Genomic DNA, 72,089 nt, shown 5'->3' with positions numbered 1-72,089 from the left:
AACAACTTTAACATATATAAAAGACTATTAAAATTTTGAGCTACAAATAGAAAAGTAGAATAATCCCTCACTCATGGAGTCAGATACTAATAGGATACCACAATGTTTTTAGGAAGTTTTGACTTACAGTCAGATATAAATATCCTGCTTTTTTCTGGTACAGAGGAAAAAATAGAATGTACTAAATTTTCTTAAAATTATTTCCTCTGCTAAAAACACATCTATTTTTGATGTTGAATCTTATTATTTATTAATCTATTCATATTTATTTACTATTTATACATGCATTCATTTGTTATCTTATTCATTCTTTTTTATTCAATTATTTTCATTTACATGAGGCTTTAAGGCTTGTGAAACACATCACAAGTATTATTTTATACTAGTAACAAAAATGAGAGGCTCTTAACATTATTATTCCCATTTTATAGATGAGGAAATAGGAAAACAAACAAGCAATTTTTCCATTGTCACAGAGCCAGTATGTTTTTGAGGTCTAATTTGAATTGGTCTTTTTTAGCCCAAATCCGTCATTATGCCTATTTGACCAACTGTCCTCTTACTACTTTACAATTATTGTTATCCCTCATTATCTCATGTTTGTCTTATCACAGCTTTACTGTATTATGGTTTTATATATATGTATATATATACATATATAATTATTATGTATCATGGAGTTGTTGCTTCATCATAGGATTTAGCAGATGAATGTCATACTGTACACAACGGAAATGTAATACATCTCAATTTCACAGATTTTCAACTTTCATGGGGTTCTCAGGAATGTAACTCCCATGTTAGTTGAGGGATCACTATATCCAAACTATGGCAGTAAGGCATTATTTTTACCCTGATTGTTGATGTCTCTGACTGGTGAAGTCATTTGAAAGGTCAGATATTTATAAGGATGGATACTTTGAATGTAGTTGTATACCTTGAGCTGAAAGCACAGTGGTCTATAGGTGATGGGTAAATTTGTGGGTCATTCTCTATAAAGTTTCTAGGCCTATCTTCTGAAATAACAATATTAATTTGGAAGGATTTAGGATGGACATATAGGGATTAACATATAAATATTTTGATTTTATTTTTCAGAGAGGGTTGTAATGAGGGAGAGGGAGTTCTGACAGCTTAATCCCTATTTTAAGCCACTATCTAACAATCCCATTTTAACTACAATAAAATCTTAAGGGCCAGTCCAACAGAAAGTTCAGAGATCTTACATATAGAATCTTTTGGAAAGTAGAGGCTGAAGTCCAGATGTGTAGTTCTAGGTCATCCAGAAAATGACTAGAGTTCCCAATATTGTCCCTTAGTCCACTTAAGGGTTTTGAAAAACCACTATCCACTCCTGCTTCAGAGGGCTACTTGTAGTATGATCCAGAGATGTTCACAGGAGCACAGATCAGCAAACTCCAGCTTCTTCCAACCCCTAAGAGAGACCAACAGTCTCTTCAACAGTTTGGAATCCTTCTCCTGACAGCTCTGAAGATTCTCTGCCTGTCAATCATTGTTATGCACGAAGCATTACACTGCAAAAGCCCCCCTTTGAACAAAGCATAAATCATGTTGAAAACACTATTTTGGCATTTGTGTACAACCCAAATTACTTACAGATTACCTTAACTAAGATCTCTACCCAAAATAGCAAACAACCTACACTCAATTATCTTAATTTATCTAATACTTACATATTCTAGGGATTTTATCAAGGAAAGGGAAAAAAGGAATTAAATAATAAACAACTACAAGTTTGAAACATATGCAAAAGTACAATAAGCAAATAACTTCAAAACCAAAAGATAAACACAACTTCTATGCAAACATTAAAGTCATAAATACTACTCTTATCAACTAATACAGAAAATTCTACTACTGTTGGAATGTATTAACATCTAAATTAGAAAAAAGTTTTTGAAAATTACAATAAACACAACATTTCTCTTCCCTGTTATTGTTAGTCAACTATTGGTGGTGGAGCCATTATCTAGCCACTTCTACATGAGAGTTATGCCCAATTCTCCAATGTTAGCTTTTTTGTGTAATTTCTAAGCACAGGATTGCAAATAAGAGAAGCAAAGTCTCCAAGCCAAAAGGAAACAGGTTTATTGAGAAGGGGACAATCTCACAATAAAACCAGAGTTCTGGTCAAGACCAGAAGACCCAGAGCACTGTGACAGACATTCCTATATATACCAAGAATATCACATTTTATGTATCAGTACAAAAAAAAATCCCAAGATAGGAGTTATACCCATCTAAAAATAGACACAAGTAATCAATGTTCATTATCTGAGGCAACTAGGAAGTCCTTCTCATTGGTACAAAAGTCACTTGATAGAATAGGGGAAGTGGGGGACCCTGAACCCTATTTTCTAAATCTGATGATATAAATGATGACCAGTGGGTGGTGCTGGGTGTTATCAGGCTTTCAATCCAAGGTCAAGCCTGGTGACATATACTAGATCACAAATTCAAGACCATATTTGTTGAGGGTGCATCATATAAACATTTAAAGTTTATGACTGAAACTGAGGATTATTCTGACCATGATTAACTATGCTAAAGCAGTGCTTTACTTTGGTTCAAAACCTTAAAAACATTCTAAAATAATCACAAAGGGCCTACTAAAATGATCACTTATGCTAACATTATTCAACTATCTTAGAATTATAATTATGATCATCTAAGGACTATTGCTAACACTAAAATCTTATCTTCATATTAATGGGTAGAGGATTTTTCACTTACTGCTTCATCAGTAAGACTATAGGAAGGTACAATGGTCTGCATGGCTCTGCTTTTTTCACTTTGAGTGGTTCCAATATTGTCACATGGAACTGAGCACAAAAATTGTCAAGCTGGACTTTCCTCCTTCATATCTGATTCTATTTCCCCCTCAGTATATTTTATCTCCAACATGCTCTAACTACAGAGGGTTATACAAGGTTTTTGAGATATAGTCTGGCTTCTTCATATATTTGCAAGAACTCTTGATTACAAGTGGAGGGTTTTAGTTTTAATCCAACCTCTGTTTTCGATGATTATACATATGAGGTCAGTACCCTTCTCTGGGCCTCAGTTTGCTGTTCTATTAAATCTAAATGGAATAAATTGGAACTAGAAAAAAAAAATACTCCTCTCTTTTTTTTTTTAGTTCAAAGTGGCCTCAAAGCCATTAACATCTAGTACAGAGTAGATCCTCAGGGACTTAATTGGACCTTTCCTTAAATGTAGTGATTGATCTAGTTAACTTAAGTGATTATTTCTATCTTGAAATGGCTAGATGATGTAATGAGAACAGTGTTGAATAGAGCAGAGGAGGAAGGAATAACCCATGACTGATCATTGCTATACATTAACCTACTTGATATGTTTAGGTGTAAGGTCTTGAATCAGTATATACTTACTTCAAATATGGAGAAGAAATCTTGTAATCAAGATCAATAAATGAGTACTGAATGAATGGAATGGAATAACAATATCATAACTACATATTGTTGCCATTAAAATTAATTTGCAAGCAGACAGAGTTAGTAGAAGGGCTTCAAAGCCCCCTTTCATGCTGTTGTAATAACAAAACATTTACTATAAATTCTTCTCTATTCAGGGATTCCCTGACTTCTTTAAAACTTTACCTAGAAGTTGGGAACCAGCAGTACAATGAAATACTTGACAAACATGAAATAGTAGTTAATGTGAAATGCAGTGTTATTTCAATAGAGTTAGCAGGGACCATGAAAAAATAAATTTCTACAAAGGCTAACGGAGAGTCAAGATGGGAGACTATATATTGCCCTAATATAAGAAAATACCCAATGAGAAGTAACAGGAAATGGTAAAGAACAGTTTCTCTAAGTCTAGAAAAACATAATCTGTACCATGGTGTGGTGTCTGTTTTGGTATAATATAGTCAAGTTTTAATTAGTAATTACTTGGGAACATTAGCATAAACCCATCATCTTCTCCCAAACACATTGCAATTAATTCAATTCACAAGTACAAGAGTACAGTCTAGGTGTTCAAAGTCAAATTTATTCCCATCCACTAGATTACAAGGCAAATGAAGCTTAAATTTACTCTGATAACTTGATGAAGATATTTAAATTTCATATTTCATGTGGTTGAACATGTCAAGTAGAAAATTCATTAAAATAAGAAGAGAATCATAGTAAAATTTAAAAAATCAAACTGGTTCAGGATATGTATAACCGAATTCAAATAGGAGCTTTCCCATACAATACTTGTGTGACCTCAGAGAAGTTACTAAATGTTTTTCTGATATTCAGTTTTTTCATTTTTAAAGTGGGAGATAAATAAATTATCTACACTGTTCCCTCTAGCTCTAAATTCTATTACTGTTTTAATCAATCTGAATTTTTTTCTTTCACTACTGAAATGCATCATCACATATCCAGATGCTAGTAGCAAATTCTTGGGCAGAAGACAATAATATTATATTTAAAAGAGAAAATTTAAAGTCTTAAATTTGGGTTAAACAAATCAATTTTCCAGGAGAAGCATTGTAGTATGTTTCTAGATAATATTTGTTTAATGATTTGTGATTTCATTGGCCTCAAATATCAAAATGAATATGCAGTCTCATATGAAAATTAAGAAGCCAAATATAAACTGAAGCTCTTGGAGTCACAGAATCTAGTGGTCAATATATGATAACAAATTGTGAGGGGAAAAATGGGACATAGCCGATCTATTTTCATATTTTTGAAGAGCTCTCATGTAAATGAAAAAAAATTCTTCTATTTGAGCCAAGAAATGAGACATGAGTGTATGAGAGGTAAAAAGTTTGACTTCACCTTAAGAAAAGTAAGGAAAATTTCCAAATGATGAGAGTAATCTGGTATTGAAAGGGATTCCAGGAAAGCCTAAATTCCTTCAACCATATACCAGCTTATTAGACTTCTTTAAGCCAATCAGAGGTGTCCATTTTTTTTTTCCTCAGAGGCAATTTAGGCACTATTATTTGGGATTACTTCTTCTAAAAACTACATGTTTTATCCTTTTCTCTTTGTCAACTGAGAGATGGCACATATACTGTGAATTTGGTTTAGTTCTCTAAATATTTTAGAAATGAGGTCTTCATCAAAGAAAGTTGCTTAAAAATCAATCTCATTATCTATATGAATATCTCTGGAAAGTATACTGCCAAAACAGATGTCTTTGGAAGGCAGAACCAAGATGGTGGAGTAGAACAGAGAAGTTCAAAGTCACCATGAGAATCCTCTCCAATCAATCTTAAAATAACACCACAAAATGAATACAGGTATGAAAGAATCAACATCAACAAGGAGACAGTGAAAAAACTTTCAAGAAGAAAAAAACCTAAAAATTAGGCAGAGAATACCTGGGGCACTGGGGTGAAAGAGGAGCACAGACAGCAGGAGGCTACAAAAAGAAGTAAGGAGCAAGTAAAGAGTAAGCTCCCTCCCCCCACCTCCAATCTGCTGTGCCAGGCTCTGATCTTGAGCCCAAAACCAACATTCAGACCCTGAGATCCTGCCTTGGCAAATAGAGATCCAACTAACCCACAACCCTTGAAATACCAAACCTATATAATGAAGTCCAGAATTCTAACCCAGAGAAGTCTGTGCTGAAGCAGCCTGATCTGTGTGGATCCAGAGAAAAGCCAGGAGTCCCACTCTGAGCCTGTGGTGAAGATAGAGCTCCTACTTTGGGGTAGTTGGTAGACCCAAAAAGGACTATTCCCTTCTGATCCTCTAGCCAAAAGTGAAAGCTGGAGCACCAGGACAGGGCAATTTAAGGTGTACCAGACAAAAATCAAGCTCATAGTGAGACCAAAAGTTCATGACCAAGCCTGAGGCAAGAACTTGAACTATTAGCATCTCAAGTGTTAATTGAATCAGCAGTGGGAGGTGGTTCTTAGAGCTCTCAGCCCTTAGGCCATCAAACCATCTTAGAACCATCTGTTACAGTATGATACATTTCAAAGGACATAAGCTCCCCCCCTCCCAACTCTGCCACTTTCCATTTTACTATTTAAGTATGAGGATACTCCAATAATTATTTCATGGTATAATGATTCTTTGCTTCCTTTTCTTTTTTCCATGCATTTAGTTTTCTTTCATAAATTCTAACTTTTATAATTGCTTTATAATCTGCCACACTCAGTAAATGAGAAAGACTTACTTAAGAAGATATGCTGGGAAAGAAGTATTCAAAGTTTGTTTTTTTGTTTTTTCAAACACATGAAAAAAAATACTTCTAAATCACACAGAAAAATTAACTGTGATCCTTTAAGAAAAAATAACTAAGTGAACAAAGATATGTATTAGCCAAATAGGTTAAAGATAATAAATAGGATAATTTCCAATTTATCCTAAAATGTATGAAAAGAAAGACCATAAAGTAATCCCCAAAGAGGCCTAACAGGAAGACCTTTAATTAATGAATACAATTATTTATGATGTGACAGCTAGCACCATGAATATTTGGCTTATAATTAAGTAGTCAGTAAAATTGTTATAGGTCTATAGATACAAAGGAAGTTGTTATGTATCTGAAAGGAGCATTTAATGAGAATCCTTCAGTGTGTCAGTAACCAGAATTATTTTTTTCAATAGTAGATATTTCTAAAAGCTCAGTATAGATTAATGAGTTATCTCTTCATCAATTATAAGAATTAACAGTACAATTTTAAAGATGATTCCATTTGTCTTTTGAAGACACAAGGGTACATGTCACTTCTTAATGAGAAGAATGAATAATCAGGAGATATATAATTATTTGTTGTTAATGACATAGTTTTTTAGAGCATACAGAGAAGATATCCAGTTAAATTTCTATAATAACTCTGAGAAATGGAAAAGAAAAAGGCTCTAAAAGTTTGAGTATTTGGATCATGACCCTAGACACTTGGGTAGTAATTTTTTCAGGGCACAAATTACATCTTTGTTTCGCAGGCTATATATCATTGGGTTAAACATTGGGGTAACAATAGTGTAGAAAATTGAGAGAATTCTGTCTATTCCTGCTGAGTGGCTAGACTTAGGTCTCACATACATAATGAGAGCAGAACCAAAAAATAAACCAACAACTATGAGGTGAGAAGAACAAGTGGAGAAAGCTTTGTGTCTCCCCATGCCTGATGGAAGCTTAAAGATGGCAGTGATGATTTTGATGTAGGACACAATTATCACGAGAAAGGGAGCCATGCCAAATAGAATACCATCAATATAGACAGATAGCTCATTCAGAGAGGTATCTCCACAGGCCAACTTCAATAGAGGATGGATATCACAAAAAATATGATTAAGTTTGTTAGAATCACAGAAAGGCAGAGAAAAAATTTGGTATGCCAGGACCATCACAACAGGGATTGCACTTACCCATGCACCAATTACAAGTCTGGTACACACCTTGGGATTCATGACAAGAGGATAATATAGAGGCTTACATATAGCTACATAACGATCGCATGCCATTACAGCCAGTAGAAAACACTCTGTTAATCCCAGAATAAGAAAGATACAAAGTTGAGCAGCACAAGCTGGCAAAGAAATATGCCTGTTCTGGGTCCAAAGGTTTATCAAGATTCTGGGAAGAGTGACTGATGTGTAGCAAATCTCTAAAAAGGAAAAGTTTCCCAGAAAAAAATACATTGGTGTTTGAAGAGCTGGATCAATCTGAGTTATGACAATTATTAGGGCATTTCCCATAAGAATAGTCATATAGATGATAAAGAAAATCCCAAATAGAAAGCCTTGGAGTTTGGGAAGGTCAGAAAATCCCAGGAGAATGAATTCCATCACAACTGTAAGATTTCTTTCTTCCATTTTTTTTTCTTGGAAGCATTTCAATTTTAGAAAAAAATGAATTGAGGATAGGATAATGATTTGATTTCCCTTGGCCTCAATTTGTTTATCTGTAAGAAGTGGAATGAGTTGATTATATCATCTGAAATTATTTTTTCATTTCATACTTTATGATTAAAAGTCATTTTCACAGAGGCTGTGTTTTAATATGTCTCCCTAGTGATGATATTCTCTGTTCAAATTGGGTTTACAGCTTCCACACTCCATTTTTTATGTACTAAGCTCTATTTCAGTAAAAATATTATGTCATCTAAATTTCACTCTAGACCTTACATACTTTGATGTACCAAATCCTTCCCTACCTCTGAGATTCTATGTTCTAGCATATAGTCTTTTTCAACCTGTAACATTCTTTGTTTTAATGACCATTACAATGGAAGACAAAGGCTAAAGTAAGGAAGTCCTGTAAACAATTCATTTTTTAGACACTTAATACTTATTTGCTTTGCACAAGTCATATCCTCTCTAGGTCTTAGTTTCCATACATGAAATATGATCATGATGACCACCTAAAAAACTGATATGAGGCTAAAATTAATAAAATATGGAAAAAGGATATGGAAATAGGAAATAAAAAAATTGAAATATGGATATTGCTCAAATAGGAAACTACATAAATGAGATGTCTTCCCTGCTGCCTGTAGTATATTTTGTAATATCATTTCCACTTCAAAGTTCTAGAGTTCTAGAGCTCTAGAGCTCCATTGTTTTGGGGACATTTGGATGCACATATTGATCAATCAATTTAAAAGTATGAATTTTATAAAAACCTAAATCTGTTTTTAAATACTATTCCATGTATATCATTTGTATATTCAAAGAATATATTCTTTTTACATAATTTGGTATGATATTTTTTCAGGGAATAATATGATAAAAAGATGGAATAATATTTTTTCCAAATCACTCCTCCCTCCAAGACAAGTGCATTTTTTAGAGATCAAGGTTTTGCTTGTACTCTGGTTAGAATGACTAAAGTATAGAGAGAAAATCTGTATTTCATGCCAATCACAAGATTGTACTTATCCAAGAGCCAAGAACATACCTGTTATACACATTGTCATTGGTGATGACACCTTGAAAAACATGACAAACTTTTCTTTTGATTCCTTCTAGCAGCCTGTCTTTTCAAATGCTATGTTGTTTTATTCCCATGTTTTTCAACTTCATAGAACATTCCAACTTGAAGCAACCTCTCCCTTTCCAAATTCCTAGAGTATTTACACTCTGTATGTACATTTATCATTTTCCTAAGATAACTAATATTTTACCTGTCTTTTTCTTTAAAACCCCTACCTTCTGTCTTAGAATCAATATTGTGTATTGGTTCCAAAGCAGAAGAGTGGTAAGGGCTAGGCAATGGGGGTTAAGTGACTTGCCCAGGGTCTCACAGCTAGGAAGTGTCTGAGGTCACATTTGAGCCCAGGACCTCCCATCTCTAGGCCTGGCTCTCAATTCATTGAATCACCTAGCTGTCTCCTACTTATCTTTTTTTGTTGAGTACTATTTCTCAAGCCCCTTTAGGACAGTCTCACCTTGAGGTACTTTGTACTTGATGTACCTTGAACATGATATACATCCAGTACATTCGTGTAGCTAGTCTGTGGGATAATATTTCTTGGACGATGAAATTTCCTATCCTTAATGTTTCCTCCAGCTTCCTGGTACCTATTGATTTGCATGTTCCTGGTATAGGAATCTACTCTTTTGTTCAAAATAATAATTTTATCTAAATATACCTTACAAGACATAGTATACTCTGCCATTTTAATCATTAATACTTTACTAATTTCTAATTGGAAATTTCAAATGAGCTTAGAGTTACATGAATGTTAGCTAATGAATCAATGGGATAGAAATATATAAATATGTATATATATATATATATACACATATGGATAAGAAACAGATTTTGGCTCAAACTAGAGCAGAGACACTGTGAAACAAGGACTAGGACTAGCACATTTCGTACCCTAAGGGGCAAAGGGAAATGCTATATGATAGGACAAAAGAACAAAAAGTAGTTAGAAATTATATTTAAAATTAAAGAAAGGTATTCATAAAATAAGCAATATAAGCTCTATCCAAAATATTATAGAACTTTCATTCTCTTCTTATTTAATCTTTAGAAGAGAGAGTTATCCATCAATTAAAGTACAAAGCATTATAGGTTTTGGAGTCCATTTTCATCCCCTTGCCTGTTGAATCATTTTAAAATATGTCCTTATCTGGGAACTTAACACATATCCCATTTTTGATGATGTCCAGTAGATCATTGACTGTGACTACAAATCTCATTTGGAAATTATCATTAACCTAGAAGAGAACTAATAAAAAAAATTCATGACCCTAACCTCCTTCTGAAATGCTGGTTAGAGATTCACAAAAAAGTAGAGGCAGAACAAGGAAAAATTTATTCAGAGAATTCCAGATACATTGAAATATTTCAGTTAATCGTTTTATATTTCTCATTAATATTTTGGAACTGATCTCAAATCTCTGAATAAGAGTCCAACACTTCTCTTTTATCTTTCATGTAAATACAGCTGGCTACTCACTTCAGAGCACTGGCCAAAAATGTAATATAATCAAGAATAGAGTTTAGATTTTAATCTTTTTTTCCATAAGAAGCTATAGGAATAAGAAAACAATCTGTAAGGTCTGTCATATACATAAAGATTTCTACAACCACTTTATTGAGTTTTCAAATTATATTTTTCCTTTATTTTTTTAAATAACCGCTATCTTCCACCTTAGAATCAATACTATACATTCATTCCAAGGCAGAGGAATGGTAAGGGCTAGACAAAGGGATTTAAGTGACTTGCCCAGGGTCATATACCTAAGAAGTGTCTGACACCAGATTTGAACAGAGGACTTCTGTAGCCTTTTTCCTTTATTCTTATCAAGGCATACTGATAAAAAAAATCTTAGTCTGTTATATCCCAACCCATTTCTTAAGCTTTTTCTAATTATTCAATATAATAAAAAAAATTCACCCCTTTAATAATAGGAACATATTCAGAACAGTCCATGGACTATTCCATGTGTTTTTAAAACTGCCTGTTAGTAGAACAAGATATTTTTATTTTTATTTTTCACGAATTTCCTATTTAGTTTTTATGTTGTTTCCAATCTCTTTACTTTCTCTTAATCTTTAATGGGATTTTAGAATTTAGAGTTACCTGGAATAGGTATTTTATTATAATCACCCATCCATTCAGAGGAACTGAAGGTGACACCAAAATAACACTTACCTTTATCAGATGGGACAAATAATATCCACTCCTTGAATTACTATTTTGGCAATTACCTTTATAAATACTATACTATAATATGTTCATAAGTAAAATTGCTTTTATGTTTGTATTATTGTGATGATTTAAAGTTTATAAGACATTCATCCATACATAAAAGTACACATACATCTATGTATACTTGTATTTCCCCTTGATTCTCACAGTTTTTCTGATTTCAATCCTATTGGTATTATCTCCATTTTTCAAATGGGATATCTGAATTTCATTTTTGATGGCTTGTCCAAGATTACTCCACTATTATCCATTACAATTGATATTAAAAATAATTGGATTGTATACTGATACATTAAAACACTCCAGATCAATATCCTTCCTACTACATTATTCCTTCTACTTTGATTATGAATACTTCCTGACAACAACAACAACAACAAAAGTAACAAAGACAAACCTCCCCACACAAAAATTAAAAAAAATATTTATATTGGAGCTCAAAGTATTCAGAGTCCTTTAAGTAGAAAAGCTTCCTTTCCTTCTGTGTTCTTTTGAGACTGTTACTCTCTGAGGCCACTTTGTACTTTTTAATGAGGTGACCAATTGTATGCTTCCAAGTCCAGAGCTTTGAAAACCAATTAACAAGGAAGTGTGGAATACTGGAAGAAACTGGGTGATTACAGTCAGTAATCTAGGCCTTCAGTCTTCTCCCTTTTCATAAAATATTTTTTTATATTTTCTTTTTAAAAAATATATCATCTATTATTCCCACCTTCCCCTTATCACAGATACATTCAATATGAAAAGTAGTATATTTTAGAAAGGCAAAAAAGTTAGTATAACTGATTGATACATGCAAAAATCTTTTTTTTTTAAAAACCCTTACCTTCCTTCTTGGAGTCAATACTGTGTATTGGCTCCAAGGCAGAAGAGTGGTAAGGGCTAGGCAATGGGGGTCAAGTGACTTGCCCAGGGTCACACAGCTAGGAAGTGACTGAGGCCGAATTTGAACCTAGGACCTCCCATCTCTAGGCCTGGCTCTCAATCCACTGAGCTACCCAGCTGCCCCCCAAAAATCTTTTTAAAATATCCTTGTATAATGTGCAACATCTGTGGAAATGTCAAACTCATGAAAGGCAAATTGGGAAGTATCTCCTCATATTGCATCTTAAACCTGTTTGATTTTTATGGTCTTATTACACTTACTTTTGGGTTTTGTTGTTGTATTAATGTTGCTTTCATTTAATTAGTTGTAGTTACTTTGTGTGACAGGAGGTACACATATGGCAGATTGTATATAATTTTATTGGTTTTATGCACTTCATCCTGCATCATTTCTCATAGATCATTCCATGCTTCTCCATATTCATCACACATATCATTGTAATATTTCATTACATTCAAAAACCTTAATTTATTTAGTCATTCACCAATTGTGGTCATCTCTTTTTTATTTCTAATACACAGTATAACACCAAAAAATGTTGAGAAAAGATTTCTAAGTATAGTGAGAATTTTTTTTCCTATTGATAGCTTACATCTGTTATAAGTACAGTGATGTCCTCTCTGGCTGAAAGATCATGGATATTTTAATGACTTTATTTGTGCAATCCAATTACTTTCCATATTGTACCTTTTCACAGCTGAACCAACAATATAGTAGAATAACTCTCTTTCCACAAGCCTTCCAACATTAACCACTGAGTTTTTGGCATTTTCCCCAAAGATCTGGGTATGCGGTACAAACTCATGATTGCTTTGATTTGCATTTCTCTTATTCATTTGGAGCATTTTTTTTCCTGTTGTGAATACTTTAAAATTTGAGGGTTGTGAAATATGCACTTTCCTATCTCACAGGGTTGTTGTGAGAGAAGCACTTTGAAAATAGTGGAAGCAATTTCCCTACCAATTCTTAATAAAACATAATGGAACATTGAGCATTTTACTCAATTCTTTGGAATGAAAATTTTCACTATAATCTAACAGCATCTCCTTGATAAAAACACCATTAAGAATGATTCTCCTCCTTGCATAGGGAGTTTCTACAATACATTTAAAGATGAGTGACAGAATTTTTGTATGCTGTGACAAATGAAAAGGATTTGAGAACACAATACAGTGCTGATGATTGAATCTTCAGCTGAAATATGGGGACTGTCTCCATTAAGCTATTTCATGTAATAAATGTAATAATGGAATGGATCAATGAATGCCCAGTCTAACAGAATACATAATATTCTCTTCAGATATAATTCTCAATACAGCCTTGTTTAGCCTATTTCTGGGCATACATATCATAATAATCTTTTCCTAAGGCATCTACAAGGCATTGGATTGAAGTAAATTCAACTAATATGTACGATATTAGTCAAAGCAGATAGAAATCTCAATATGATATATGAATTATTTTTAGTTTTCACTTTCATTAAATTTTGTGCCTGGAAAATGGGAAAGGGAAGTGTAGTAACATAAGCATATCAACATTAGAGGAAATATTATGCATATATAATTGGATTCAGAGTCAGGAATGCAAGTTGTTTACATAGTTTCTGTATGACTTTAGAAAAATCATATAACCTCTCAGGAGTCAAGAGAAGTCTCTAAAACTATAAACTCATGCATAGCTGCTTATATCTATTCAGTCTATTAGGAGGTGTATGGGGTGTATGGGGTGTATGGGGTGCTCAGGGAGGGGTAGTATTTCTGGTATGGAGGGCTTGTCATGCCCTCTTAGGGCATCTCTCCAGCCTCTGACCCTCACCTGACACCCAGCTCTCACTTGTGGCTCCCAGTAGCTGCTAGCATGTGGCAGCGGCCACACCCCGGGCAATGGCTTCGACAGGCTGGCTAAACCTTGTGAGAGTAGCCATCGGGTCATAGACCCCTGGTGAACCAAGGCTTTGCTCATCCAGCATGTGAAGACTGCTTCGGCAGAATAGGCAGAAGAAACCAATAAGAAGGTTCAACGGCTGAGATGGCGATGCAGCAAAGCACTGTGGAGTGCTTAGGGAGTGTTGGAGCACAAAGGACAACACGGCCATCCAATGCAGCTGAGGAAGTCTCCAGGTGTAACAAGTTTTCGTGCCATTGGACTCAGGCTTCCAATGTCGAGAGAGTGGGACTGTCTCTGTGCATCGACTTTTCCACTTAGATCTCCTTCACGCACAAGTGTCTTTGTGCACACTCATCTATACACCATAGATGAAAATGCACAAAGACAATCATCATCCTTGGTTACCAAGAGACTACTACTACTATTAGGAGGAGATTTACAGAAAATAAAAAGAAAATGAGTTTGAAGCCATTGCAAAATAGCAAGGAAATTGAACTGTGCTAATATGGTACATTAGTAGCTATATCACTCCTGGAATGGTTTTAAATAAGGTAACAAATTTTTATTTGGAGTCTATCTTTTTCCTGAAAATATCCCATCTTTGATATATATATAAGTGACATTTCAGTATTTCCATCCTCTGTAATACAGAGTTATTTGCATCTTGGTATGGCATAAAAATACTCATCTTTCTAATCTGTAATGAGGTATTATTTTTCCTACATAGAGCTCCAAGAATGAAAGTATGATAAAATTTATCCCTTATCCCTCTTTAATTGTGGTAAGGTTAGCATTAATAATAAAATTAATAATTAATAATAATTAATAAAATAAAAAGATTAGCATTAATAATAAAAATAAAAAAATAAAATAAAAACCATTTTTATTAGAGAGAGATCTCTGCAATTTATAGATACAAAAGAAAATATTAGAAATGAATAAATTTATATCAGTAAAACTAGAAGTTTTTAAAGTCAGTGCAAACTAAAATACATTGATTTTTCTATTTATTATTAAATAACTCAACATCAACAAAGAAAATGGTGTTCAAAAAGTTCTTTGTTGGAAAGATAATTGGGCTAAATGAACATTTTTGGCATTTTATAATGTCCCTTGTTGATGGAAGTACTGACACTTTAGCCACATAAAGGAGTCCAGTTTTAAAAATCTTGTAATAACAAACATATATTTTAAAGAGAGAGAGAATAAGCAAGTCATTTTGGAAACAATGTTGGGTTTGAATTAAAAAATGAGTGTGAGTTAAGCACATGAAAACTTTTTCAGATCACTGATTCTTGAGTTAAACACTGGTTTTATACTAGATGATGACTGAGATTCCTTTTATTTCCAAATTTATTGTCTTTTTATTTCATGTACTTCAGATAAGACAGTGTCAGATGTATTATGGCAGTCACCATATAATTTCTTAACCAACACACACACACACTCCTCTAATGCAGTAAGTTATTGCAAACTACAAGAAAACATTCCATGCCAATATGTTGCAGATTCAGAATCAGTTTCCCCATTTCCTAATTTAAATAGCAAGAGGAATTTCAGTATAGTAAAGTACTTTGTTTATTCTATACTAGTCATAGAAAAAAACTTCTTTGATCAAAGAAGGATAAGGAAGGGTAAAAAATGTGGGGGAAATTGATTAGTGAAACATTTATGATTCTGTAATCTGTCATAAGGAAAAGTTACGTAGGAAAGTGTGTAAGTTTGTGAAGGAGAGTGACATAAGACCAGCAGGAAAAGATTCTGGAATTTTGAAGGAAGGCTTAGACTGGAACTGTAGTGGTTAAGTGTGGCTCTGGAGATATCTGAGGAGTGTGGCTCCTTTTTGTTAGTGGCTGATCCTATCCTCATTCCTGTCCTGCTTTCTGTCTTGTGCTGAATTTCATTGTTGAAGAACCTGGTGATCCTGACCAACTGTCTGCAATGATTGTGAGACAAGGTCTAGGTCCTTTTTGGATCCACTATCTTCCCCGGGCCCTATCAAGCTTACAAAGACCAGTACCTTAATATCATCTAAGGGGTGGGGGGGGGTGTTAGTTGTGGCTTAGTAGGAAGAGCTACTGGGAATTTTCTAGGAAGTGATTAGAGGATTAATGTAAAACAACCACTCTGAGAAGACTCTCTGTGAAGAAACATTAGATCCCTGGGGTATTAGTTAGAAAATTACCTTTAGGGTTATCCCATACCCTTCTAATATATTCTCTTTAATTAAACCTATTCTCCCATTTTACTGAGTGGTCTGTGTGTGATCTCAGACCAGGTTCTGTCCTGGTCAGAATGTCTCTTAGCCTTTCAATGCACAGTCAACCTACTGACACTGACCCAATTCAATCCCAGTCCCAAATACCACCCTTTTACAAATCTGAAATCCCATATTCACATACTTAATTTGCTACTTATTATTTATTTGATATTGGATATAATACTTCAATATGCTATTACTGCACCTTCTCCTAACATCGCAACCCCACCAATCGTGTGTACCACAGAATGGCACAATCATTTTCAATATTCGTTAGCGATTTGTGTATATGAAAGGAAAGGTGAGGTATTGTAGGAAGATAGGCATTTTGATGAAATATTAATTGGATCTAAACATTCTTTGTAACAACTTATAATCATGGTGAAAATAGAAATATTTTCTACCTTTTTAAATAGATAAATCACTGTTTAGACTATGCCTAACAGATATTGAAGAAAGAAGAAAATAACATTTATGTGAAAAATATATATATAATTGCTGTTTATGAATCTGTCTCTAACGCTGCATATTGGTTTAATTAGTCTTCCTTACATTAACTGTGCTGAACATAGAAATCCATAATTATACATATCTTTTTCTATCAAATTATGTGCTTTTGCAATGAAAGTCTGAGCATAAGATTGGCAGAAACAAATGTGTTGTATTTGGATCAGTAAGATTAGTTTAAATAATTAAAACATCTCTAAAGCTTTACTTTACCTCCAACAAAGAGCAAAGATGAAAAATGGATTCAAAATTGTAAGTAAAGGTTTCTGAAAGACAGGATACATAGTCGAAAACTATTCCTAGGACTATAAATTGTTCTAATATTTCCAAAGAAGGGGAGGGATCAAATTTTGTGAGAAAGGTGACTATATTTTTTCATAATCTTTTATCCAGTATTTGTGCTTCTAAGAACATATTCAACAGAAGTCAATGAAAGAAGGAAAGGCAATTTATAGATATATAATCCTAAACTAAACGCCTCCCAATTTTTAATCTTTTCTAACTTCTAAAGATATTTGTGCTTGACTTTTGGAATTATTTTTTATGAGGATGTGCAACAAAAAAGAAGAAACTAGGATTTGTAAATTTAATTATTTCTTTCATGATCCTCATAAATTGAGTTAATTTTCTCAGAGTATCAAGGACATCTTCCTTCTTTAATGTACATATCATAGGGTTAAATATTGATGTCACAATGATGTAGAAAGAGGAAAAAAATCTGTCTGCTTCTTCTGAGTGATTGGATTTGTATCTGAAATACACAGTAAGACCAGACCCAAAAAACATGATGACAACTATTAGTAGGGAAGAGTAAGTAGAAAACAATTTGTATCTCCCAGTGGTTGATGGCAGTTTAAGGATTGTCATGATGATTTTTTACATAGGAACAAAGTAACTAGAGAAAGGAAATCAAAGAAAATAGGACAGCATCACCATGGACTGAGAATTCATTTACAAATATGTTCCCACAGGTCATCTTCACTACTGTGGGCATGTCCCAGAAAATATGATTGAGTTTGCTAGAACCACAGAATGGTAGGGAAAATATCTGATAGATCTGTCCTATTACCACTGGAATTCCAGTGATTGAGGGGCCAGCAATCAGCTGGACACACACTTTGCTGTCCATGATGACTGGATGGTACAGGGGTTAATAAATTACCATGTTGCAGTCATATGCCCATCACAGTCAGAAGTAAGCATTCTGTTACAACAAGAATAAGAAATAAACAAAGCTGAAAAGCACAGGCAACTAAAGAAATATATGTGTTTTGTGTCAGAAGATGCATCAACAACCTTGGGAGGGTGACTGATATATAACAGATTTCAACAAAGGAAAAATTTCCAAGAAAAACATCCATAGGTGTTTGGATACATGGACCAACCTTGGTTAGAGCAGTGATGAGACCATTTCCTATCAGGATACTCATGTAGATAACAAAGGAGTTCACAAACAGAAATGCTTGGAGTTTGGAAAGGTTAGAAAACCCAATAGAACAAATCCCATTATCAGAGTGAAATTTAATTCTGACTTTTTCCCCCTATTTTCCATCAGTGGAAATAGTAACTTAAGTACTAGCCAATCATTTTCTTTTTCTGGGATTTTATTTCCACCTCTGAAAAAAGCACATTGCTTGAATTAAATCATGGAATCATACAACTGAGTGTTGGAAGGAATTTTGATGTCTATTTCCAACCTCTCTGCAAAAGAAATCCTAAATACTAAATACCTGATAAGTGACCAGTCAGCCTCCGAACAGAGAACTCTGAGGAAAGGGAAAACAGCATCTCTTGAGGAAAGACTAATTTTTCTCCATGGAACTTCTGCTCAATGTTCCTAATACTCCCCTTGGCATAAACAGGAAAAAGTGTGATTCTAACCCTTATGTCAAAAACTTCCTCAATTGAAAAAAAACTATATTGATTCTCTTGTGTAATCACTAATCACATTCCATTTCAAATCTGAGTCATTAACAAAGACTTGACTGAAATACCTCAGCATTTCTGTGAAAACTGCAATATGATTTAAGTTATGATATAGGACTGATCTTGTATTTACATGCATGCAAATATTTATAGGTTTGCACATTGCATAAATATATGTGTGATTTCAAATAAATATTTATAGGCCATGTGCATATATATTTATATATTTATATGCATGTGTATATGCACTCAAACAACATAAATGTGTGGATACATGCACACATCTCATCACATGTTATTGTATACAGATACATGTGGACACATACAGTGCATGAATAAGCTACCTGTATAAATGTGTAATTATATGCATATGTGTATATACACATATTTATGTACACACATACAAATTATAGTTGAAATTTTAGAGACATAAATACACACATTCTCTGTTAATCCTTTCCTCCTAAGAACAATTCAAGTTTCCCAGGTGCTGTGAAATTATATTTTTATCCCTGATTATTCCAACCTCAAGCAATTACTTCTTCATCTAAATTGCTAGAATATTAACATTTTCTACTACATATTTTAAATATGATATCTACTACTTTATCCAGTTACATTTCATTTTTCATGTCAATAGATTATAAATATCTTGACAGTAAGAATATAGTCTTAAATGTCTTAAGGCCTTGCATAATGTCTTACATGTAATAGATATTTAGTAGATGCTTCTTAGTTAATGTAGTGAACTGGTTTTATGGTAATATTTCTTGATCATTGAGTAAATTCATCAATTCAAAGCATTAACTTTCCAATTAAAACATGAGCCTCTATATTTTGAGATTAATTTCTTTGCATTAAATTCATAATTTTGATGGAGTCTAGAAATGGTAATAAACTAAGTTATTAAATGTATTAATGCAGCCAATTATTTATCATAGATTTACTAACTGAGCATCTAGATGAAGCTCGATAACTGAGAGAATGGAATAGATGAACATGAAAATAATAATAGTGAGTTGTTAACAGTGTGTCCTTATCTGAGACACAGAATGAAACACTAGACCAGGCAGAAATAGCAAGGTGACATTAGATAATATATTGCTATTTAAAATATATTCATAGTTACCAAGAATAATAATGGGACTATAAAAGATACTTTATCCTTATAAAATGTTATTAAATTATATTCCCATTCCTTACACATATTATTTACTTTGGAAATTGTTTAATGGCAGTAGGTAATGTTCTTATATCTATATTTATTCATTTAATTATACTCTTCTAAATTTTACCCCTATGTTTTTGTTTGTTTTTTTAGCATACCAATAATAAAGGCAGAAATGCAAAAGTGCTTTTTGATAGGTGGGATAGAGAAGAATAAATTCTAATCCTGACTTTATCAAAAAATAAAATTAGCTTCATGACATGAATCAAGTGATTTAATTTCCTAGTGAGAGGTTATATTATTTTTCAAGGAAAAAATATTTTAATGAAATAGAGGACTTTTAAACATTTCCCATAAAAAGACCAGAACTGAATGGAAAATTTGAATCTCAAATACAAGACTCAAGAGAAGCATAAAAATGTAAACAGGAAAGAAAAATCAAAAGACAGTCAAAAAGGTTAGACTATGTACATCCCTTTGTGGGGAGATGGTTTTATTAAATACAAAGAACTTATAATTAATAGGACAGTTAGAAGGAGCTAATATAGACAGAGGGCAAGGATATGAGTTGAATATGATAGAATGTTCTAAAAAAGAAAATTAAACATGAGAAAGTGGAATACATTGGGAGAAGGAGGAAGGGAGAAAGAATGGGGTAAATTATAATGTTTAAATGATAGATGAAAGAGGTTTTACAGTGGAGGGTGAAATTGAAAAGGTGGAAAAAGGACTACATGACTCACTGTCATCAGAAGTGTTTCAGTGAGGGAAAACTTCACAATGAGTTGGGAATAGAAATCTGTCATCCTACAGGCAACTAGGAGGGGGAGTACATACAGAAACTGTGTACAGCTGACAGAAAAGAGAGAAAACAATAAGAATAATATGTACCATGATTATATAAAAAAATCAAGAGAACAAAATATCCAAGTAAACCAAATACAAATGGAACTCAAACACAGAAGAAGTTTATATTAGCATACATATATAAATTATATTTTTAAAAATGTAAACAATGTAGAGTTTGTTTTCTTACACCTACTCTTTTTATTCATTTTCTTAGTTAAATGTGTTTTCTTCTGGGTAGTGCTGGTGATTATAGGGAATAAGTTTATAATAATAAGTTCAAAAGAAAAGCCTTATTGTAAAAAATTATTAATTTTGCATCTCACAATGTTTTTTCTCTCATATTTATTCAAATAAGGTTCTCTGTATAAATCAGACAGGTGATGTTTTCCCTGTTCTTCTAATTTGTTTGTGATATATCCCTCTATGTCTAGGTTATGTACCTATTTAGATCTTGGTAAGTGGTGTAAGGTATTGATCTAAGTCTTGTTTCTGCCAGACTGCTTTGCAATCCCCCCTCTTTTTTATTTATTTTTTCAAAAAGTGAATACTTAACTCAAAAGCTTGGATCTTCACTTTTATAAATTCAAGGTCCTTTAACCTTTTACTATAATTTTTATGTATTTTCTAACATGACACATTTTTAAACTCAATTTTCATTATTTTTTTCTATATCACTTTAAATAAAAGTAGTTAACAATATGATAAATCAGACATTCATTGAAAGCTTTTGCCATCTTCCAAGGTATAAATAATGACACTGAAAACTTAAGAAGGACTTTTGAGCTAGCTCAAGTAGGCTTTAGAACATTTCTGATCAAAGGTTTATTTGTTATAAGGAACTGCATCAAGTAGTCAGTCAGCTTTTATTAAATGCTTACTATTTGCCAGGCACTGTGCTAAGTTCTGTGGATACAAAAAGAGGCAAGTTCTTCCTAGACTTAATATGAAATGATAAAAATAAAGAGAGTAAAACCATAAAAACAAATGTAAATTCTCAATTATATAATGATCCTAGGCCATCCAAAAAACTCTTTATGAAAAATATAATCCACCTCCAGAGAAAGAACTAGTGGATTCTGAATGCAGACCAAAAACCACTATATTTCGTTTCTATTTTTTTAACAAGATCGCCTCCATAAAAAAATTAGTATAGAAAAGTGTTGCACATGATTGCCCATGGAATACCTTTTTCAGATTGCTTACTGTCTAAAGGAGGGGAAATGGATGGAAGGTAGAAGGCAGGGAAAAATTTGGAACCTCAAAATTTTTAAATTTAATATTAATTTTTTTAGCATTATGTCTTTCTGGTTACAGAGCCCACTGTCCCCTGAGACCGACGTAGTGAATACTGAAGAAATCAGGCTAAGATGGAAAAGTAAAAAAAAAACACTCAAATCCCTCTAAACACTTTCCAAGCATAGAAGAACAACCACCTAAGAACAAAAGTGCTCCAGCCAAGAACAACATGAAGAGACAGCAAGAAGGACTTATTTTACTGGAATATGAGGAGAGAGTGTTGAATAAGCTTCAGGAGAACTTAGATGTGGTATAACAGAAAGTGTCAGAGAAAAGAGGACAGGCAATTCAGTCCATTCTCATCCAGATAGACAGAGGAAAATAAGCAACAGGAGGAGGAAAATAGCCCCCAAAGGTACAACTTCATTGAGATTAGACAAAACCCAAATTGAAATAGCTGAACTGAAAAGGTGCAAGCCTCCACATGGGAGAACAATCAGGGCACCTCTGTGAAGTGCTTAATCTTACACCTAGAGGACTGAGTCAATCCTATGCACAATATGAGGCCAGGATAAGATTCCCTTTGCCCCAGGAAGAGCTAAGCTTAAGCATATGGATAAAATCCAGGGAAAAATAACTTTAAAATGAGGAAAAGACAGAGAAAAAGTCTGATGATAGAAAAATATGTTTAAAAAAAGAGCTGACCAAAATGCATGTTCAGAAGAGGACATCAAAATCAATAACAAATGTGAATTCTCAAAAGAAAACTTGAAAATATGTATATTTCTTCACATATACAAATTTGTCAAATATACAAATAATAGATATATTAAAATGTTAAATATGTATATGTGCATATATGTTTACTTATATGTTCATACAAATGTACAAAATATATTGTAATTGTTATGATTTCTATTTCCAATTTTTAATTTAGGTTGATCTGATTTTTTACCTTTTTCCTTTTGCATCATTTATTCTAAGAAATATCTCTGAACTTGAGGCAAAGATGTTTTTTTTCTTTGATTATGGATTTTCTTTTAATTTTCTTTAGGTGTTTTCCACAGGAATCAACAAAATAAATCCTGAATAATACATGGGTATTTTATGTTTTTAATTGCTATAGACTCAATTTTAATTTTTAATTTTTTTATTAAATATTCATGATTTTTTACCATTAATTGGCAAATAATGATTCTTTTGAGTATTCATTTTTCAAAATATTAAGATCTGAGTTGTCACCCACTCTCCCTTCCCTCTCTATTCCTGGAGATGATAAGCAATTAGATCTGGGTTATAAATGTATTATCATAGAAAGCATATTTCCATATTGGTATTGTTGTGATAGAATACTCATATAAAGCAAAAAAAAAAGAATACACATGCAGAAGGGGAAATGGCATGCTTCAATCTGTGTTCAGACTATATTTATTCATTCTTTGGGGGAGAATAGCATAAGTCTTTGTCATAACTCCTCATTTTTATTCAAGAATTTATTCTTATATTTGGACTATTGACAAAGCTTTACATACCTCTGGAAAGAATATTTTCTTTTTTAAACATATTCACTTGTTGGTTTCTGGTTACTGTTTTCTACATGTGTTGAGTATTTATTTTTCAAGATTTCCAGGGGTGATTTGAGCAGAATATGTAAATTTTCAGCATATCACATATTCAAGGATATGATCTAAGAAAACTTCTGATAACCATTGATTTAATAGGATATTTCTGAATTCCTAATGCAGGTTTATATTATCCAGTTCCAAGAATATACTTATTTAAAAAAAATTAAAACAAGGTAATTTCACCAAAATCCAGAATGAACAAGACACTTCACTAAAGCCAATTGTTTCAAAAGACAATGTTTGTTTATTCCTCCAAAATATTTTACATTATAAATGTACAAACAGATTTGTAGTGTATTCTTCTACTTACCTTAATCAACAAAATGATTCCATTTATCCACTAATCATTGTAATCTGCAAGTGAAATGAGTAAAAGCCCATATTTCCCAAATTCAACCATGTTTACAGAAAAAGGAAGCAAAAAGAAATAGAAATCTGTGATTAAATTTGTCTTCAATTCATAAGAAACTAGAATGTTTCAATCTAATCACACATTCCATAAGTTAAATAATCAAAAACACTTTAGGTTGAAGAAAGATTTTTATATTTCCATCTCTATTTTTCATAGGAAAAGAAAAAAAGTATATATATATAAATCCAGACTAGAATCATGCAATGTCTACTAGATGACATTCTGTTATTTTAGTCTGGAGTATTGAGGTATTAGCCTCGGGTAATTTCACGATTTGGATGATAAGGTAATTCCTTATTAATAGTGATTGAAAACAACAATAACAATGACAAGAATAATTTTGCTCTTTGGTTATACATAAAAGCAATTAATATCATGGAAGATTGTGAGTAGAAATGCCAAATAACTTTAGATAATTAGAAGGGTATTGTAATAATTTGAAAGACATAAAGGAAAGAAAATGGAAGGAAAAAAAAACTTTAAGATGGTTCAAAATTGAAGAATATGCAAGTTAAATTATTTTAATTCTTTACACATTTAGAAAATAGTCTTTTCATTGCCGCAATGAAATCCTTATTCCTCAGACTATATATCATGGGATTAATCATTGGTGTCACAATGGTGTAAAATACAGAGAAGATCTTTTCTGTTTTGCCTGAATAACTGAAATTTGATTGAAGATATGCAATTAGACCAGAACCATAGAATAAGCATACAACTATTAAATGAGAGGAACAAGTAGAGAAGGCTTTGGATCTGCCAGTGGTAGATGAGAGCTTCAGGATAGTGTTGAGGATTCTGATGTAAGACGTGAGTATCATCAGAAAAGGAATCAAACCAAACAGGAAACAATCAACAAAAAGAAAGAATTCATCCCCAGAGATGTCTCCACATGCCAACTTAATTAAAGGGGGCATGTCACAGAAAATATGATTGAGTTTGTTAGAACCACAAAAAGGCACAGAGAAAACTTGATATGTTTGCATGATCATGACTGGAATCCCACTGACCCAGGAGCCCACAACCATTTTCATACACATCTTATGATTCATGATTATAGGATAGTAGAGTGGCCTACAGATGGCCACATAGCGGTCATAAGCCATCACAGCAAGGAGGAAGCTCTCTATTGATGCCAAAATAAGAAAGAAACAGAGTTGTACAGCACATGACAGTAGAGAAATGTTTCTTTTCTGACTCCAAAGATTCACAAGCATTCTGGGGAGGGTAACTGATGTGTAACAAATTTCCACAAAGGAGAAGTTTCCAAGAAAGTAATACATAGGTGTTTGAAGAGCTAGTTCTACATTGGTGACTATGATGATAAGACCATTCCCTAATAGTATACTTACATAGATGATTAAAAAAACAACAAAAAGAAATCCCTGGGAATTAGGAAAATCAGAAAATCCCAGGAGAATAAAATCTTCCATGATAGTAATATTTGTATCTACCATTTTTATGTAGATTACATCTTTAGAATGTCATTCAACATTGGAGTGTCACTTTTCATCAATATGACTTGAATTATGACTCTGAAATGACAAATAATTTAGATTAGAATATGACTTAGATAGCTTCAAGACTAGACATTTAAAATCATTTATTCACTTTGGGCATTTTATGTAATGCTTATATTATATTACATTATAAAATCATATATATGCATATATCATTATCTATATCTATATCTATACATATACACATATATATATAACATGATTGATTGTACATTTCTGTGTTCTAATATCCCTAATATCTCTAGAAATCCATCTTTATATTTGATATTCTCTTCTAGATTTGAATAATATATTCTGAATACTGCTTTTCAGAATTTATGATCTATGGTATATGTATATAGTTTGTTACTATAACAACTATGTTCAATATGTAATGTCTCTACTAAATAATCATCTTTCTCTATTTTAAGTTATGAATTTATTTCCATCTTTAAATTCCATGACTTTTATCATTGTAGTAAAAATTTTTTGAAGAAGACCAATTCAATCATGAAACATTCATTTTTCTTGAATGTTCTACGTTCAAAAAATATCTTGAGAGAATTCATGTAGAAAGCAACATTTATTAATTTTTCAAGGAAGTTTTTACATCTAATGTTTTAAAATTTAACTATAGACAACAGAGAATATTAATATCCTGGTCATTTTTGTCTACTCTTGCTAAATTCAATGCATTCTTTAAGTAGTTGTAAACTTAACCCTGGTTAGGAGATATTTTTGTATTTTATGTTCTAGTATATGTCCAATGGAAAGAAATTTCCTACAGATTAAAGGATTTTGTGGCAAGTCTTTAATTTAAGGTAAATTGGAGAACTCTGCTTCCTAATATCTATATTATTTGAGTCATCTGAAGGAAGAATACCTGAGCAAGTTCAGGTAATCAACAACTGATTTGTGAATGGGAATTTGAATATCTGGATTCAGATCCTTAGATGAGATGGAGAAAAGATAAGGTCTATATCAGAAATTTTTGTGGTATAAAATACAATAGTAATAAAATAATTATAAATTGCAGTTACAGGACAAATAACATAAATTTTGCTTCATCTATGTTTCAGAATCAATTAATACCACCTCAGTCCACCCCACTCAGAATCTTATGTACAGAGACTGGAAAGTGATGCTACAGTTATCTTGACCATAGTCTTACCCCTGCCAAATTCACAGTGTTTGATAAAAAAGTGGAAGTGAGACAAGGAAAGTCTTAATGATATAATCTTTACTATGAGGAAATGTTCAATGAAATTGATTGAAATCCCCAAGAGCAGTATACATTTGTGCTATAGAGAGCTCCACTTGGTATGTGGATATAGATGGTCACATGACAGAAGAAATGTGTGGATCAAACACTTAATGTTACCCAAAAATGGATGTGGCATCTGAACTCTTCAAATGGGAAATATGGGCCAAAGCATACAATCTACCTGGCTTTCTCACATTATGGTTTCTCAATATGGTCTGATCAAGGAATGATTGATCAAAATAAAATTTCTCCTTTTCATCTCATACTCATTTTTATAGACCATTTTATAATTTATCACTAACAAAAGATATTGATTGGGATAGAGATAACCATTGAGATGTCCCTATTTAAAAACAGAGAACTTTGCTCATTTTTATCTAAATGCATTCCTCATGTTTTGTTTTATCCAATAATACTTTAAACTTACATAACACAATTGCTTGCAAAGTATAAAAACATCTTTAGAACAAGAAATTGATGCTAGAATTTAATGTGAATGTGTCCTTCTTCCTTACTGAATTTTGATGTCTGAGGAAATTTTAGAATTTATTAGACATGGAATATATATATCAATTAATCACTATAAACCCTCTTCAAAAAAGTAATATTAAAATTAAATATATGTATGTAAATATAAATATACATCTTACCTTTTACTGATGGGATAATGTTCAGTTTCTTTCATTATTATACTTAAAGATAATGTATACATAACTGTCACTCATATGGTTTTTTTAAAACTTTAGAAAGTTATTCCTTTTCCCATTCAGTTTAGACTCATAAAATGTTATATATGAGAGGTATAGACATAATTCTTCTCAGTCTATAGAAACTGTGTAAACTGTGTAAATTGAAACTCAAGCAATACAAGTACTTTCTCTTTTGTCAAACAATTACTTAAATTTCTAATTTGAAATTAACCCATGTCTCTCTTCACATGCAATATTGCTCCCACTAAATCATGCTGTCTCTCCAAAAAAACAAAACAAAACATTAATTTTAGAAGCACCATCCATTGTGTTCAGAAAGATCAAAAAGCCACAAAACAAAAATTGAGTTCATCGCAGTCAAAGCTCTTAAATAAAAAGAAATATTGACCAATTCTGCTCTCTCGAGACAATTTCCCTCCCTGGCCACATTTCCCTCCTTTAATGAGCAACCAAATATTATCAGTGAAGGTGTAGTTTTCTAAGCATCCATTAGTGGGAAAGTGTGGCATAATATAGAGAACTCTGGGCTTAGAGTCAGGGGACCATTATAGTAAGTTTGGTTCTGCTGTTTTGTAAGTACATCATTCCTAAAAGTCTGTAGTTAATTCTCTCTGCCCAAACTCACTTAAATACATAAAATTCTGAATTTGAGAATTATGTAGGTAGCTTTCCTAACCTCACAGTGTTACTCTATAAAAAGCACAAAGTAAAAGGTAAACTATTCTTTTTCCAAAGTTCTTAATATTATAATAGGTCCAGGTTACTCAGTGGTTTCCATCAAGACCCAGGGTATCTGCAAAGCTACTCAAACAATTAGAAGCAGCTGAGCATTAAGATACTCTTAGACAGTAATATTTTTGGTTAAACAACAACAACAACAAACTTAGATGGGAATCCTTTCTCAGACCTTTACCATGAGAAGCTACTTGAACCACAATCTATAAGAAAATGAAGTTGAGAAATTGGCAGATTATAATTAGTGATAGAAGGGAATTATTGTATTTGAGTTTGAACTTGACTTTGGACATTTATAAAAGAAAACTGATCCAGTCAAGTTTTATCATAGAGAAAGACAGACAAGTTATGGGGTATCAAGTAGACTTGATGATCTGATCGTGTTGCTAGAATATGCCACTTATGACTATTTGTTTAGGTCTGATAATATCTATGTAAAAGGTTTTGTAATTGTGTTGATATAGTTTCTGGGTTTACTTTGCTAGGTATAAACCTTAGTATTTTATGTTCTTTACAATTATTTTTAATGAAATTCCCCGTCTTATAACTTCTTGGATTTTGTTAGTGATAAATAGAAATGTGTATGAATTATCAAGGTTTATTTTCTATACTTTAACTTTGTTCAAGTTAATTATTTTCATTAGTTTTTTTGTTTATTCATTCTCTAGTATTCTCTAAATATTATAATATGTGGAAAGAGGGATGACAATATTTCCTCATTATTTATTCTAATTACTTTGATTTTTCTTTTATCTTATTCTTATATATTGCATTTCTAGTACAATATTAAATAATAGCATTGATATTTGGCAATTTTGCTTTACCCCTGATTTTATAGGGCAAGGGGGGTCTCGGTTTGTCCACACCACAGATAATACTTTGCTGATGGTTTTTAATAGATACCATTTATCACATTAAGGAAAGTTCCATTTATTTCAATGTTTCTAATATTTTGTCTTGTTTTTAATAGGAAATGAATATTTTAGTTTGTCAGATGATTCTTCCACATCTATTGAAATAATCAAATGTTTTCTCTTGCTTTTGTTATTTATATAGTCAATTATGCTGATGGTTTTCCTAACATCCAACCATCCCTATATTCTTGCTATAAAACCCACTGGATCATTGTGATATAATCCTGAAATCTTACTGTTAGTATTTAATTTTTTTTTCATCAATATTCATTAATAAGGCTTTTCTATAGGTTTCTTTTTCTGATTTAACTGTTCATGGTTTAGTGATTCTCATCATTTTTGTGCAATAAAAAAGTATGGAAAGCTTTATTCTTCCCCTATTTTTTGAAATAGTTTGTATAGTATTAGATTTATCTCTTCTTTGATTATTCAGTAGTCTTGTGAACCCAAGGGGTCTTGAGGTCTTTTTCTTAAGGAACTATTTGATGTTTTATTCAATTTCATTTTGGGGACAGACATTTAATAATCTATTTCTCTTTTGTAATCTGGATAATTTATATTTTTGTAAATATTCATATACTTCACATAGATTGTTAGATTTATTACTATATGAATTGACAAAAGACCTTCCAATGTTAGATTTATTAGCATATGAATAGACAAAAGTGCTTCCAATAATTACTTTTAATTTCTTCTTCGCTGCTTATCATTTCTCCATTTACATTTTTGATACTAGTAATTTGGTTTTATTCTTTCCTTTGATTTTAAGTCAAGTTAAATGTATATTCTTCAATGAATTTTGTATATCCTTTACCCCCCATTTGGCTTATAATGGAAGAGTTTTTCTTGTCAATTGATTTTTGTACCTCATTTCACTATAGGGACTCTTCTTTTTTGGAAAATGTTAATTTTTTCAGGATTTTTTTTGCCTCCTTTACCAAGCTATTGACTCTTAATTCATGATTTTCTTGAATCACTCATTTCTTTTCCCAATTTTTTTCTATTTTTTATTTGAGTTTTTAAAATCTTTTTTGAGTCCATTCAGGAATTCTTTTTAGGTTTGAGATCAAATTATATTTTCCTTTGAGGTATTGGACACAGTCCTCTTGATTTTTATGTCTTCCTCTTAGTTAGTTTTCTGATCTTCCCTGTCAACTGTGAATTTTAGTTTTACTTCACCCTGCTTAGTCTTTAGAAATTTAGGAACCATGGAATGTATACACCCCCACATAAGTGATTAACTGTGAGGAGGATGACCTATGACTGACATGTGCTAGCAAGTGACAAATCAGAAAAAACTGACAGACCCCCTGGGTTGTCCTAAGCCAAGCTTAAGCTACCATTGGTACATGTGAGACACAGGAAGTGATATAAAGAACTGCCTATATATTTTGCATCTCTTACTCTCTCAATGCTCTCTCTCAGAGACATTGGGCTCACTCAGTGATATGGATCTATCTATGGAGCATGGGGAGCTCTGGAAGGCAATTTGGTATGCTTGCATCTCTTGTCAGGTATTGGCATTTGTGGCTTGGCAGTCAGGTTACTGGGAGAAGCTTTGTTGTGTGATTTAGGTGAGACATCTTCCCTAAGTGACCTTGGTGAGTAAACCAAGGCAGATTTCTCTTTTCCTTTACCTCCTGAAAGAAGACCCCTCATCTTGGAGGAGACCTCATGGCTGGAAGCTGATCTAGAATTAATCTTCTGTAAAGGCTTCTTGGCAAAGGCCTCTGAACTTCTGCCTGTCTCAGACCAGGTTGGAGAAGTCCAATTCTCTTTCCTCTCTCTCTTCTTCTTAATTTCTTCCATCGATTGTAATTAAATCACCATAAAATCCCAAACTGATTTGAGTATTTTATTGCAATTGAATTTAAATCCCTGGTGACCACTAAAATAATTTATTCAATCAACAACCCTAAAATTTACTCTTATACACCAAAATTCTTTTTGTAGTTTCTTTTTTAGTTGTTTGCTCATTTTTAGTCTCTGTTAATCTTAATATAACTGTTATAAGTTGGGCTCTTCTCCTGGGGTTTGTCTCAAAATTCAGGTTTTTCTTTAGCTCCTTTCAGATCTACATCAGTGAGGAAGATTATAAATTTTCAGTTTTGCCAAGTATAATCTATAGAGAGGTATATTCCCTACTCTCCTGCCCTGGGCGCTGTTATGCGAGAAACCATCACTACTCTCCTCTGTTCTTGAAATGTGACCGGGGAACTAGCTAACTTCAGCCACAAACACACATGTACTAATATTACTACTCATCCTGGTACTACAATGAAGGATTGTGACTCAGATATGGGCAATTACATAGAGATCTGCATCCAATGCTCTCAAAGGGAATCCCATGATTGCCTTTTGAACAGTTATCTTTCCCCCTTAATATCTGTGGGAAAAGAACTCTAGAAACTATTGCTGCTAATTCAGTTGCTTCCAAGGTCCTTGCTGGATTTTGTAGTTGGGTTCTGGCTTTGTGTGCTGGTCTATACTCCACTCCCACCTTGGTGTATTGGGACATTTTCCCACAGACCTTTTAAGTTATTACAAAATGGAATATTCTTCTACCTTTAAATTTTAAGGGGTCTGTCACTCCAGAATTCATTTTTAAGGTGTAAAATATAGATATTAGGATCAACAACCTCAATATTATCTTCCACATTTAAATTTATAATTTTATCAAGCCATGAAGGATAAAATTCAGTTTCCATGTTAATTAATATATAGTTAGTATGAAAATTTCTCATAAATATCATCCAATTATGTCTTCTATAGATCATTTCTCCTTTGAATATATTAATAAGTGTGATTCTCTCCCTATATTGCATAAGACTGCTAAGATGCATTAAGATTATTGTGTCTCCACATATTTAAATCTGGAAGAAACCTTATAGGTCACATCAATCATTTCTCTCATTATAGATGAAGGCACTGAAACCCAGAGAGGGCAAATTATGTGACTAAATTGACTCAGGTAGCAAATGACAGAAGAAAGATTTGAACAGAAGACTTTTACCTCCAAATCCAGGGATCCTTCAAGGAGGGTTTGCTTTCTTAACACAGGATGCAAGCCTGTGATCTATATTCTATATCCTTATCTATGTGACCATATAAGAATAACTTCCCTTTTCTGGACTCCTATTCATTTCACTCTGGAAATAGGAGATTCAACAAGGTAATTCCCAAATCTGGTATTTGTAAGTTATGTGATCTCTAAATCTCCTGTCATCTGTTTCAGAGCAGAACCTGCCTGAATCACAATGTGGCTTCCGACCAGATTGCAGCACCATTGATATGGTCTTCACGGTGAGGCAAATGCAGGAAAAATGCCTTGAGCAGAACCTGAGTCTCTACATTGTCTTCATAGACCTGACAAAGGCGTTCGACATAGTGAACAGCGATGCATTGTGGGTGATCCTTAGCAAGCTCGGTTGCCCAGCAAAATTTGTCAAATTGATCCAGCTCTTTCATGTGGACATGACAAGGGAAGTCCTATCTGGTGGAGAGACTTCTGATGGCTTCAACATCTCCAATGGCATGAAACAAGGCTGTGTCCTTGCTCCGGCACTATTCAACCTATTTTTCACCCAAGTATTACGACATGCTGTGATGGATCTAGACCTGGGCATCTACATCAAATACCGACTGGATGGCTCATTATTCAACCTTCGCCGCCTGACTGCAAAAACAAAGACAACAGAGAGACTCATCCTGGAAGCTCTCTTCCCAGATGACTGTGCTCTCATTGCCCACCAAGAAAATCACCTTCAAATCATTGTGGACAGGTTCTCCACTGCAACAAAATTGTTGGCCTGACTATCAGCCTCAGCAAAACAGAGGTGCTCTTCCAACCCGCACCAGGGAGGCCAACTAACCAGCTGTGCATTACAATCAATGGCACACAGCTTTCTAATGTCAACACTTTCAAGTACCTGGGCAGCACCATCACCAACAATGGGTCCCTAGACCACGAGATTAATGCCAGGATACAAAAGGCCAGCCGGGCACTTGGGCGGCTGTGCTCCAAAGTTCTCCAACACAGAGGTGTAAGCACTGCAATGAAGCTCAAAGTGTACAACGCAGTGATCCTCAGCTCACTCCTGTCCTGTTGCGAGACATGGACACTGTACCAAAATCACATGAAACAGCTGGAGCAATTCCACCAATGCTCTCTCTGGTCAATCATGAGGATCCAATGGCAGGACCAAATTTTCACCAACCAGGAAGTCCTTGACAGAGCCAACTCCACAAGCATCAAAGTAATGGTCCTCAAAACCCAGCTACGATGGTCTGGACAGGTCATCCGCATGGACCCACAGTGAATACCAAGACAGGTATTCTTTGGTGAACTGTCAGCTGAACTCAGGAAACAAGGCCGACCAAAGAAGGATCAGTTAAAATCCAACTTGAAGTGGGCTGGCATTACACCAAAGCAACTAGAACTTGCTGCCTCTGACAGAAGCAGCTGGCGTACCCACTTTAACCATGCCACCACGACCTTTGAAGATGAACAACGTCGACGTCTTGCGGCTGCTCGTGAATACCGACACCAGACCACAACCGCACCTCCCATAACAACTGGTGTCCCATGCCCCATGTGCCACAAACTCTGCGCCTCAGCCTTTGGACTTCAAAGCCAAATGAGGGTACACTGTAGATGAAAAAGCACAAAGACAATGTCATTCTTGGTCACCAAGAGACTACCACTACTACTACTAAATGACTGATCACGGAATGGTTATCCTATACTAGATATAAACTTGCTGACCAATAGTGAATAATCAATACTTCCAAATAGTAATTAGCATTATGATGCTTTTGTATAGGATTATATACTAAATGCAGTTTAAACTGCCTCATGAAGCTGATTTTTAAAAATTTTAATGAGAACATTTATACCTCATAATTGGCAAATACTATAAAAAGACTAATTGGTTTGTTCAGATTACCTAGACTTTAAAAACTGATGGAAAAATATTAATTATACGGAACAAAACTGCCTTAATTAATTCCCAGAATAAGTTTGTGAATTCTTAAATACAGTGCTAAAATCCATTCAAGGACTCTAAAGGGAATTAAATTAAATTACAAATGACTGGCTATACTAGATACCTATAAATGTTGAAAGGATGCACTTTGGACAAAACAATGGGTCTGGAGTAAGAAAAATCTGAGTTTGAATCTGTACTGAAATGATTAACCACATTTGCCTCAGTTTCCTTATCTATAAAATTAAATAGAAAAGTAAATGGCAAACAAGCTCAGTACCTTTGCCAAGAAAATCCTGAATTGGATCATACATTATCAGACAAAGTTCAAAAGACTGAAAATTAACAAATAAATATGAACATTTGATGTTGAAAATAGTGAAATATAGGTGTATCCAAAACAAGACATACAAGATTTGGAATACTCTCTTCTGTACACATGCTGCAGGTTATTTTATTTAAGCATTCCCTGAATTATTAATGGATGAAAAAAATCCAATAATTTTGTGTTTCCTATGTGCATGAAATACTGATCACTAGGAATGCAAGTAGAAAACCAGGAACATTTTCTGGTATTAATGTTTTTTCTTTCTAAATAGGTTATCAATATTTATTTGCTCTAATTCTTTCTTTATATATTGTCCTCCTGATCCCCACCTTTAGAAAGCAAACTCCTATACAAAATATGATTTTAAGGATGTACTCAGGCCAGTAATCTCTTCATTTCCCACTTGGATGCACTCCTTTAAAATTCATCATGGTTCTATAATTAAATAATTATACTTGTCCCCTTTAGCTTCCTGTATATTGTGTTGTCTTGTCTTCCTAGATTACAATATTCTTAAGTGTAAGTATTATCTTTACATTTTATGTGTCTGTCTCAAGTGCTTTATAGTGCCTGATATACAGTAGGCACATAACAAAATGACTAAAAAGTTTTCTTTTTTCTTTTAAAAAAACTTCCAATATATCACTGCTATTTTATATCTTTGGAAACTACTCTCTCCTAGACCCCTGTCCATATAATTTCATTTTTTTAATTTTGATTCCTAAAATTTTATTAATTTAATTTTTTTAAATTTTAATCTTTTGTTTTAATTTTTACTTTAATTTTAAAATTTATTTTTTAATTAAAATTTTTGATTTAACACACCAAGTAAAATGGCATATTTTTTTCCCAACCTGGGTTTTTCCATATCTTTAATCTCCCCTATGGTAGGAGGAGATTACTCTCTCTCTGACATTATATTTGGGAAATAAGTTTCAACTATTTCTAACCCTATGTGGGGAAATTGATCTTAAAAATTAGTTACTCAAAAACATTTCCTGCAACCAGGTGCACCTTCTTTTTGAATGGTGATGATGGGTTGGTAGTCAGTCACTACATTCTTTTATTTCATTTTGAGAATTTTATTTAATTAGTTGATTTAGAATATTTTGCATGGTTACCAGATTCCCTCCCCTCCTCCCAACCCCCTCTCATAGCTGGCATGTGATTCCACTGCATTTTACACAAGTCACTACATTCTCAACATGAAGCTTGAAGTTAAACCTTCTTTTCTTAAACTTTCTTTTCCAATATTCTATCTTAGAAATAATAGTAAATATCAGTTACAAGGCAGAAGAGCAGTAAAGGAGAGATAATTGGTATTAAATGACTTGCCCAGGGTCACAAATTTAGGAAGTGTCAGAGGTTAGATTTGAATGAGGACCACCTTGGCTCTCTATCCACTGAAGTACCTCAACAATTCCAGGTTAAATATTTCTCAATATTTCTTAGTTAGAGAGTAAAATATATATTTTATCATATTAATAGACAACTAAAGTGGTGCAGAGAATGAAGTTTGTGATAAAATATATATTCCTTGAAGCACTGCTTTGGGATAAGAAATATTGATAAAATGAGAAAGCAGTTGGACATAATTTAGATTAAGATAAGTTTATTTACAATATGATTGATAATTTCAAAAATTTAAAACATATGGTGAGCTAATTCTTAACTCAAAATGCATAGAGAAATAAAAAAAAAAACATATTCATGTGAAATTGAAAAGTCCTGGAATAAATAAAATCAATGCAGAGAGAGGAAAGATGATCTAGTGAATACAGGTCTTTGCAGCCAAGGAATGAGTTCAAGACTGTTTTAAGTTGGTGATTTTGGAGATGGGATAGGATGAATTGTATTGGACTGGTATCTGGTTGTTCACTGTAGGTGGAAAGGCCAACAGAAACTCAAACCAGGGCTGAGCCTAATCTTTGATCAATACGCGAACCACTCACTAACTGGGAAAGTATTTTAATTGACTAGGGAGAGGTTGAAATGGACATAGAATAACCCTGACACTAATTTTCTCTAACTAAAATCTCCAGGATCTAAATGTCTCCTCAAGGATGGATCTTCACAGAATTGGTCTACACTATTCCTCACCTCAATTACCTAAAATGCTCAGTCCCTGCTCTAGATAATTCTACACTAAAATCCCCCTTAGTTGATATTAAGGTACTGATCAGTGGTAACCTTGGCAGGACCCAGGGAAAGATCCCTAGTCCAGATGGACTTAGCTCTCCCACTCACTAACAACTGCAGTAGACAAAGATATTGAGTCAGGCTAGCTTCAGTTCAATTATCTTCTTTGTCACGAAACACAGGACTTAGCAAGAAGGACAGGTAAAGGAAATCCACCAGGTAGCTTGGCAGCAAAACCTCCTAGATGCTTGCAGATAGCAAATCCCCAGAGAGGCTCCAACTGCTTCTCAGTTTTTCAGATCAACCCTCTTTTCAACATTCGAGAAATCTTTCCTTTTTTGTCTCCTGCCTCCATCGCCTGCATCTGTCCCCTGTAGACCACCCTCTCAAGCTATAACCCTCTCTTACTTGCATCAAGTCTTATATCCTATAAGTCATTGAACCCTGGGCTGATTCTTTAAGGTCTTAGGGCTATAAGTAATTATTTAAACCTATAAATTACAGTTGGTGTATCAATTTTGAATCAAGAACTTCTTATACATTTCTGGTATTCAAAACAACCAGGTATTAAGGGTAAAATTTAGGGTTGAGATTGAGTATCTTTAATGGTTTCCAGGGATTTAAATTCTAAATCCAAATGAAATATTCAAGCCAGAATTGAATTTTATGGTGCTTTATTTATAATAGAAGGAAGAAATTGAGAATGAGGGAGAGAGTGAAAAGAGAAGATCTGTTCCCGCTTGACATGAGCCAGGGGGAGTTCAGAAGACTTAACCAAGGGGCCTTCCAAGAAGATTAAATCTAGCTCCACTTCCAGCCACCAGGTCTTCTCCAACATGTGGGGCCTCCTTGGAGGCTGTTTCCTTCAGAGAAGTCAAGGGAAAGGGGCGTCCTGCTTGATACAATGTGGTCATTTCAGGGAAGCAGTCTGAGGTCCCACACACCACCAAGTCAAGTTCTATCACAAAAGCCAAAATTCCCTCTCACAGGAAGTTACGCGAAATATAAAGGCAGTTCTTTACATCACTTCCTGTGTTTCACATGTACCATTGGTGGCTTAAACTTGGCTTTGGACAGCCCAGGGGTCAGTCAGTTGTTTCTGATTCATTACTTGCTAGCACACGCAGGTCACAGATCTTCCTCCTCAACAATTAGTACTTAAGTGGGGTTATATACTTTCCTGGTTGCTAAAATTCTAAAGACTAAACAAGTTAGAGTAAATCTAAAATTCACCCAGGGAACAAATATAAGTATATAAAATGGACAACTAAAACTATAAAAACATTGAAAAGTCAGTTAGAGGGGCCAATAAAATACATTCACACATGTACAGATATCCAAGAGCAATCAGAAAAAAAAATTAATAATATTATTTCTATTTAGCAACATTAATTTTTAATTTTTAGTTCTAGATTCTCTGTTTCTCTACAGCCCCAATACCATTTATTGTGGTAGCAAGCAAAATTACATTACTTATACAGGAGAAGTTGTATACAAAATATATTTCCATATTAGACTCTCCTCACCCTTAAAAGCAAGAAAGATAAAGAAAGCATGCTTCAATCTCCACTCAAAGCTCATCAGTTCTCCCTTTCATGGTGGATGAAATTTTTCATCATGAGTCCCTTGGAATTGCCCTTGATCATTGTTATAATTAGAGTAGCCAAGCCTTTTTCAGTTGATCATCATTATTTTCTTCACTCTGCTCATTTTTCTTGTTATTTTTTTTGTAATATGGCTAATAAGGAAATATATTTTGCATGGCAATGTCATATTAATTGTGTAGGAGGACCTCTAGGAAAGGAGAGAACTCAAATATTAAAACAATGCAATAAGATAAAAGGTCTCCAACTTTGTTAATGTAGGTCCCTGAGTGATTATTAATTGTGACACAAAATTGGAAAAAAAGTTTAGTTAAGATCATGCATATTTTCTGGTTAAAGAAGTATGCTGACATTTCTAATCTGAGTCTGTCTCCATAAAAAGGATGATTTTTACAACTTTCTGCAATGTGTTAATAAATTATGCGGCCCAAAGATATTGTTTATTATTATTTTGCCTATGTTATATTTGAAATAGATTTTGGTGATTCCCTAAGATTAGAAAAAAAAGCATATAGAATGAAAAAAAAAACTTTCTCCCTCATAAGGTTTGGGAACAACAAAACACTTCAACAAGAGATAAAACAGAAATGTGTGCATATGGGACTTACTGTTCTTCGTAAAATATATCAGATTCTTTTTGAATCAGTGAAACTATCCATGGCCAATAAAGACATTTTTTCTTTGTTCATTAAGCATCACTAGTAAAAAAACCAAAAAGATTATGTATCTTGTTCCTAACATTTCCTAAATTTCTTTCAGGACACATATTTTCAGTATCTCACTGAGATATCTGATATATAAAATAACATTTTTAAAGGAAAATAGAAAAAAATTAAAACAATCTGTAATTAAATATAAAGTATTCTGTGCATATGGGCCTCTTCAAAGGGAGAGTTTTGAGTTGTATTATAACGTTTCTTCACTGAAAATTCAGTTCATTTTTTCATACTGAAACATTCATTTTTTTGATTGTTGTTTGGTGGTGGTCATTAATTGTATTGACATGATAGGCAATTTGTTTATTATATCTGCCTTTCCTTATATAATTTTAATCAACATCAATTCATGTGTGTTTTTGCATTTCTCATAGAATCCAATTTCGCTCTTTTTTATAATACAGTTATATTCTGTGACAGTCACATTCCATATTTTAAAAAATCCATGGTACAAATGAACAGTTTTTAAGCTTTTTCTATAAGAATAATTTTCAAAAGTGCTACTAAAATTGTTTTGTTGTTTAGTTATTTTCAGTAGTTTCTCACTCTTAATGCCCCCTTTTTGAATTTTCTGGGCAAAGATATTATACTTGAATGATTTGCCATTTACTTTTCTAGGTCATTTTACACATTAGGAGTCTTAGATCATGAATTTTAGGGGCATTTTTATTGTTGTTGACTCTTTTAAAAGGTATTCATATACTTGGTCTTTTTTTTTAATTGAACAAATATTTGCACACTTTTTGAAAGAATATTTTGTTTTGTTGTAAATTCTTTGGCATCTTATTAATGTTTCCTCTTTGTGTTGAGTAAATTCCTTAAAATGTTCAGGGTTGTTTGACACTGGAAACTACAAATTTTCAACATACTCTACATCCTAAGTGATATGATCTAAGAAAAGTTCAGGTAACTGCTAATCTGATCTGAATTTTTCAAGATCTTTTAGAAAGGTTACACCATCCTGTCCAAATATTAAATATATTTTTAAAAATGCAAAGTAGCTTAACCTAAATCCAGAGTGCAAATAGATGTATCAGTTGTTTAGAAAGGCAATATATTTTCATTCTTTCTTAATATTTTAGATCTTAAATGGACAAAGAAAAAAGCAGGCAGTGGTTTCCTCAAATTATCATAATTGAAGAAATGATTCCATTTATCTGCTAATTTATGAGAAATACAAATGAAATCTCTTGTATTTAATATTTCCCAGATCTAGATAATTTAATACCAAAAAAAGGAGCATAAAAAGAAGTCACATCCATAACTGAGTAACTATATGCCCAATTTATAAGGAATCTAGTACAGTTAAAACCAGACACACATTCCATAGCTTATTCAAGCTTGGTCAACAGTTTAGATTAAAGAAAGGTGCTAATATTCTCATTTTTGCCTAAGTGCTTTAGGGCAAATTAATAGGCCTTGAAGCTCTCTTACATTAGGAAATAGAATCTCTCAATAATGTATGTATTTGTATTTGTAATCATTCTGATTGAAGATATAAGTTTATTCTCAAATATGTATATGACCTGGACATTATATGACTTTGATTGGAATAATCTAAGCCTATTAATCTCAAGGTCACCTCTTATATGCAGTGAAAAAGAATTTCTTAATACTCATTGAAAATAATATCAAAAAGGATGAGAAAAAAACAATTCTGTTCTTTGCCTAATATAAAAAAATTGATAACATGGAGGAATTGGGAGGAGAAATGCAAAACAATCTATCAAAATTAGAAGGGAATGATAAGTGTTGGAAGGGTATGCAGAGTAGAAAAAAGGAAGCAAAATTTGGAAAATTATTTAGAACAAAGGCTATTTAAGAAATTTTGTTAATCTTTCTCCTTTCCATTTAGAAAATAATTTTTTCATTGCTGCAATAAAATCCTTATTCCTCAGACTATAAATCATAGGATTAATCATTGGTGTCACAATGGTGTAGAACACAGAGAAGAACTTATCTATGCTGCCTGAATAACTGGACACGGATTGAAAATATGCAATTAAACCAGAACCATAGAATAAGCATACAACTATAACATGAGAGGAACAAGTAGAGAAGGCTTTGGATCTGCCAGTGGTTGATGGGAGTTTCAGAATAGTGCTGAGGATTTTGATGTAAGACATGAGTATCATCAGAAAAGTACTCAAACCAAATAAGAAACAATCAACATAAAGAAAGACTTCATCCCCAGAGGTATCTCCACATGACAAGTTCAGTAATGGAGGCATGTCACAGAAAATGTGATTGAGTTTGTTAGAACCACAGAAGGGACCAGAGAAAACCTGGTACGTCTGTCCTATCAAGACTGGCATCCCAATGACCCAGGAGCCAAAAACCATCTGGACACATATCCTCTGATTCATGATTATAGGATAGTAAAGTGGCTTACAGATGGCCACATAGCGGTCATAGGCCATCACAGCTAGGAGAAAAGTCTCTGTGACTCCTAGAATGAGAAAGAAACAGAGTTGTACAGCACATGACAGTAAAGAAATATTCCTTTTCTGTCTCCAAATATTCACAAGCATTCTGGGGAGGATGTTTGATGTGTAACACATTTCCACAAAGGAGAAGTTTCTAAGGAAGTAATACATAGGTGTTTGAAGAGATGATTCCACATTGGTGATTATAATGATGAGACCATTTCCTAATACGATACTTATGTAGATGAATAGAAAAACAACAAAAAGAAATCCTTGGACATTGGGGTATTCAGAAAATCCCAGGAGAATAAATTCTTCTATAATAGTAAGATTTGTGTTTGCCATTTTTTCTGTATATTTCAAATTTAACAATGACAAATGTTAATTTTTCTCAAACACATTTAGATTCTGATTCTGAAATGACAAGTTTATATATTAGATTAGATGATGACTCCAATAACTTCAATATTAGATATTTTATTTTTAAATTTATTCAGTTCAGAAATTTTATAAATTTTATCTACATATTTAATGGTTTATTATAACTTTATGTGCCCTAACCTCACTTTCTTCTCATATCAAATATCAAACATTCAAAAATCAACATTTGATATTTCATATGCTCTTCTAAATATAAATCTAATTATATATTTTCAGAATTGATGATCTATGATATACATGATTCTTTATAAATATAACACATTATATTAAATTATAACATCCCTCTAAATGCTTATCTATTTCATATTTTGTTTTATAGTCATTTCTAAATTTAAATTCTAAGACTTTGATTATAGTTATTATTATTAAAGTACAAGATTAACTCCATTTTACAATATTCATTTTTCTTGCTCTATTCTCAAAAATAATTTCATCATTCAAAATTTATATTTAAAGGATCATATTTTTATTCCATAATGAAACTTTTGATAACAAAACTATAAAATTCAAATATAAACATTAGAGAATGATAATGCCTGACTTGTTTTTTTTTTCCCGTCCAACTATTATTTAATTCCTTCTCTTTAATTATTTGTATACTCAGCTCTGGTAAGACAGAAATATTTATGTCATATTTAATAGACACTATCCAATGGAAAAATATCTTGAAAAATATAATTCTTTGTAGCAGATCTTGAATTTTGAATAAGCTGAGGAACTCTGCATCTCCCACTGTCTAGGCATTTTAATTCATCTAATAGTAAGAATCCTGGGAAATACCAGTTAATAATCAATTAATTTTGGAATTGACATTTGATAAACTGAGTTTAATTCTGAGACAAAATGACTAATGTCCTAGAAAAATGAATACAGTGGAAAAATGAGTCTATACTATATATTTCTTTCTGGTAGAAAAAAACAATATTCATTGACAGAATAATAAGAAGTAGTTATGAAACAAGGAATATTAGCCCTGTTGCATCTCTCAGAGAGTCATTTTGAACCACCACATCACTCACTGAATCATTTGAATGATGGAAGTATTATTGCATTGATCTCCATTGTAGTCTCTGATCAAGAAATAAATAATAGTAATTGATAATTAAATTGGAAATGGGACAAAATGAGTCTGACTTTTAGTCATCTTACTGGAGAAAAATGTTGGCCACAACACTTAATATCTCCCAAAATGAATATGGGCTTTAAAAATTTCTAATGGAAAATATGAGAACAAGTAAGTAATCCAACTTATTCCATTACTACTTTATTTCTGGGAAAATTAATAATAATGATAACAAAATTAAATTTAAAATTACTTAATTTTTCAAGTTGAAGAAAAGCATGATTTATGAAAATAAATGTCTGCCTTTCTATCTTTTCTTCCTTGTTAATACTCCTTTTTATCATTTGTGGAATCAAAATATATCTTGATTTCAATAGGGTTAATGATAGTATATTGAACACTTTTGAGAGTGAGAGTTTTGATCTTTTTCCAAATGGTATCTGTCCATGATTTTGTTTAAATAAAAAATGTTTGAAATCTGCATAACCCAAATGACTGAACAGTATTAGCCTTCCCTGGATCAAGAAATTTATTTTAGAATTCCATTCTAAATGTTCCTTTCTCCCTAGTAAATCTTCATTTTTGAGTAAGATCTTAGAATTCATCAGTGCCAGGGAATGAAAGAAAGTCACTCAATCATACTCTTACCTTTTTCTGAAGGGATTAAATAATATTCAGGTATTTTCTTTCTTTAGTATAATAAAATATTACATGCAAATAGCTGTCATTTATATAATGTTTTAAGATTTAGAAATATATATCTTCTCACATAGAGTTATATTTTCATAAAAACTTTTTAATACTTGAACTAAAGGCTTAATTATTCTCATTTTACAGATGAGCAGATTGAAAGTCAAGTAATACAAGTGACTCGTAGTATGTTGAATCACTGTTAAAATTTCTAATTTTAAATGAACCCAGGCTTCTCTTCACATTCTTCATTGCTCTGCCTGAATTATGCTGCCTTTCTTTTAAATTTTAATAATTTAGGAAATATCACTAATGTGTCACAAAGACCAAACTCTCTACCAAAACTCAGAAACGATGATTGAATTGAATGCAGCCAGTACTCTTAAATAGAAAGAAATCTTGACCAACTCTGCCCCTTGGAGACATTTCCTCTCCCTGGCCACATTTCCCCTTGTAATGAGGAGCCAGATCTAGGATTAATTCACTAAGCCTCCATTAAAAAGAAAATATAGAATGATGAAAGAATCCTGGGCTTAGAATCAGGGGACCATTTTTTGTAATTAAGTAGGTAATGCTAAAAGTTTGTCATGAATCACTCTCCACAGTGAAATATGCTCTTCCTGAGGTTCTTATTGACCATAGGGCATGATTACATGTAATTTTCCTTCAAGAGGTAGGAGATCTAACAACACACCCAGCAATTTGGAGTAGATTTCTGCCTAACATGAATTTAATTAAATGGTTTTCAGAAATGTTGCTCATTTTTTTAATTTTTATTTTTAATGTCATTCAAAACACACTTCCATAGTGATCATTATTGTCAGATCAAATGCATACATTATCAAAACCACAAAATAAAACTATAAATACACTGATGTGAAAGAAGATTCCAAGTTTTGAGTTTCAAGATGGAGGAGTCAAAGCAGGGAAGCTCCAAACCACCATGAGAATCCTCTCCAACCAATCTTAAAATAAGGCCACAAAACAAGGTAAAAAGATAAGAAAAGATAGAAAAGAAAAAGACAAGAACAACCTGAGAGGTAGGCAAAGAACATCTGGGGCACTGAGGTGAGATGGGAGCATAACCAGCAGGAGGTTAGAGGAAGGATTAAGGAGCAATTCAACAGCAGGCCCTCCATCTCTAACCCAAAATTGACTATTCCAGGTTCTGAATTTGAGCCCTAAGCCAATATCCAGATTGAGACCCTGCCTGAGCCAGTTTTAGTCCAAATACAAACCAATATGGACCCCTTAAAGTCCTAAGCAAACCTGTGGTGAAGACTGGAATTCTAGGCCAGGGAAGTCTGCTACATAGCCATATCCATGTGGGCCCAAAGCAAGGACAGGATTTCCATTGTTGACTTATGGTAAGAACATTGATACCAGTTTTGGACAGCCTGTAGACAAACAGCTGGATGCCTTGATCCCTGGCAGGGGAAATGCCCAGGGTCCTAATTTGGTGCTGATTGACCCTTGCCAAAAGGCTGAGGCCCAGGGCCTGGTAATCTGTGCTGTGCTGTGTGACTGACCTGATCAAGCCCAGAGTGAAACCAAAAGCCTGCCCATGAGCAAGAGGCCAGAAACTGAGCTGTGAGCAGTCTCAGGGCATAATTGATTCACACGAGGATTTGGCTCTCAGAGCTCCCAGTTCACAGGCCATCATAACATTCTGGAGGAATGGAAAATTGCAGAAACCCAGACATTAAACTACGTGTTACATCAGAGAAGAAATGAAGTTTAAGAGGGTGTCCTAAACTCCCATAGAACAGAGCATACCTTTAAATAGCATGGAAAAATTATCAAATATAAAAACCCCCAACAATAACAATACCTAACTATAGAGAATTTTTATGGAGACAAATAGAAAGGCATTGACTAAGAAAGAGATAGTGAAAGCAAAGTAAACAAATGCAATGTTCAAAAGAAAAATATGAATTGAATTTAGATTCTGGAAGAACTCAAAAGGATTTCAAAAATAAATTAGGAGATACAGAGGAAAATAAGGAAGAGAAATAAAAGCAATGCAAGAACAAATGTTCCAGAGTCCAGATGGCAAATAGAAGCAGAAGAAGCTGAATCCTCTGTGACTTTCCCTCCACACAGAAAGCAAAAATAATAGCTTCAAAATAGGTAGAAAGCCAAACCCAATAATAAGACAGAGCCACAGGTCTCTCCTACTAGATTCAACCTGAAAGGTATGCAGATAAAGTCAAATTCCTGGATATAAGGGGAAATATCCAACACCCCTCCCCCACCTACTGCACAGAGACCCACAGTAGAACTCAGACTGACTGTGGGATTCCAGGATGAAGGCTGAAATCTCACCAGAGTACTGTGGGAAGCTCAGGGCTCTGAGAAGGTGTCTAGCAGGGAGAAGCTTGGCAAAGAGGAATAGAGGGGAGTACTACCTTCAGCCTCCACACTTCAACTTCACTTCCAAACTCTAATGGCAGCTGGGGAAGTTTTGGTCTCTGGGCACGTTAATAGAGGAGGAAAGCTCAATCTACCTCATCCAGGTTACCACTAGAACAGAGAAGAATCCTATTCAGGGCAGAAAAGCTCTAACTCACAGAACCAAAAAACAAACAGAGGTTCAAGAATATGCCCCATATGGAGGGGGAGAGAAGGAAAAATGAGTAAACCACAGAATAAGAAATAAAGAAATTATGATTGACAACTTCTATTCAGGTAATGAACAAAAAGTAAGTGGGATAGAGGAAGATCAAGGAACAGCAAGCAAAACCTCAGAAACTACAGTCAATTGGACTCATACACTGGGTCAAAAAGCAATTAAAAAAAATTAAGAGAGGTTGAATAAAATTGGAAAAGGAACTTAGAAAACAAAATAGGTCATCTGGATGTAGAGATACATGATATAAAACAAGAAAAGAGAACTTTAAAATCAAGAATAGACTAACACAGAAACAAGACAAAGAAAGCAAAAAATAAAAACAATGACTTACAAAGAAAAATAAATCAAAAGGAAAAGGAGGATCAAAAAGTCAGGGATGAAATTCAGTCTTTAAAATTTAGGATCAAACAATTAGAGGAGAGTAAATTCACAAGGCAGCAAGAATCTAGAAAACAAAATCAAAAGAAAGATAAAATTGAAGAAAATATGAAAAATCCCATTGATAAAGCAATTGAAGTGAGAAAAGAAGATGCAGGAAAGTCAATTTAAGAATTCATGAATTAACTGAAAATCATTACCAATGGGAAAAAAAGAGTGGGCATCATTCTACAGAACATTTATCAAGAAAACTGAGAATGGATTGATTTTTGGTAAAATTGGTTTAGCTCTTTATAAATTTGAGTAATTAGACCTTCGTCAGAGGTTTTTGTAATGAAGATTGTTTCCCAATTTGTTGCTTGCTTTCTAATTTTGGATGCATTAGTTTTGTTTGTAATAAACCTTTTTAATTAAATGTAATAAAATTATTGATTTTACATTTTGTGATTTTTTTCTAGCTTTTGCTTGGTTTTAAAGTGTTTCCTTTCCCATAGTTCTGACAAGTATACTATTCTGTGTTCACCTAATTTGCTTATAGTTTCCTTCTTTATATTCAGGTCATTCACCCATTCTGAGTTTATATTGGTGTAGGGTGTGAGATATTGATCCAGACCTAATCTCTCCCATACTGTCTTCCAATTTTCTCAGCAGATCTTATCAAATAGTGGGTTTTGGTCCCCAGAACTGGGATCTTTGTGTTTATCATAGACTGTCTTACTGAGGTCATTTACCCCAAGTCTATTCCATGGATGCTCCTTTCTGTCTCTTAGCCAGAACTAAATTGTTGTGATGACCACTGCTTTATAGTATAGCTTGCAGTCTAGTACTGCTTGTCCTCCTTCCTTTGCATTTTTTTTCATGATTTCCTTGGATATCCTTGTTCTTTTGTTCTTCCAAATGAACTTTGTTATGTTTTTTTTTTCTAATTCAGTAAAAAAGTTTTTTATTAGTTCAATGGGTATGGCACTAAATAGGTAAATTGATTTGCATAGGATTGTAATTTTTATTATGTTAGCTCATCCCATCCATAAACAATCAACGTTTTTCCAATTGTTTAGATTTAGTTTTAATTGTGTGGAGACTTTTTTTGTATTTGTGCTCATATATTACCTGTGTTTGTCATGGCAGATTGATTCCTAAGTATTTTATATTGTCTAGCGTGGTTTCAAATGGAATTTCTCTTTCTAATTCTTGCTGCTGAAATGGGTTGGAGATTTATAGAAATCCTGATGACCTATGACTTATGACTCATACTGGGTTTATTTTGTATCCTGGAACTTTGCTAAAGTTGTTGAATATTTTGACTAGCTTTCTGGTTGATTCTCTAAGATTCTTTAAGTAGACCATATCATCTGCAAAGAGTGACAGCTTGGTCTCCTCACTGGCAATGTTAATACCTTCAATTTCTTTTTCTTCTCTAATTGCTACTGCTAGTGTTTCTAGTACAATGTTAAATAATAGAGGTGATAATGTGCATTCTTGTTTCACTCCTGATCTTATTGGGAAGCCTTCTAGTTTATCCCCATTGCAGATGATGTTTGCTGATGGTTTTAGATATATACTGTTTATTATTTTTAGGAAAGGCCCTTCTATTCCTATGCTTTCTAGTGTTTTTAATAGGAATGGGTGTTGTATTTTATCAAAGGCTTTTTTTTGCATCTATTGAGATAATCATTTGATTTTTTTGTCAGTTTGCTTGTTAATAGGGACAATTATGTTGATGCTTTTCCTAATATTGAACCATCCTTGCATTCCTGGTATGAATCCTACCTCGTCATAGTGAATAACCCTTGTAATGACTTGCTGGAGTCTTTTTGCTAGTATCCTATTTAAGATTTTTGCATGTATATTCATTAGAGAGATTGGTCTATAGTTTTCTTCCTCTGTTTTTGATCTGCCTGGCTTTGGGATCAGTACCATATTTGTGTCATAAAAGCAATTTTGAAGAACTCCTCCTTGGCTTATTCTGTCAAATAGTTTGTATAATATAGGGATTAATTGATCTTTGAATGTTTGATAGATTTCATTTGTGAATCCATCAGGAGCTAGGGATTTTTTCTTAGGGAGTTCTTTGATGGCTTGTTCAATTTCTTTTTCTGATATAGGGTTGTTTAGGTAATCTATTTCTTCCTCTGTTAGTCTAGGCAAATTTTTTGTAAGTAATCATCCATATCATATAGATTGCCATATTTATTGCCATATAATTGGGAATATTCATTTTTTAATGATTGCCTTAATTTCCTCTTCATTAGAGGTAAGGTTTCCCTTTTCATCTTGGATACTGTCAATTTGGTTTTCTTCTTTCCTTTTTTCAATTAGACTGACTAGTACTTTGTCGATTTTATTTTTTTTAATGTACCAGCTTCTAGTCTTATTCATTAAATCAATAGTTCTTCGACTTTCAATTTTATTAATTTCTCATGATTTTAGGATCTCTAATTTAGTCTTCATCTGAGGATTTTTAATTTGTTCATTTTCTAGTTTCTTTTTTAATTTGTATACCCAATTCATTGACTTTTGCCCTCCCTAATTTGTTAATATATGAACTCAAGGATATAAATTTGCCCCTGAGTACTGCTTTGGCTGCATCCCATAGGTGTTGAAAGTATGTCTAATCATTGTCATTTCCTTCAATGAAATTATTGTTTCTATGATTTGTTTTTTAATTTACTGGTTTTGGAGAATCATATTGTTTAATTTCCAATTCATTTTTGATATAACTCTCCATATTCCCTTACTAAATATTATTTTCATTGCATTGTTATCTGAGAAGGTTGCATTTATTATTTCTGCTGTTTTGCACTTGTTTGCAATGTTTTTAATGCCCTAATACATGGTCAGTTTTTGCGAATGTAACATGTGCTGCTGAAAAGAAGGTGTATTTCTTTTTGTTCCTATTTATTTTTCTCCACATAGCTACTAACTCTAAATTTCTAAGAATTCATTCACTTCCCTTACCTCTTTCTTATTTATTTTTTGGTTTGATTTATCTAGTTCAGATAGAGGAATATTCACGTCTCCCTCTAGTATAGATTTTTCTATTTGTTTCACTCTTGAGCTCCCCTAGTTTCTCCTTTAGAAATCTGGATACTACGTCATTTGGTGCTTACATGTTGAGTACTGATATTTCCTTATTATCTATACTGCCTTTTATCAGTATGTAATTACCTTCCCTATCTCTTTAACTAGATTTATTTTTTACTTTGGCTGTGTCAGATATCATGATTGAGACTCCTGCCTTCTTTTTATCAGTTGATGCAATAGATTTGGCTCCATCCTCTTACTTTTAACCTATGTATATTTAACTTCCTCACATGTGTTTCTTGTACACAGCATATGGTAGGGTTTGGGGTTCTAATCCACTCTGTTATTTTGCTTGCATTTTATGTGTGTTTCATTCCATTCACATTCAGAGTTATGATTACTAGCTGTGTATTTCCCAGCATTTTGATTTCTACTCCTGGTTCTGCCTTTTCTACTTTCACTATTTCCTTCTATACCAAAGTTCATTTTTAGTCAATCCCCCTTGTTTCTATCCTTATTTTACTTCCCTTTCAACCCCCTTCCTTCTTATCCCCACCTAATGTGATTTGGAGTATTTCTAAAACTATCCCCTATCCTCTCCCTCCATTGTACTGATTCCCTCCCCACCAATCCATTTCTTACCATTCTACTCTCCTGTAAGGCACAAATCTATTCTCTGCCCCATGGATTGGATTGTTCCCTCTTTGGATCAATTTCAATTCACATAAGAGTTGAGTATTTCCTATCTCCAAACTCTTTACCCTTCCAGTGTATTGATGTTCTCCCCCCTTATGCCATGAGCTCCTTTATAACATATAAATTTACCCCCTTTTATTTCTTATCCCATTTCTTTTAGTATTAACCTCTTTTTTAGCTCTACTTGTATATATATATATATATATACATATTATATATACACATGTATATGTATATGTGCATATATATATTATATATATACATATATGTTATATATATACATATATATATACCTATTTATATCTTGTCATTTCATTTATATATTATATTATATATATATATATTATATATACACATGTATATGTATATGTGCATATATATATTATATATACGTATATATATTATATATATATACGTATATATACCTATTTATATCTTGTCATTTCATTCTATACAGTTTGTCCCTCTTCCCTCTATTTGTAATTGGTCTAGCTGCCCAATTGAAAATGACAATTTTTAAAAGTGAACAATGATCTCTTTTTTTAATAGGGATACATGTCATTTTAACTTATTAAGTCTCTTTAAAAAGTGTTTATTTTTATAGAATTAGAAAAAGTTACAAAATTTAAAATAAAAAATTTTGATAATATTAAATTTTAATGTTTTTGTACAAACAAAACCAATGCAACCAAAGTTAGGAGGGCAGGAACAAATTGGAGAAAAAAAATTCTTCATAACAGAAACCTCTGACAAAAACCTCTAATTACTCAGATTTATAAGGAGCTAAATTAATTGTACAAAAAAGTCAAGCCTTTCCCTCAATTGATTAATGGGCAATGGACATGAATAGACAATTTTCAAATAAAGAAATCAAAACTATGTATTAGCATATAAAAGTGTACTAAATCTCTTATAGTCAGAGAAATGCAAGTCAAAACAATGCTGAGGTACCTATAAATGGAGATTTTTGAGCCTTTGGACTTCATCCTCCAGAAATCCCTTAGTATTACCCCAAATCCCCTTTTCCTTTGTCCCTGTGTTTTGTTTGACTGTATTTAAGTGGCTGTAACTCCTCCCTCTCACTCTCTTTTTTCCTGAATTCAGGCAATTCTTTTGCCCTAGTTATAATTAATAAAATGTTAAAAATATAATAATTAGTTATTGAATATTAATCTAAAACTCACATTTTGGTGACCATGAAGGGACTATGAATTCTCAAAATTTTTTGAGCAGATAGCCCTACAGTAAAGACAGTAAATTTGCCTGGTTGCTGCCACCACAAGGGTCTGGTGGTGGGGTGTGCCTGTGTTTCTGTGATACCCTGCCACCTGCCACTACCTGATGTTTCTCCTGTCCATTTGCTTGGCAAGCATTCCTCACCACTCTCCACCCAGCTTGAAGCCTCATCTTGCCAAGGCTAGACCCAACACAAGAGCCTTTCAATACCAGCCATTTTTTTCCCACAGAGGGTGACATATAAAAATCGTTCAGCCCCAATCCCTTTCCATACTCCACCTGTGTGTCTATCCTGCCATAGACATTTTTCAGTGTGGATAAAAGAACACCACGTTTTCTAATTTTCAAGCAGATCTTTTTTAAAGCTGATCTTGGACTCCTTGTTTAGAAGGGTGTTAGTCAGTTTTGAGAAATGAGTCGGTGTTTTTTTCCTTCTTTCTCTTGAGTCAAATCACTAAGGAGCAGGATTTTTCTATCATATTCAAATATGCTATTGTTTTTCCTCAAAGTTTTCCCCCTAGGAGGAGGTGAAGGAGCAATACTTTTCCAAGTCTCCTAATTACTTTCCATTTTGCCTTTTTTTTAAAGATTGTTATCCCCAACACTTCTTCAAACTCTCAAAGAACAGTTTAAATTGATTGAACTAGGAAGCACATATTGGCTCTGCTTGAATCTCTTATTAGAAGTTTGTAGTTTCTTGGTCTCTTTCCCATTCTGTTTATTCCCACTGAAGAATATGCAACAAAATATGCTATCTAAACTACGAACCAAACCAAATTATTTTGACAAAGTTCTAAGTCATAAATTCTCTCAACATGCAGAGTGGAGAGTCTGCCTAGAGCTTCTATCAGAAGCTTCAGAGCTCTGACAAAAGAGATGCAAATCGATGATAAATACTGGGGGAGCAGAAGGAAACTTTAAAAGAGATCTGAAAGTTTATTGCTAACTATTTTGAGTTTATTCACCTCCTATAATATAGAACAGCTCTATTAGGATTGGTAAAAAAGGATTTTGACTTCAATACCTGCCTGCACTTTCTCATTTATTTATATTATTTATGGATTGTTTTAAGGTTTAATTTTTTATGTTTATCTGTATTAATCTCCTCAATAACTTTCTGTAATACTGAATCATTTTAAGCTACTATGTTTGGCTTGTGTGGATCTTTAATTTGTACCTTTACCTCTGCAGAAGAACAAACTATCACTGTATAAGCCCATGAATATCTTGCTTAAAACTCTGGTCACTAGATCCATTGAAGATCACATGTTGCCTTTGTTAATTGACACATAGATTATGATGGATGGATTTCAACAAAACTGGTTAAATTGCATGCAAACATTGAAGAATATATTAAGCTATGAATTGAAATGGTACTTCTATGGGGTCTTCAAAATAATTTCAGTAACTAATAGTTTATTAATGGGTGATTATATATATATGTATGTATATATATATATATATTATAAAGAATGTTGTATTAAAGGTAGAGAAATAAAGAAATATTCCTACTGAAGTGTTTCTATGAATCAGGAAGCCAAAACAAAGCTCTCCTGCAAAACTCTTCATTTTAATTTACTTCCAGCAGAACAATGTAGATTTCTTGATGATGTTCTAGACCCAAATAAGTTTTACTTTCTTTAAAAATATGTATGCCAAGGTTGAAAGATTTGATACATCTGTAAAAATTGTGAAAAAAATCTATCATTTTGTAGGGTTTTTTTATGTCATTCAGCAACGTATGTGAAATATGATAGTGGGTTTGTTTGCGATTGTAATTAACTGGGCTATTGTGAATTTTGGGGACTTTGGTACTTCTCTGAATGTGTATTATCTACTGTGTTACTGTTTTATTCTGAAAATCATTTTGAATTCACACATGACTGACACAGTGTGTCACTGATTTTAAGCCATATTTTTTTATTTTTAAAACATTTTTTTAAAAACTTAGTTTCTTTATTGCATGTGCAATATAGTATCTGAGTTTCAATTCTTTCTCCTTTTTGTATTTGAAGCATATGTCAACAATACTGAGATTTTTCTTTAATTTATTTTTATTTTGCAGTAATATAAGTTTTTAATATATTTGTTCTAATATTACTGTATACCCCAAAAGCTTTAGACTATAAAAATGATGCTATTGATTGTATAAAGGAATTATGGGACTTTGCTTCATGAATACAAAAGAGTCACTGCATAGTGCTAAAGAAGCACAGAACACCTTCATAGTGCCTATGGAGCACAAGGTCAAAGCAATCATATCCCAGTGGGATTGATGCAATTTTGAGCTAAGAAAAGAAGACTTGAACTTGTTTGGGGTTCGAGGTTGTGGCTGGCTGTTTTGACATAAGTGAAAAGCAGGTCTTCCTTGTCCCACATTATACGAAATATTTTAAATTTGGCTCCTACCTGGCTCCTATAATTTAGTCCTTTTTCTGATTAGAATGGTGTAGAAAACTTTTTATAGTCTTGACTAATGATTGGGTAAATGAATAATTGCTTAACTCATTTTAATAGGGCCCTGATTTGTGATTTTTAAATTTCCTCCATCTTGCTTGGTCTAGCACCCAGGAATGTGCACTCCCACACTACACGGGCATGTGCTGGCTAATGACAAATCAGAAAACACTAACTGCCTCCCCTGGCCTATCCTAAGCCAAGCTTGAGCCACCATTAGCACATGTGAGATGCAGGAAGTGAGAGAGATAATAGCCTCTGGAGTTCTCGTGACTTCCTGTGGAGAAGGCTAGAGACCAGTTCGATCCTGGAGCTTGAGCTTGGAGGAGCCCAGTAGACAGCTTTCATCAGATCGGTCACATGAGTGATATGGACTGACTCCCTTCTCTGCCTTGGCTCTCCAGGGCCTTAAACCAGAGTGGTTTTGAGTTAAAATCCTTTCTTTCTCTCCCTCTCTCTCTCTCCAATAATTTCTTCCTCTTATTGTAATTAAATCACCATAAAATTTCCAGCTGAGTTTGGGTGTTTCATTAGGATTTTATAAATAAAATCCTTGGCAACCAAATATAATTATTACATTCAGTCTCAACCATAATTTTAACCTTTACAGATTCAAGGACCTGTTATACATTTGTTTTTTCCATTATTTAGATATTTTTAGACATAAGACTTTTACATTTTGTATTCTATCCACAAATTATTTTTCTCTTTTATTTAAATTTTTTTCATGTTTTTGATTTTCTTTTACAAATTGATTCTTATATCTCATAACTCAGCCATGCATCCCTGAGTGATCCCTGTGTTTGTTATTATTCACCTCAGGAGGACCAAGTTATTGTTGTGAACTTTGATATGAATTTGAGCAATTTAGGATAAGAAAATTTCTACGTCCTAGAATCCAGAATGCTCCATGAAGATAGACGCCTACAGAGACCACATGATGTACCAGAAGATCCAGAGTCAACTTTGGGATGTGAATTGAACTATGGGGGGGGTTTGAAATGTCTTTGTTTTGAATGTAAACTCTTATACCAAAAGGGAATGCCCCCAAATTTACTTTTTTGTCAACTGATAGGGAGAGGACATTTGCAAAAGATGGTGTAATTCAAATTTTAGAGTGATTGAGAGGAGTGTGTGACAGAGAGTCACATGGGAGCCTAAGGGTCAGATTCTGGGTAAGATTCTAAGGTCCCAACAGTCTTGGCACTTCTCTCCTGAGGGATCTTGGGTTGGAGGTTTGAAAATTCCTGGTTGCTAAAATTCTAGTCTTGGTCTAAAGACTAAGCAGGATAGAGTAAATATAATATTCACAGGATGACAGGACCAGTGTCATTGAGAGAACTTCTTGGGACCAGTGGCGAATACCTGTCTGGCAAACAGATGTTGCTGTTGCTTCTCATTGTTTCACCTAGGCTAATGGCAATCTTAGCCACCAACCTCTCATGCTTTGTTCTCCCTTCAATATGACCTTGACTGTGATTTACTATTTCTCAAGTAGTTTAATAACTATAGTAAATCAAGAAAGGGGAGAGGTTTGAGACCCTACTGAGTTTCTTGTTTTTCTTCAGCTTCAACTTATCTAACTTCTTCCTAGCTAATCAATGTCTGTATCCTATTGTAGAAGTGGCAAGTGGCCTTCTTGGGAAGGTCAAGGGATGGAAAGGATGTTCAGCAAGACCCCCTGAAATTAAGGGATCATCCCTGGCTCAGTAGAAATTGTTATTTGTTCTTCCTCTAATGGATGCTCTCAAACTTTCTTTTCTTATGAGTAATGGAAATGGAGGCAAGGTTTTTCCACAGGTTGAGATCTAGAGTTATTGGTCTTTGCTCCACACTTGACAGAGTTCAGAGCATAAAGACCCTTCAGTTCTCAGTTTTTCCCACAACCCTCTTTTCTCAGTCCAACTGTCACACCCACACCCATCATATTCCATCCAATGTCTGCTCCATCTCAGTGGGCAGAAATGCAAAAGCCTGATTCATATTTTCCTTTACACAATTGTTACATGATTCATCTTCTTTCCCTCTCTTGACTGAGACATTTGAGAAAGAATTTTAAGAACTGGATATAGATTCCTGTAACAGTAGATAGAGGACAAGGATGGATGTAAATCTTGTTCATTAAAACTGTATGGTTATTGTCAGCATTCTCATGCTTAGGAATATATGTTAAAAATGACAACAAAGTCTTCTTTATCCTTTTCAAAATGTCCATTGTGTCACCACTATCTTTTGTCTCTGCATATTTCTCTGTCCTAGATCTCCTTCCAGTCCTGATCCTTTGTTGTAATTTATCTACTCTTCCATATTAAAAAAAATGATTCCATTTACCAGGTGCACTGGGACATTCTTTTTCAGCCTAGACCTTTCTATCTTTCCTCTCTCTTAAGGTAGGAATAAAATACTGCTGAGATGAAAATATGAGTCTGATCATAGACTTAATGAATTCATTATGATTCATTGTCGGAGAAGGAAAGGAAGATGAGAGAGAGGGGTTCAGGGGAGATAGAGAGAAAGACTAAGACTAATCAAGCTTTCCCTTTTGGCTGCTTATCCCACAGCAGCTCCTACCAGCAGCAACAGAGAATTAAAACAAAATTGCTTCTTCCTCACTAATGATATGCTTTCCTTGCTCTGCCTTCCATACTGGCATTATACACTGACCTCCAGGCTGATGTCACAGTGCTGGAGACACTTAGGATGATGCCAGACACCTAGCTTATTCTGACAACAGCCATTTAGACTATAGTCAGGGAACACCAGTTTGTGGTGTATGCTGGGACAGTGGCTGCATCTCTTTTCCTCACATAACACTATTTCTCTAATACTATGAACACCATAGTTTGGAAATAAGTTTTAAATATTTTCATCCCAACTTCAGGTAAATTGGTTTGAAATTAAGTTGCTCAAATAACCTTTTCTGCAAATCAGAGCATCTTCAACTGCAATGGTGAATGTGGATGAACAATCCCTATATTCTTACCTTGAAACTTTCAGTTAAAATTCTCTAAAACAAATAAGCAAACAAAACAAAACTTGACCTTCTGTCTTAGAATTGAATTAAATATTAGTTATAAAGCATAAGAGCAATAGGAACTAGATAACTGGGATGAAGGAACTTGCCCAAGGTCATATAGTTAGGAAGAATCAGGACAGATTTGAACCAGGAACACCAATCCCTAGGCCTGGCTCTCTAACCAGTCACCTACTTGCATCAAGTTAAACATCTTGGCATATTTTTAATTAGATTATAGAATATATATTTTATTTATGGATATTTTTAAATAAAAGGGGGCAGAGGATGACAGAATTTATTATACTTAAATATAAATTCCAAGAAATACCTCATTTGTGACAAAAAGTTTTGAGAAAAGGAGAAAGAAGCTGGATAGAATTTAGATTTACATAAACATATTTACCTTATATCTTGATAATTTCACAATGTGTAGACAACTTGAAGATTATAGGCCATAGCACAGAAATATTATTTTTGAAGCAATGGATAGTGAACTAGTACTTATTTGAAAAAGGTGTTAGAGAATTTAAAAAAATATATAAAAAATAATTGTGTGAAATTGAAAATTACTGGCAAAAATAAAGCTATTGCATAGAGAGAACACATTAACTAGTGAATAAAAGTGTTTGGAGAAAGGACATACATTCAGGTATTATTTCACATAGTCTTTGTGACTTTGTGCACGTCATTTAAGGTCTCAGTGGTCTAAGTCATCTTTTAAATATTCAAATTATAGTTGATGAAATTTTTTTTGATTGAGAACATTTGATAAGCTTGTGTTATGCAAAAAAAAACTGTGGGAAATAAAATTACATGAATAAAATGAAGACCAATTGATAGGAATTTAAATGTATGATCAATTTTTAAATGATTATTATCTATAAAAGTATTATGAAATATTATTCAAAACTACATGTAAAAATGAAAATCAACAATTATAAAACAGAAAAATAACAAAGATGACAAAACCATAAAAACTCATATTTAGACAGAACAAGGAAATACACACAGATCTACATATATCAAGTAACAATCAGAGAACTTATGTTTTTAAATTGAATTTTATTTTAGTAATATTTTAAAAATTATTTGACATTTATAGTACACATTTGTAAAAAGCCATTCAATCACTGAATGAACTGATTTCAGGTTTTTGCTATGAGAAAAATTGTTCAAAAATATTTTGTCATTATTGATATTGTTTAGTTGTTTTCTGTAGTGTCTGATTCCTCATGACTCATTTTGCAGTTTTCTTGGGTAAGATAATAGAATGGTTTGGTTTTTTCCTTCTCTAGCTAATTTTACTCATAAGGAGACTTGCTCAGTTGTACATAGCTAGTAAGTGTCTGAGACTGGATTTAAATTTAGATTTTCCTTCTATCCACTTTACCATCTAGCTGCCATAAAATATTTTGCAATATATGTAAACTTCATTCTGAATAATTTTAATTTTTTATATTTATAAACAGATTTCTGAAATAGTTGTACTGATTCACATTTCTGTGCACAATGATGTCGGGTCCGTGTCTTAAAAGAACCCTTCGAAAATCAATTATTTGTACTTTTTGGAATTTTTGCCAATTCACTATGTATGAGATGAAAATTTTAAAATACTTTCTTTTCTGTTCCTATTATCATAAATTTTTGTTAAGATATGCATATGGTTCTGTGTATGTATATATACATACATAGAAAGAGAACCATATAATTTTATATACATATAATAATATAAATATATGTAATTCTTTTAGCAAATAGCCATAATGAATCACAATTCCCTATATAGCATTTTGTACAAAAGACTTTCTCTCTGCATATTTTTATCTATTACCTTTCTTTTTTCTCTCTTAGTAAAGGTTAATTATTGCTTTATCCTATTTTTTTAGCCTTTCAAAATATTACGTTTCAGTATGCTACAATATTTTTTCTTATTTTTTGTCACTTATTCTAGGTAATCTATTTTCATTTGAAGTAAGGAATTGTATTAGTTTCTTAATGATGTTTTATTTACTTTTCTTCTCAATTATCTTCTTAGGAATGACCAAGTTAAGTCTAGATTATATTGTTTACTGTTTTTTTTTCTTATTGGCTTATTTTTTCAATAATTTATTTTCATATTTGGGTGAGGCTTGCACACTTATGGAAATAATACTTTTCTTTTTCTTTTCTTTTGTTTATTTACTAGTCTCTGGTTGTTGCTTTCTATGTGTTTTCAGTGCTTATTTCTTAAAAATTTCAAGGGTGGTTTGGATCTGAAATCCGCAAGCTTCCAGTGTACCCTACATCCTAAGTGATGTGATCCAAGGAAAAAAAAAAACTCTAGAAGCTGCTGCATTCCAAAATTTGCGTGACCTTGATGAAACTTTACATCCTTATATGTGCAAATTAAAATTCTTATTACAAACAAAAATTTAAAACAAGATAGTTTAACCAAAATCCAAATTGGAAATAGACTTCTCTTTGTTTGTTTGTTTAGAAAGACAAAATATTTTCATTCTTTTTCAATATTTTATATCTTAAATGGATGAATAGATGAACTATTTTTTCCTAGTGTTATAATTGACAAAATGATTCAATTTTTTTTCCAAATCCTAAAGGCACTGCAAATGAAAGGATATATATATTTTCATTGCCCATATCTAACCTTATTTACATAAAAAAGAGAACAAATATAAATCACATACATTAGTGAAAAGTATGTCACCAACTTAAAAGGAAGGTTGCACAATTGAAATCAGCCATACCTTCATTAGCTTAGATACACTGTCAACAGTGTTGGTTAAAAAAAAAAAAAGCTAACATTATTTTTGTTCCAGATACTTTAGGAAAATTAGAAAATATATAATGAATTTCTCTGACAGAGGTAAATAGAATATCTCAATAGCCCCATGATATAGTTGTAGTTATTGTTCCAGAAGATAATATTTTTAAACCAAATTTATACCTCATAGATACTATATGACTTCAATCTGGAATAAGAAACTTTATATATATATATATATATATATATATATATATACACATATATATATATTCTCAAGGTGACCGAGAATTTTCTAGTAAAACTGTTAATAATCAACAGTCCTTGAAAACAGCAGCAGTAATAACTAAAAATATATGATTTTTCATCAAATAAAAAAAACAACCCAGTGACTGCCATTGAGGAACTGAGAGAGGAAATGTGAAATGATTTATGATGATTATGACAATTGTTTATAGTCATAAAGAGGAGAAAATGGAAATAATATTTGAGAAACTGTTTAGGTTACAAGGATATTTAAGCTAAAATATTTTATTACTTATCCCCCTGATTTAGAACATGTTTTTTTAATTGCTGCAATAAAATCCTTATTCCTCAAACTATAAATCATAGGATTAATCATTGGTGTCACAATGGTGTAGAATACAGAAAAGATTTTTTCTATACTACCTGAATAACTGGACAAGGAATGAAAATATGCTGTTAAACCAGAACCATAGAATAAGCAAACAACCATAACATGAGAGGAACAAGTAGAGAAGGCTTTGGATCTGCCAGTGGTTGATGGTAGCTTCAGAACTGTTCTGAGGATTTTGATGTAGGACATGAGTATCATCAGAAAAGGAGTCAAACTAAAGAGGAAACAATCAACATAAAGAAAGAATTCATCCCCAGAGGTATCTCCACATGCCAACTTCAATAACGGGGGCAAGTCACAGAAAATGTGATTGAGTTTGTTAGAGCCACAGAAGGGACCAGAGAAAAGCTGGTATGTCTGTCCTATTAAGACTGGCATCCCAATAACCCATGAGCCAAAAACCATCTGGACACATATCCTATGATTCATGATTATAGGATAGTAAAGTGGCTTACAGATGGCCACATAGCGGTCATAAGCCATCACAGCAAGGAGGAAGCTCTCTGTGACAACTAGAATGAGAAATAAACAGAGTTGTGCAGCACATGACAGTAAAGAAATATTCCTTTTCTGTCTCCAAATATTCACAAGCATTCTCGGCAGTATGTTTGATGTGTAACACATTTCCACAAAGGAGAAGTTTCCAAGGAAGTAATACATAGGTGTTTGAAGAGCTGAGTCCACATTGGTGATTATAATGATGAGACCATTGCCTATTAGGATACATATGTAGATGAATAGAAAAACAACAAAGAGATATCCTTGAACATTGGGGTATTCAGAAAATCCCAGGAGAATAAATTCTTCCATAATAGTAAGATTTGTGATTTCCATTTTTCCTATATATTCCAAATTTAATAACGGCAAATGTCAATTTTCCTCAATTGTACTTTACTTCTGACTCTGAAATGACAAGTGTATAATTTAGGTTATATGATGACTCAGATAATTTCAATATTGGTCATTTCATTTTTTAATTTATTCAGTTCAGACATTTTATAAGTTGTATCTAGATATTAAATGCTATATCATATTCTTATATGTCCTAACTACTCTTTCTTCTCTAGAAAACAACATTTATATTTGATATGCCCCAATACATTTAAAATATAATTATATATATTCAGAATTGATGAGCTGTAGTATACACAATGAATATTGACAAATATAGCATATTATATTAAATTTTAATGTCCCCTCTAAATGCTCATCCATTTCATATTTTGTTTTATAAAGTTATTTCTTGATCTAAATTCTATGACTATGACTGTTATTATTATTGAAGAACAAGACCAACTGCATTTTATAATATTCATTTTTTGTTTTATTCTCAAAAATAAACTCAGTCAGAATTTATATTGAAATTATAATTGTTTTATTCCATAATAAAATGTTTGATGCCAAGTAGTTTAAAATTCAAACATAAATATTAGAGAATGATAATGTCTGATCTTTAGCCCCAACTGTTTGGTTACTCCTTTTCTTTAATTATGGCCACCGAACCTCACCCCACCTACAGTGCCGAAACTCCAGCACTGGTTGGAAACTCTGGGTGGAAAAGGACACTAGTCCAAAGGGAGTACCTTACTTGCAAAGCTATGTCAGGCTCAAGGCATAGAACAGCGGCAGCATAGAAGTAGCTAGAGAAGAAGCAAAGAGCAGGCAGCCAAGTCTCAGCTGAAATACCTCATCTTGCCCACCTCCTTCTAGAGGTTTTGTCCTCAAGGCACAGCCAGCTTAGCAAATCAACTCCTCAAACCTACCTGAATCTCATCAATAAGGGCAGATAAGAAGCATTCAGAGGGCACAGAAGCTCAAACTGCAACACCCCCCTCACAGATTCATCTGAGAGCCTCACTGACTTAGCTGCAAGGGGCAAAAGCAGAAATGAACTACAGGCAACAACCTTGCCCACAGACTGAGAAGCCCAGATCCTTCTCAGCTTCTGCTGTCAGCTGGGGGAGATCAGACAACCTGACTAAACAGCAGAACAGACCAAACTCACAGATCCAGCATAAGGAAAAGATCAAGACTTTAGGTAATTACAGAGGTGGAAAATGGGGAAATATGAATAAACTACAGAAAAAGAAAACAGAAATTACAATCAAAAGCTTCTGTCCAGGTAATGAACAAATAGCAAATGAAACAGAGGAGGATGAAGGAAGAACAAGCAAAAACAGAAACTCCAGAGAATTGGACACAGACTTTGGAAAAACTGAAAATACAATTCAAAACACAATTAAGAGAGGCTGAAGATAACTGGGAATTAATCAGCTTGAAAGTGAGGCAAAGGAGATGAAAGATGACCTCCAAAAAAGTCAGAACAGAAGGAGAAAGATGAGCAAAAATACAGGGATGAAATTCAATCTTTCAAAATGAGAATACAACAACTAGATGGAAGTGACTTCACAAGGCAGTAGAAAACTATAAAAAAAATCAAAAGAATGAAACAATTAAGGAAAATATGAAACACCTCATTCATAAAACAGAAGATTTAGAAAATGATTACAGGAGAGACAATTTAAGAATCATTGTTTTACCAGAAGACCATGACCAAAAAAAAAAAAAAACCTGGACATCATTCTACAGGAGATTATCCAAAAAAACTGTCCTGACATCCTAGAGCAAGAGGGAAAAGTGGAGATTGAAAGAATCCACAGATCGCCCCTCATGCTTAATCTCTAACTAACAACAGCCAGGAATGTTAAAGCCAAATTCAAGAACTACCAGACCTAGGAAAAAAATATTACAAGCTGCTAAGAAGAAGTTATTCAGACACCATGGAACTACAATGAGGATAACACAAGAACTGGTTGCATCTATACTGAACAACCAAAAGGCATGGAATATGATATTCTGGAAAGCAAAGGGAGTAGGTATAGAATCAATAACCAACTACCCAGAAAAGCTGACTATATTCTTGCAGGGGAAAGTATGGCCATTTAACAAAATAGAAGACTTCCAAGGATTCATAAAGATAAGACTGGAATTAAACAGAAAATCTGATGCCCAAAACAGAACCCAAGAGAATCATCAAAAGGTAATTAAGAAAGGGAGAAAAAAATAAAAAATAAAGGAAAAAAAACTTTTAATGGAACCAATAAACAAGTGCAAAAGAGCAGAAATAATAAATGCAAACTTTTCAGAACACAATTCAATGAAAATAATAATTAGTATGGCTACATGGAGAGGTAAATCAGAAATAAATTAGAAATTAAACAATACAATTCTCTAAATTCAGTTAGTAAAGAACAAGTCATAAAAACAATTAATAATGTCATTGAAGAAAATTACAATGATGAGTCATCCTTTCAAAATCTATGGGATACAGCCAAAGTATTACTCAGGGGGAAATTTATATACTTGAGTCCATATATTAACAAATTAGGGAGGGCAGAGGTCAATGAATTGGGCATACAAATTAAAAAAAAAAAACAAGAAATGAACAAATTAAAAATCCTCAGATGAAAACTCATTGATTTAGTAAATAAGAGTAGAAGCTGATATTAAAAAAAACAAATAAAATAAACAAAGTACTAGTCAATCTAATTTAAAAAAGAACAAAGAAAAACAAATGGATAGTATCTAAGATTAAAAGGGAGACCTAACCTTTAATGAAGAGGAAATTAAGGTAATTATTAAAAACTCTTATGCCCAATTATATGGCAATAAATATTTCAATCTAGGTGATAGGGATGAATATTTATAAAAATATAAATTGACTAGATAACAGAAGGTAAATAGAATACCTAAATACCCCATATCAGAAAAAGAAATTGAACAAGCCATCAAAGAACTCCCTAAGAAAAAATCCCCATGACCAGATGGATTGATAAATGAATTCTATCAAACATTCAAAGAACAACTATTCACAATATTATACAAATCTTTTGACAGAATAAGCAAAGAAGGAGTCCTACCAAATTGCTTTTATGACACAAATATGGTGCTGATTCTGAAGGAAAGCAACAATTTTGTTAATATTTTTTATAACAAAACTCTCTGACATGGGTTTAATTTCCCCAATATAGAAGGAACCAAGTAAAATTTAACAAAAATCAAGCCACTCCCCCATTGACAAATATAGGCAGTTTTCAAATGATGAAACCTAAACTATGAATAAGCATGAGGAAAAGTGTTCTAAATCCCTCCTGATTAGAGAAATGCAAATTAAAAACAACTCTGAGGTACCACCTGAAACCTAGCTGACTGGGCATTATGGAAGGAAAGGCAAGTGATAAATGTTAGTGGGGAAGTGGTAAAATTGGAGTACTAATACACAGCTGGTAGAGTTATGAATTGGTTGAACAGTTCTAGAGGGCAATTTGGAACTATGCACAAAGGGCTTTAAAGACTGTCTCTAATTTGATCCAGCCATGCCACTGCTATTTGTACCTAAGGACATAATAAATAAAAAGACTGGCACAAAAACATTTATAGATGCTCTTTGCGCTGGGAAAAAAAAAGGAAAACAAGCGGTGGTCCATTAATTGAGGAGTGACTGAATAAATTTTGGAATATCATGGTGATGAAATATTATTTTGCTGAAAGGAATAATGAATTGGAGGATTTCTATGTGAACTGAAAAGACGTCCAGGAATTGATGAAAAATGATAGGAGCAGATCCAGGAGAACCCTGTACACAGAGATTGATTCACTGTGGTACAAACAAATATAATGTACTTCTCTACTAGTAGCAATGCAATGACCCAGGACAATGCAAAGGAACTCATGAGGAAGAACATTATCCCATGCAAAAATAGAACTGTGGAAACCAAAATGCAAAAGGAAAAAAAAATATATGATTGATCACCCAGGTCAATAGTGATATGATTAGGGTTTTGATGTTAAAAGATAACACTACTGCAAATATGAATAACAAGGAAATAGGTTTTGAACAATGATTCATGTATAACCCAGTGGAACTACTTGTCACCTTCAGGAAGGGGGAGGAAAGAGATGAGGGGAATCATGAATCATGTAACTGTGGTAAAATATTTTAAATAAAAAAAATTACTTGGCCCCATTAAAACTTTATTATATTTTTCAAGAGACAGGAAAAAAAGAAAATTCCCTCTTAATGTAACATAACATTAGTATTAAATATAAAAAGGAGCACTTCCAAAATCCTAGTTGCAATTTATTGATTCTTCTTTCTTCATTTTTCCTGAAAATCATAAATGTTTGTTTGTTTTCAGATTAGTGTAGAAGAGATTTTACATCAGTCCTGACAGACTTTCAATAGATTTCAAAAAAATTTTTTTATGGTTCCACACCCTGTCAACTATTAGAAAATTCATGAACCATTTAAAAGAATAACAGTTTGTCATTTGATGTCAATGTTAGGACTTGAGGTTATCTATGTTCTTGAGATAGTTTGTAGAATGTTTTGGGAAGTGAAATCCAAAAGGAAATGCCTCTCAGAAAGATCATGTCATGTATGTATATGTAGGTGTACACACATACATGCACATTCACATATGTGTTGAGACAAAAGGAAGGTGAATTATATATAAAAGAGAGCTAGAGAAAGGAGAAAATCAATGGTTTGATTTTTTAAATCTTAGCAAGAAAATATGATATGTAATGAAACTTTTAATTTTGGGAAACTTTAGAAGGTGCTTCTCTGACTACTTTTTGATATAAGCAAAAATTTAATATTCATTATGCCAAAAGGAGAAAATGTCTCAGTGAAACCCATATTAAAGAGGAATATCTAAGAATTCTGTTAATTTCTCATTTATAGAAGGTGAATTTTTATCCTAAGGAGATAAGCACTATCTCTGATCTCTGTTTGGTGCTACATTCTGTCAATCACACTTACAAAGTTTCAAGCACATCACACTTACTCACTAATCCGTAGAACTCTCACAACTCTTACTTGTGTTTCTTCTAGTGCCATTCAATGTTAAAATCAATGTCCTGTAAAATCATCACTTAAGATTTCTAAAACATACCTGGCCAAAGAACATCCACATGCTCAAGAGGAGGGAAGCCAATTTTTAAACATTTAGTGATATTTGGATCTTATAGCTTGGAAACCTATGAATTATCTCTACACTATTGTGTAAACTCTTACCTAATTACCCTGAAGGGAAAACTCATGAGTTTTCTCCTACTTGAATAATACATTGCCTCAGACTATGGTGGGAAGTGCAATTGGGAACACATTTAAATGTTTATTCCCAAAGTGTTTTCTCAAATTGGTGGAATATCTTGAAGGAAATTTCAATTTATTTTACCTTCATGAATTGGTGATGGAGGATGTAGGGGAAAAGATTTCTAGAAGGGAAACAATGGTGTTTAGGGCTAAAAATTTTCCCATTAATTATGAGGCATTATATAACCAAACTTTTAATTTTAGGTAGAATTCTTGAATTCACCTTCATATAAATGTTTATGGAATTAAAGTAGACACATTATTATAGAAATTTTAATAATAATTTTACATATGAAACATACTTCAAAATTTATTACTTTCAAAAATAAAGTGTTCTTTAATTTTCATAACAAAGACAATAGTTAACACTGCTATCTAATGTAATGGGTGAAGGAAGTCAGGAAGTCAGGAAGGCAGGAAGGAAGGAAGGAAGGAAAGAAGGAAGGAAGGAAGGAAGGAAGGAAGGAAGGAAGGAAGGAAGGAAGGAAGGAAGGAAGGAAGGAAGGAAGGAAGGAAAGAAGGAAGGAAGGAAAGAAGGAAGGAAAGAAGGAAGGAAGGAAAGAAGGAAGGAAGGAAGGAAGGAAGGAAGGAAGGAAGGAAGGAAGGAAAGAAGGAAGGAAGGAAGGAATGGACAGAGGGAGGGAGGGAGGGAGGAAGGGAGGAATTGCATTATTTCAATTTGGGACTGGAGAAAGAGTAAAAAAATTACAACTTTGCATCACTAATAAGCATACTAAATACAAAGATACAAACACAGAAGATTTAAAATAAAATAACTAATCTAATAACTAATATTTCCATCTATACCTATGATTATATATTTTATGTATGTTTCTGGAAGTATATACAGATAAATAATACATATTTGTTTGTATACCACACCAAGATTGAGAAAGGTATATTTCTCCTATTTATACTTTTGCTACAAAGTTTTCAATACTAATTAAAAGCTAAGTTTATATATATATAAATACAAAATATAATATATAAAGATACACCAAATAAATGTTACTCAAATTCAAACATTAAACTATAGAACAGAGGTCAACAAATAATATTTTGATCCACATTATCCATTGAGAACGATAGAAGCTTCAAGAGTAGGAAGGAAAGAAAATAAACATAAAGAAACAAAATTTATGGATCTCACTTTTGGTTGAGAAACCTTAGTGTTCTGCCTCTACTTGGCTGACACAGTATGTCATTGATTGGGAAATATATATATATATATATGTATATATATATATATAATTTATTATTATTATTATTGTTTTCCCTTGTATGTGCAATACATTGTTTGAGTTTTCTTTTTTCCTCTCATTTTTTGTACTTGAAGAACAGGTTACTAGTATTAATATTTTTTTTAATTTTGCATTAGAGTAAGTTTAAAATGTCCATTAACCCTAATGTCAATGCATACCCAAAAGTTTTACACTATGGAAACCTACCATTGATTGCTAAATATTAAGGGACTTTTATTAATAATTGTGTCTGATTCCAGGAGAAGGGATCACAAAAGAGCCACTGTACAGTGTCAAGGAGCATAAAGTCAAAGAGACCAACTAATCCTGATAAGATTGATGAAAATCTGTGCCAAGACATAGGACTTGAACTTGATTGAGTTTTGAGGTAACAGTTGTTTGTCATATGTCAGATGCAGGTCTTTCCCATGCCACATTCCTATAAGTACTGAAGTTTGGCTACCATTATGGCTCCCCTACCCCTGTGAGCAAAGGTAAAATTAGACCAGGGAATATTTCTCATTTTCTACAAAAAAAATCTAGTGCTTTCACTATCTTTCATAGAGTTACATTTTACTCTACTCCTAGTTGCTGATTGGGTAAGTGCATCATTGCTACTACAAGCTTGTGGGACATGAATCATTTTAACCAGGCTCTGATTCAAAAACCTATAATGAATTTATTTTTCTTTTACTCAGAATTTTTATACATAATACATTGATATTTTGTGTTTCATCCAGAAGTTATATTTTTTTCTATTTTAGTTGGATTTTTTTATTTTTTTTAATTTTCTTTGACAATTGATTCATATACCTCATAACTCAGCTAAGAATCGCTGTGTGTTTGGCAATATTTTCCTCAAAGTGAATTGTATTATTTTCCTATAGTGTACAGTTTAAATTCGTTTGAGAGTAATTTTAGGAGAAGAAATTTGCTACCTCCCAAATCAAGAAAGTGAACTCTTTGGAGAAGGGTCCATGAAGATGCCTGCAAAAACATGTTGCACCAAAATATCCAGAGTGAACTTTGGGATGTGGGTGATTTGAACTGTGGGGAGTTTAAAACATTTGTTTTGAATGTACACTCTTATGCCAAAGGGGACTGGCCCCAAATTTTTTTTTATCAATGTAGCAATTATTGGTTTTGTTATTTATCTCTTTTATTTTCTTTTATCCCTGACCTATTGTAATTTCCACTTAGAAACTACCATGCTGTATGTACCTCAAGCTGAAGTTCTTTTAGGTTAGTTATATGTGCTGATTCCATGGGGGAACTAGATATGTAATCTGGTATATTTCTAAATGCTTGTTTTCCATTGGAATCACAGGTGGGTTTGTGTAATTAGAATTTTGTACACCAGGACTCCATTTCCAAGAATCCTACTTTTGTTCTTATGTTACAGAAACATAAGTTTTGTGCAGCTCCACCTTCTAGCTCCTTTTTCTCTCAAACAGGGCTGGGAAATCTTTCTTTATTCAGACTTTATTCTTGTCTGTGTATTTCCTCAACTTCAAGTGATTATTAATACATCTTAAAAAATATGATACTTGCAGTTATTATATATCAATTTTAATCTTGCAATTCTTACTAGTCTCAACTGGTGATTATTTTGTTAGAAATATGGCCTCATAACTTAAGAAAAAAATTACTATACTCATATATGAATTAATTAAAATGAAGCATTAAAATTAAATTAAAGCACATTAAAATTGAAGCATTACAATGTGAATTTCCCTGGGCTTAGTACTAGGTACATGAATGCAGAGTATGATTATCGTTCCATAAAAAATAAATGAAATAAAATATTTAATTTTAATATAATTATCATGAATTCAGAGGTCAAAGAAACTTTAAAGGACAATAAGTATTGCTGTAAAAATCTAAATGAGGATCAACTAGATACTCAATCATATTGTGCTGGACCAGGGAATCAAAAATACTTTAATCCAAATTTAATTAATTTAGGCAATGGCTGTGTGATTCCAAGAAAATCACCTAACTTTTGTTTATCGCAGTTTCTTTACATGCAAAATTGGAATATTAACAATATCTATGACCAGGATTCTTGTAAAGATGAAAAAAGACAATATATTAAAAGAACTTAGCAAATGTTAAAATTATATATAAATGAGAGCTTAATTAAATCATCAAGTAATTGAAGACTAGGGTTATTACATAATCTATCATCTCACAGGTAGTAAACTGAATTTGAACATAGTCCATAGTTACAAAAGCAGTGTCCCTTTAACTGTATTATATTCTGTCAAGAACTGAAAGAATATGATCTTGCATCAATTATATACAAAATGTAAAATAAAATACAAAGAGTCAATATTCAATTCTAAGATGAATAGTTGATGAGAGGGTGCATTCCAGAAATGGAGGTGATCCTGTTCAAATGCACAATAATCAGAGATGGAGTATTGTATGAAAGAAAATGAAAAGAATGCCAGTTTGGGATTTCTGGAGTGAGTTAAATGACCAATAACAGTAAACAGATAGTTTGGAGATATACTCTGAAAGACTTTTAAATCACAGTTAAATTTGTATTATATTTTAATGGCAAAAAGGAATCAGGACTTTATTAAAGCAGAGAAAGATATGTTGATGCCAGTGGTTTGGAAATAATTTTCTAGCTGTATGAAAGACGTAAAGGTGATGAGTCAGATGTGAGACAAGAGAACAATTAAAAACATACGAAAAATGTCTAGAGAAGATGAAACATGGACTTGAGTGGTGGCCATGTATTTAGAGACAATGGGGTGAATGCATATAATAAAGATAATTGATTAAATACACACACACACACACACATATATATATATATATATATATAAAGTGTAAAGATTTTAACATAAATTTGAAGTTGGGAATCTGATATTGTTGTAATGGAAAGAAATGAGAAAGTTGGGTAAATTTATTGGTAAAGAATTAGTTCAATATTGGACTTATTGATTTGAAATTCCCATAGAAACTCAATTTTTGAATGTTAAATATGTAGCTGGCAATGTTGCACTGAAATTCAAGAGAAAAGGTGATTAGGACTGGGCACATATACACAGGAATTTTCTGAGTCAGGACAATAATTTAAATTATGATAAATGAATAATTATATGTGCGTTGTGTTAAGGGTAAATTTTAGGGTTCTGACTGAATATATATATTTTAGTTAGTCACCAGGGATTTAAATTCTAAACCCCAATGCAATGCTTAAGGCAGAATGGAATTGTATGGGGGTTATTTTTAATAATAGAAGGAAGAAAATAGTAAGAGAAATAATGATGTCAGCAGTAAAATCTATGGTGGTGAGCCCAACAGACATAAAATATTTTTTTTTTCCCTAAGGTTGTCCTAACACTTCTATATTTTACCTGAATAGTTTTGGTTGACAGAACCTGTGTTATGCCTCATCTATCTCTTAATTAAAATAAGTGGATTGAAATAGAGTCACTCTCATTTGACAGTTTATAAGCCTCTTCCTTGTGCCCAGAATGGCATTATTCTTTGTAAACGGAAATGAGAATATAGATGAAAATGTCATAATACCTGCTCCCAAAGAGCCTTAATTCTTCTCCTTTGGTTTGAGGAAGAAAATTCAATTTAGTTTTAAATATTTATTACGTCCTTGATACATATAAGGCACATTATTATCTGCAGGGGATTTAAAGGAAATAGTGAAAAAATTATCTTTTCCTTTCAGGAAATTACCTTCTATTGAGATAGAAATATATTTGAAATTTATATAAACAGAGTAAAAGATAAGTGATTAGAAGGGGAAAGCTGGGGATTAGATTCATAAATCTAGAGTTTGAAAGCTAATAAAAGAAGGGAAACACTAATACCTAAAGAAATTTATATAGATTTCAGGCTGGACATAAAATATTATATGATATTTGACAGAAGTAAAGCTGATATGAGAAGGAAATACATGCCAGACAAGTGCCTAACCTGCCCCCTCAGAGACCATATGCCATGCCCTCCTTCACTCATACCCTGCCACCCCTTAAACCACACAGGGGAGGAAGAAAACACTTCCATTGTGCTTCTGGCTGGAGGTGTAGGTGAAGTGAGGAATATTCTTAGTGAATGTAGAGAGGGAAAGAGGAGTGGTCCATGTGCTCACCACTCTTCCAGCTCTGCCACCTGTGAGCTGCCCATCTTGCCCCCTGTCTTCTCCTATTGGGCCACTGGGCAGAGGGACACATGGTATAAAAAATGTTAGATGTGCTGGGGAGGAGGAAGGGAGTATATATGACCAAGTCTATCTGCCTTTCTGGTAAAAAACATTGTGGGGAGGGTGGACAAATGCCTATAGAGAACACTCTGAGTGCCATCTTTGGTACCCATGCCAAAGGTTCACCATAACTTGGGTAGATAGTACTCTCACTAGATGTGGGATAAAGAGAGAACA

At 33.1% G+C, this 72,089-nt stretch overlaps 4 protein-coding genes across 4 annotated transcripts; all 4 read right to left on the bottom strand.

The window, feature by feature from the left end:
- Positions 1–6,881: 6,881 nt before the first annotated feature.
- LOC100619653 (olfactory receptor 10AG1-like) lies at positions 6,882–7,823 on the bottom strand. The gene has a single exon (XM_007497652.2). It carries the CDS (start codon positions 7,815–7,817, stop codon positions 6,882–6,884), a length of 936 nt encoding a protein of 311 aa, XP_007497714.2. The 5' UTR covers positions 7,818–7,823.
- A 16,624-nt stretch (positions 7,824–24,447) lies between these two features.
- LOC100021485 (olfactory receptor 10AG1-like) lies at positions 24,448–25,383 on the bottom strand. Its single transcript, XM_001373598.3, has one exon. The coding sequence runs from the start codon at positions 25,381–25,383 to the stop codon at positions 24,448–24,450; it is 936 nt and encodes a 311-aa protein (XP_001373635.3).
- A 15,251-nt stretch (positions 25,384–40,634) lies between these two features.
- On the bottom strand, positions 40,635–41,240 carry LOC100021516 (olfactory receptor 10AG1-like). Its single transcript, XM_001373619.4, has one exon. The coding sequence runs from the start codon at positions 41,238–41,240 to the stop codon at positions 40,635–40,637; it is 606 nt and encodes a 201-aa protein (XP_001373656.4).
- An 18,938-nt stretch (positions 41,241–60,178) lies between these two features.
- LOC100021545 (olfactory receptor 10AG1-like) lies at positions 60,179–61,111 on the bottom strand. The gene has a single exon (XM_016422855.2). It carries the CDS (start codon positions 61,109–61,111, stop codon positions 60,179–60,181), a length of 933 nt encoding a protein of 310 aa, XP_016278341.2.
- Positions 61,112–72,089: the final 10,978 nt, after the last annotated feature.

Source organism: Monodelphis domestica, chromosome 6 (genome assembly GCF_027887165.1).
Source record: "Monodelphis domestica isolate mMonDom1 chromosome 6, mMonDom1.pri, whole genome shotgun sequence".
Taxonomy (NCBI): Eukaryota; Metazoa; Chordata; class Mammalia; order Didelphimorphia; family Didelphidae; genus Monodelphis; species Monodelphis domestica.
This window is presented reverse-complemented; position numbering and strand designations above follow the sequence as displayed.

Coding starts and splice junctions, on each gene's coding strand:
- LOC100619653 (XM_007497652.2), bottom strand. CDS start 7,817: ATGGAAGAAAGAAATCTTACAGTTGTGATGGAATTCATTCTCCTGGGA.
- LOC100021485 (XM_001373598.3), bottom strand. CDS start 25,383: ATGGTAGATACAAATATTACTATCATGGAAGATTTTATTCTCCTGGGA.
- LOC100021516 (XM_001373619.4), bottom strand. CDS start 41,240: ATGGCCTATGACCGCTATGTGGCCATCTGTAAGCCACTTTACTATCCT.
- LOC100021545 (XM_016422855.2), bottom strand. CDS start 61,111: ATGGAAATCACAAATCTTACTATTATGGAAGAATTTATTCTCCTGGGA.